The sequence below is a fragment of the Jaculus jaculus genome, chromosome 7, assembly GCF_020740685.1.
Source record: "Jaculus jaculus isolate mJacJac1 chromosome 7, mJacJac1.mat.Y.cur, whole genome shotgun sequence".
Lineage (NCBI taxonomy): Eukaryota > Metazoa > Chordata > Mammalia > Rodentia > Dipodidae > Jaculus > Jaculus jaculus.
In genome coordinates, this window is record NC_059108.1 from 91,194,647 (window position 1) to 91,250,928 (window position 56,282).

Here is a 56,282-nt window from a genome sequence, read left to right on the forward strand (position 1 = left end):
TTTCCAATTTCAGCTATTGCAAATAGAGCTTCAGTAAACATGATCTACAAGCATCTCTGTGTTAGAGTGGCGTCGTGAGTGCAAATGCCCAAGAGTGGTATGACTGGGTCATATGGGAGGTCTAGTTCTAACTTGAGATACCTCCATACTGATTTCCATAATGGCTATCTTAGTTTGCATTCCCACCAAAAGTGGGTGATAATTCTTCCCCCACCACCATTTGTTGTCTATTTTCTTGGTGATAGCCATTCTGACTGAGGTAAGATGCTATCTAAAAGTTGTTTTGAGGGGCCGGAGAGATGCCTCAGTAGTTAAGGCACTTGCCCATAAAGCCTAATGACCCAAGTTCAGTTCTCCAGTACCCACATAATGCCAGATGCACAAACTTGTACATGCATGTGGAGTTTGTTTGCAGGGGCTAGAGGCCCTGGTTGTGCATGCCTTTCAACCCCCCTGCCCCCACCCCAGATCTCAGCCTCCCTCTGTGTCTCTGTTCTTGACAGAAAACATGATGGTAGGGGCTAAAGAGATGGCTAAGTGGTTAAAGGCACTTCTTTGCAAACCCTGAAAGCCTGGGTTTGATTTCCCAGTAACCATGTACTGCCAGACCCACAAAGTGGCATATGAATTTTGAGTTTGTTTGCAGCAGCAAGAGACACTGGCATTCCCATATACACACTCTCCCTTCTTCCCTCCCTTCCTCTCCTCTCTTCTCTGTTGTAGGCATGATGGTGTACACCTTTAATCCCAGCAGAGGATTAAACTACATAGTGAATTCCAGGACAGCCAAAAATTGTTTTGATTTGCATTTTCCTAGTGGCTTAGTGAGGTTGAACATTTTCTTAAGTATTTGCTATTTGTTTCTTCTTTTTTTTTTTTCTTTCGGTTTTTTGAGGTAGGGAACCGCTTTAGTCCAGGCTGACCTGTAATTCACTATGTAGTCTCAGGGTGGTCTTGAACTCACGGTTATCCTTCTACCTCTGCCTCTCAAGTGCTGCGATTAAGGGCATGTGCCAGGGCTAGAGAGATGCTTTAGCGATTAAGCACTTGCCTTTGAAGCCTAATGACCCCAGTTCGAGGAGTCAATTCCCCAGGACCCACATTAGCCAGATGCCCAAGGGGGCACTCACATCTGGAGTTTGTTTGCAGTGGTTGGAAGCCCTGGCACACCCATTCTGTCTTTCTCTCTGTCGCTCTCAAATAAATAAAATTAAATTAAAAAAAAAAAGGCATGCACCACGATGCCCATCTTTTGTTAACATTTTTATTTATGAATAGAAGTTGTGTGTGCCGCAGGACCTCTTGTGGCAACAAATAAATTCCACATGCATGATCCACTTTGTGTGTTTGGTTCTGTGTAAGTACTGGGGAATTGAACCCTGGCCAGCAGGATTTACAAGCAAGTGCCTTTAACCATTGAGCAGTCTCAATCTCCCCAGTCCTAATCTGGCCCCATCTGAAGTAGGGTTGACAAAGATTTTCTCCCATTCTATATGCTGTTCACTTTCGTGATGGTTTCTTTTGCTATGCAGTAACTTTAATTTCATATAGTTTCATTAGTTGATTCTTGGGACTGTTTCCTGTGCTATTGGGAGTCCGAGGCAGGTGGTACACAACTTTAATCCTAGCACTCAGGAGATAGATAGAAGGATCAGTGAGTTCAAGGCCACCCTGAGACTACAGTGAGACCCTACCTCAAAAAAACAAACAACAAAACAATTAAGTTCTTGCCTATGACTATATCCTGGAACATACTCCCTTTTTTTAGGGGGGAACATGGTTTTCAAGGTAGGGTCTCACTCTAGCCCAGGCTGACCTGGAATTCACTATGTATTCTCAGGGTGGCTTCATAGTGATCCTCCTGCCTTTGTCTCCCAAGTGCTGAGATTAAAAGCATGTGCCACCACACCTAATTCATATTCCCTAATTTTTCCTCTAGTACTTTGTTTCTGATTTCAGATTGAGGTCCTAGATCCATTTTGACTTGATAATTGTATAGGGAGAGAGGTATGGATCTAATTCCATTCTATACATGAATATCCAGTTTTTGGTTTTTGTTGTGTTTTGGTTTTTTGAGATAGGGTCTTGCTCTAGCCCCGACTGACCTGGAATTCACTCAGTAGTCTCAGAGTGGCCTTGAACTCACAGCAAACCTACCTCTGCCTCCCAAGTGCTGGGATCAAAGGCATGTGCCACCACACCCAGCTTAAGCTGTCTGTAAAAAAACAAATTTGTGGACTAGAGAGATGGCTTAGCAGTTAAGGCGTTTGCCTGCAAAGCGAAAGGACCCAGGTTTGATTCCCCAGGACCCACTTTAGCCAGATGCACAAGGGGACACATGCATCTGGAGTTTGTTTGCAGTGGCTGGAAGCCCTGGCATGCCCATTCTCTCACTCCCTCTTTCTCTGTCAAATAAACAAACAAACATATTTGTGAGGGAGAGACAGAGAATAAGTATGGACCAGGGCCTCCAGCCACTACAAATGAACTCGATGCATGTGCCACTTTGTGGACCTGGCTTTATATGGGTGCTGGGGAACTGAACCCAGGCAGTCAGGCCTTGCAAGCAAGCCCCTTTAGCTGCTGAGCCATCTCTTCAGCCCAGCTTTTTTTTTTTTTTTATTATTCCCCTTGTGGCCTACTTATCAAAGATTTTATGGCCAAAGCATTCTGGCTTTATTTCTGGACCTTCTCTTCTGTTCCATTGGTCTATATGACTGTTTTGGTGCCAGTACCATGATGTCTTTATTGCTATTGCTCTATAGGGTAATTTGAGAGCTAGCATGGTAATATCTCCTGCTGTGGTGGTATTCTTTTTTTTTTTTTTTTTTTTTTGAGAGAAAGAGAATAGGGGGAGGAAGAAAATGGGTGTGCCAGGGGCTCCAGCCACTGCAAATGAACTCCAGACACATGCATCACCTTGTGCATCTATCTGGCTTATGTGGGTCCTGGGGAATCAAACTGAGGTTCTTCCGCTTTGTAGGCAAATGCCTTAACCCCCCATGCTGTGTTATTTTCCTTAGGATTGTTTTGTTAGTCGTGGTCATTTATGGTTACATAAAAATTCATGGGGTGTTGGAGAGATGGCTTAGTGGTTAAGGTGTTTGCCTGCAGAGCCAAAAGACCTTGGTTTCTTTTTTGTTTGTTTTGTTTTGTTTTTTGAGGTAGGGTCTTGCTCTGACCCAGGCTGACCTGGAATTTAAATTCACTATGTAGTCTTGGGCTGGCCTCAACTCACAGCAATCCTCCTACCTCTGCCTCCAGAGTGCTGGGATTAAAGGCATGTGCCAACACGCCCTGCTTATTATTATTTGAGAGAGAGGGAGGCAGATAGAAAGAATGGGTGTGCCAGGGCCTCTAGCCACTGCAAACAAACTCCAGACAAAGGTTCCACCTTATATGCATCTGGCTTACTTGGGTACTGGGGAGTCAAACTTGGGTCCTTAGGCTTTGGAGGCAAGAGCCTTAACTACTAAGCCATCTCTCCAGCCTTGTTTTTATTTTTATTCCACTATGAATTAGTAAAGATACAAAAGATTACCTCAGTTATTTATATTTGTTAAAGTTTGTTTTGTGGCCCATTATGTGATCTTTTTTAGAGAAGATGCTGGGTCTGGAGGGATGATGACATTCTATTTGTTACCTTGACACTGCCATTCTAAGAGCAGTGAAGTAATATCTTATTGTGGGTTTTATCTGCATTTTCTTATCTAGTGCTGAGAATATTTTTATATTGATACTCCTGTGGTTATTTGTATGCATATCAGGCTTTCTGCAATGAAGTCAGAGGAGCTCCTTATGTTTTTTGAATATTACCCTTCTTTTATTTTTATTACTTTTTTGGTTTGTTTTTGTGAGGTAGGGTCTCTAAGCCAGGCTGAACTGGAATTTACTATGTAGTCTCAGGGTGGCCTCGAACTCATGGTAATCCCCCTACCTCTGCCTCCAGAGGCGTGTGCCACCGCACCCAGCTGATTACCCTCTTGTAGATACATAGTTTGCATTTTTTTTCTTGCACTCTGTAAGTTGTATGAATATGTCCCCTTTGCTGTGTAGCATTTTTAGTTTGGTGTAATCCCATTTATCTTCCTGCTTTGTCTATCTGCCTTAGGGTGTGATATTCAAAAAATTATTGTAATGGCCAATATTATGCTTTTTTCATTTTCTTCTAGAAATTTTCAGTTATATATTCAGCCTACTTTGATTTGTACGTTAGTGAATCAGTTTCACTCTTTAGCATATGGATACTCAATTTCCCTTGCATTTTAAAAATATTTTGTTTAATTGACGAGCCAGGTGTGGTGGTGTACACCTTTAATCCCAGCACTTGGGAGGCAGTGGTAGGTGGATCGCCGTGAGTTTGAAGCCACCTGAGATTACATAGTGAATTCCAGGTCAGCCTGGGCTAGAGTGAGACCCTACCTTGAAAAATAAAAAAATTAAAAAAATTGTGTTTATTTGCAGTAAAGGCAGATAGAAAGAATGGGCATGCCACAGTTTCTAGCCAGTGCAAATGAACTCTAGACGAATGCGCCACCTTGTGCATCTTGTTTTATATGGGTACTAAAGAATCAAACCTGGGTCCTTTGGCTTTGCATGCAAGCACCTTAACCACTATGCAATCTCTCCAGCCCTCTGTACATTTTTTGAAGATATGTTTAACTTTTTGTTATTTTCCTTCATTGCATTGTGTTGTAGAAAGGCCTTACCACACAATCATAAAGCTAATCTCATATTTTCCTTGGTATTTCATGTTTTATTATTTTAAATTGGCAAGCAGAGAGAGAAGACAGAGAGAATGGGTGCACCAGGACCTCCAGCTGCTGCAGATTCCAGATACATGTACCATTTTGTGCATCTGGCTTTACATGGATACTGGTGAATTAAACCCTGGTTGTCACTAAGCTTTGCAGGCAAGTGCCTTAACTGCTGAGCCATCTCTCCAGCCGTAGTACTTCATGTTTGTTTGTTTTTATTAACAACTTCCATGATTATAAAAAATATCCCATGGTTTTGTCTCTTTTTTTTTTCAAGGTAGGGTCTTGCTCTAGCCCAGACTGGCCTGGAATTCATTGTATAGCCTCAGGGTGGCCTTGAACTCATGGCAATCCTCCTACCTCTGCCTCCCAAATGCTGGGATTAAAGGCATGTATCACACCCAGCTCTTTAGGATTTTGACACAGGAACTAGCTGGCCCATGAACTCTGGGGTTCTCCCAATTCTGCCCCTTTCCATTGCTGTGGGTGAATTGGGATTATAGATGTTGCATTATGTGTGCCACCACCCCCGGCTTAGTAAGTGATTTTCATCACCAAGTGCTCTCCACAGCTCATGAGAAGTTACCTTAACAAAATATACATGGGCTAATAAAATGAGGGTAGTTTTTTTTTTTTTTTTTTTTTTTAAGGTGTGCACCATCACGCCTGGCCTAATTCTATTTATTTGCAATCAGAGAGAGAGAGAAAGAATGGCACACCAGGGCCTCTAGCCACTGCAAACTAACTCCAGATGCATGTGCCCTTGTGCATCTGGCTTACGTGGGGGTCCTGGGGAATCCAATCTGGGTCCTTTGGCTTCGCAGGAAACGCCTTAACCCCTAAGCCATTTCTCTAGCCCGAAGATAGTTCTTAAAAGATTTTTTTTTTTACAGCTGAGTGTAGTGGCACACATCTTTACTTAGCACTCCCAGAGGTAGAAGGATCTTTGTTGAGTTGGAGGCCAGAGTGAGACTACATAGTTAATTTCAGGTCAGCCTGGGCTAGAGAGATCCTACATAAAAAATAAAAAAACAGCTGGGTATGGTGGTGCACACCTTTAATCCCAGCACTCAGGAGGCAGAGGTAGGAGGATTGCCATGAGTTCAAGGCCACCCTGAGATGACAGAGTTAATTCCAGGTCAGCCTGGACCAGAGTGAGACCCTACCTCAAAAAAACAAAAAATAAACTAACAGCCTGGTGTGGTGGTGCATGCCCCTTTAATCCCAGTACTCAGGCAGCAGAGGTAGGAGGATCTCTGTGAATTCAAAGTCAGCCTGGAACTAGAGTGAGTTCCAACTCAGCCATAAGTAGAGGCTCTACCTCAAAGAAAAAAAAAGAATTTTTTTTAATGGCCAGTGCCATGAGGGAAAACACATTCAGCCTCAGTAGCCATCAGAGAAACACACATTAAAACTACATTAGATTGGGCATGTTGGCACATGCTTTTAATCCCAACACTCGGGAGGCAGAGGTAGAAGGATGGCTATCAGTTTGATGCCACCCTGAGAACACAGAGTGAACTCCAGGTCAGCCTGGGCTACAATGAGATCTTACCTTGAAAAAAACTACATTGAGCCAGGTGTGGTGGCGCACGCCTTTAATCCCAGCACTCAGGAGGCAGAGGTAGGAGGATCACTGTGAGTTTGAGGCCACCCTGAGAATCCATAGTGAATTCCAGGTCAGCCTGGGCCAGAGTGAGAACCTACCTCGAAAAAACAACAACAGTAAAAAAACTACATTGAAAGGCTGAAGAGATGGCTTAGCAGTTAAGGCACTTGCTTGAGAAGCCTAAGAGCTTGGGTTCAATTTCCCAGTACCCACATAAGCCAGGTGCACAAGGCTGCACATGTATCTGGAATTGGTTTGCAGTGGCTAAAGGCCCTGGCGAACCCATTCTCTATCTCTCAAATAAATAAAATGTTTAGAAAACAAGGGCTAGGTCAGGTATGGTGACACACACCTTTAATCCTATCACGCAGGAGGCAGAGGTAGGAAGATCACTGTGAATTCAAAGCCATCCTGAGACTACACAGTGAATTCCATGTCAGCCTAGGCTAGAACATCTCCAGACCCTACGTCTAAAAACAAAAACCAAGGGTTTAGAGAGAGATGACTTAGCAATTGAGGCACTTGCCTGCAAAGCTCAAGGACCCAGGTTGGATTCCTGAGGACCCACATAAGCCAGATACACAGGGTAGCACATGCATCTGGAGTTTGCTTACAGCAGCTGGAGACCAGGTGCGCCCATATTCTGTCTCTCTATCTCTGCCTCTGCTTGCAAATAAAATTTTAAGAAATTTTTTTTTCAGATGAGGAATTTTTATTAACATTTTCCATGATTATAAAATATATCCCATGGTAATTCCCTCCCTCCCCACCCCCACACTTTCCCATTTGAAATTCCATTCTCCATCATATTACCTCCCCATTACAATCATTGTAATTACATATATACAATATCAACCTATTAAGTATCCTCCTCCCTTCCTTTCTCTACCCTTTATGTCTCCTTTTTAACTTACTGGCCTCTGCTACTAAGTATTTTCATTCTCATGCAGAAGCCCAGTTTAACAAATTTTTAAATGAGTGGTGAGGCTGGATAGATGGCTTAGTGGTTAAGACGCTTGCCTACAAAGGCTAAGGACCCAGGCTCAACTCCCCAATAGCCACATAAGCCAGATGAACAAGGTGGCGCATAAGTCTGGAGTTCTATTACAGTGCCCAGAGGCTCTGGTGTGCTAATTTTCTCTCACATAAAATTTTTTTAAAAATTAAAAAATGAGGGGTAAGTTATATTATTTGCAGGAAAATGGACGCAGTTGGAGATAATATTAAGTGAATAAAATGTCTCAGAAAGACAAGTATCACATTTTCTCTCATTTGTGGGTCCTAGATCTTATATACATACAAAAATCATATATACAAGAGCCAGGCATGGTGGCACACACCTTTAATTCCAGCACTCAGGAGGTGCAGAGGTAGGAAGACCACCGTGAGTTCAAGACCACCCTGAGACTATATAGTGAATTCCACCAGATCAGTCTGGGCCAGAGTGAGACCCTACCTCGAAAAACCAAAAAAAATCATATACGTAGCTGATATGAAAGCAGAAGCAAAACACAGAGAACAAAGGGGAGTTATAGGAGGGGATGAGAGAGAGAAGGCAGCAAGAAATGGGGGAATATACTCAACATGGAATATATCCTTGATGGAAATGGACTTAACTCAGTTAAACAAAATTTTAAGCTGGGAGCTGGGCGTGGTGGCGCACATCTTTAATCCCAGCACTCGGTAGGCAGAGGTAGGAGGATCACCTTGAGTTTGAGGCCACCCTGAGACTCCATAGTGAATTCCTGGTCAGCCTGAGCTAGAGTGAAACCCTACCTCGAAAAACCAAAAATTTAAGCTGGGTATGATGACACATGCCTTTAATTCCAGCACTTAGGGGACAGAGGTAGGAGGATCACTGTAAATTCGAGGCCACTCTGAGACTACATAATGAATTCCAGGTCAGCCTGGACTAGAGTGAAACCCTACCTTGAGATACCAAAAAAATTAAAACTGAAAGATAAATAACCCAAAGTAGACTGAACAAATAAGGAATTTAATATCTTACATAATAAAAAGTAAAGCAGGGCTGGAAAAATGGCTCAGCAGTTAAGGCGCTTGCTTGTAGAGCCTAGACCTGGGTTTAATTCTCAGTTCCCACATAAAGCCAGATGCACAAAGTGGCGCATGCATCCAGAGGTCATTTGCAGTGTCAGAAAGCTCTGACGCACATATTCTCTTATTGCTCTGCTTACAAATAAATACAATATTAGAAAAATAAGTCAGCTGGGTGTGGTGACGCACACCTTTAATTCCAGCATTTGGGAGGCAGAGGTAGGAAGATTGCCATGAGCTCAAGGCCACACTGAGACTATATAGTGAATTCCAGGTCAGCCTGAGCTAGATTGAGACCCTGCCTCAAAAAAAGGAAAAATAATAAATAAATACATCACTTCCCAGACTGGTTATTCAGGAGTAGCTCTCAAGTGCTTTCTAGGTGCAGCTACCCTGGGTATGATGGCTTTTGTCTTCATACTTGTCCTTTCGTGTCATCAGAAGGCTGTGACAGATTGCTTTCAAACACCCATCATCACAAACCTTCAACTGACAAGCAGAAAGAGGGAGGAACAAATCCCTATCTTGTCTTTTTTATTCCTCACTTCTATGGCCTCATGCACGGTAGGCCACAGCTTTACTACCAGTGAGCTATACACATCCCCAGCTCTTCTATCATTTCTCATTTTTGTGTGCCTATGTTATCTGAGACAGGATCTAGCTTTCCTCCTGTGTTTGCATCTCAAATCCTGGGGATACAGGGATGCTGAGATCCTTTATTTTCTTTCTTTCTTTTTTGTTTGTTTTTCAAAGCAGTCTCACCCTGGCCCAGGCTGACCTGGAATTAACTATGTAGTCTCAGGGTGGCCTTGAATTCATGTCAGTCTTCCTACCTCTGCCTCCCGAGTGTTGGGATGAAAGGTGTTTGCCACCATGCCAGTTTCTCTTCTTTTCTTTTTTTTGTTTTGTTTTGGTTTTCAAGGTAGGGTCTCACTCTAGCTCAGGCCGACTTGGATTTCACTATGTAGTCTCAGGGTGGCCTTGAACTCATGGCGATCCTCCTACCTCTGCCTCCCAAGTGCTGGGATTAAAGGCGTGAGCCACCAACCCAACTCTAATATGTAGCCCAGGCTGGCCTCAAACTCCTGATCCTCCTGTCTCCACCTCTTCAGCAGTACCCTACCGGTGTGTGCCACCACAATTGCTTCTTTTCTTTTTTAAAATAACATTTTATTTATTTGAGAGAAAGAGACAGATAATGGGCTCACCAGAGCCTCCAGCCATTGCAAACAAACTCCAGACTCATGGGCCACCTCGTGCATCTGGCTTACATGGGTCCTGGGGAACTGAACCTGGGCTTTGCAGGCAAGTGCCTTAAATGCTAAGCATTCTCTCCAGCCCCCTTTATGTCTATTTTTAAAAGCCTCAAAAATAAAAAAATTCCTAAAACTGTCAGACTTCTCCCTTTGTCTCTTTAGCTAAAACTACATGAAACAAAGCTGACCTAATTACTATGTAACTTAGAATCCAATCAACACATATGCTCTGCAGCTAGGAAAGCAGCACCCTTTTCTTAGCACAAGGCAGCTAGCTATACAGTTACAAGAGCCAGGGATGTGGTTCAGTGGGAGACTGGCTAACTAGAATACCTACAGGCCTTAGGTTAGAATCTGAGCACCCTGGGGGAAATGGAGCTTGTCATCAAAGGAAGGAACAACTGATGGGTGAGCAAATAAGCATCTACCAACTTCACTCGTCTGTAATATCTTTTGCATACACATACTACCACCTGTTCTTCTTTGAAGTGATCTACTTTGTTTCATCTGATGGAACTCTGTCTTGGCTCATAATACCTTTTTTTGTTTGCCTAGGGCTGACCTGGAACTCACTGGCAGCCCTAGGCCAGCCTCCAGCTCATGTCAATCACTCCTCTTACCTCAACTTCCCTAGTGCTAGGACTAATGGTGTATGTCACTATGCCCAGCTATAATGACCACTGTTGACTGCCAAGTTTGAATTTTTATTTGGTAGGGTGTTTCCCAAATTTGTGTATTTTTAACAGACCTGAAAAAATTGTTCTTTCAAAATGATTTGAGAATTAGGAGTGCTTTTCTTTCCCCCAAGGTAGGGTCTCACTATAGTCCAGGCTGACCTAGAATTCACTATGTAGTCTCAGGATGACCTTGAACTCACAGCGATCCTTCTACCTCTGCCGCTTGAGTGCTGGGTTTAAAGATGTGTGCCACCACACCTATGATACTATACCTTTCTACAGATGGAGAATGGTATAGCTTTAACTTAACTGAGTTTTATTTCCCCTTAGTCCTAAAGAAAATTCTTTTATTTACTTTTGTGATGCAGGGATCAAACCCAAGGCCTTGTGCATATTATAAGTACTGTATCTTTAAGCTATATCCCCAGACCTTAAATTCTTACAGTTTTGTGTTTTGACACAGCATTGTATACTCTCTCTCTCTCATAAATAAATAAATACAATTTTAATCTGACAATTTAATTCACTGATGCATTTTTGGAGTATCAGTCACCTTTTTATAGAATTCTCTGTCAAATCTATACACAGGGTAATAATTAAATGAGAAACAAATGTTGGGCTTGTTGTTTGTTTATTTGTTTATTTGTTTATTTGTTTGTTTTGAGACAGGCCCAGGTGTGCCTCAAACTCAAGAGCTTCCTACCTAGTTAGGATTACAAGCATACGTCTCCATGCCCAGGCCGGGCGTGGTGGCGCACGCCGCTAATCCCAACACTCAGGAGGCAGAGGTAGGAGGATCGCCATGAGTTCAAGGCCACCCTGAGAGTACAGAGTGAATTCCAGGTCAGCCTGGGCTAGCGTGAGATCCTACCTTGAGAGAAAGAAAATACATAAATAAAAGTACAGGTAGCACAACATGCAGTGTTTTAATAAAAGCTTAAGAGATACCTGCTTAAGCAAATAATTTAAGATAAAGAAGCTGAAAAAAGTTGCTAAGAGAAACTACAGGAGGAAGATATGACCCAATGAATATTGCTAAAACTAACCTCCGCCCTGTGGAACATGATAAAGACATTAAAACCTTCCCTAGGTCTTCCATACATAGGGAGAAAAGCTCAAAATCAAGACTGAAGGAGGAAAAAGTATAAAAATTCCTTCCTTCCATACTTAACACTTAAAATAATCTATATTTCACCTTGATCATAGCAGCAGAACTCTTAAAGATTGAACTCTATTAAAGTAAAATTAAAATTTCACTTTAATAATAGGGCTGGAGGGATGGCTTAGCGGTTAAGGCATTTGCCTGCAAAGCTATAGGACCTTAGTTAGATTCCCCAGGACCTACGTTAGCCAGATGCACAAGGGGACGTGTGTGGCTGGAGTTCGTTTGCAGTGGCTGATGGCCCTGACACACTCGCATATACTCTCTCTCTGTGTGTCAAGTAAAAATCAAATATTTTTTTAAAAAGTCCTCTGACCTCCACACAAGTGTGGTGGCGCGCACACACACACACACACACACACACACACACACACAAAAATGAAAAAAATTTTCAAGCAATTTAGAATTTACATATGTATTTATATGTATGTACATGTATATACAATGTATAAATGAAATTCTTATATAAGCATAAACATTCTCTCAAAAGAAATAAATTATAGGGGCTGGAGAGATGGGTTAGCAGTTAAGCACTTGCCTGTGAAGCCTAATGACCCCGGTTCAAGGCTCAATTCACCAGTACCCACGTAAGCCAGATGCACAAGGTGGCACATACATCTAGATTTTGCAGTGGCTGGAGGCCCTGACGTGCCCATTCATATTCATCCCCCCCCCTCTCCATCTTCCTGTCTGTCACTCTCAAATAAATAAATTAAAAATAAGCAAAACAAAAAATTTTTTAAAAGAAAGAAATTATAAGCAACACAATGAAATTAAGCTTACTCAGGCTGGAGAAATGGCTTAGTGGTTGAGGTGCTTGCCTGCAAACCTAAGGACCCAGGTTCAATTTCCCAGGACCCATGTAAGCCAGATGGACAAGGTGGCACATGCTTCTGCAGTTTGTTTGTAGTGACTGGAGGCCCCCTGGCATGCCCACTCATTCATTTTCTCTCTCTCAAATAAAGTTAAAAAAAAAAATCTAACTTAAGCATATTGGATTTTTATCCCCAAGATAGGGTCTTGTTCTAGCCCAGGCTGACTTGGAATTCACTATGTAGTCTCTGGGTGGCCTCAAACTCATGGCAACCCTTGGCATCTTGAGTGCTGAGATTAAAAATGTGTACCACCATACCTAGCTTGGCTTGCTTTTTAAAAATCACTAAAACGGGGCTACAGAAATGGTTCAGTGTTCAAAGGTGCTTGCTTACAAAGCCTTATGGCTTAGGTTCCATTCCCCAGTACCCAGGTAAAATCAAATGCAAAAAGTTGTTCATACATTTGTAGTTCATTTGCAGTAGCAAGAAGCACTGGTGTGCCCCATTCTCTCTGACTTTCTTCCTCTCTATATGTCTCTCTGTTTGCAAATAAATAAAAAATATTTAAAAAAAAAGTCAAGCTAATGCATCTTGGTCATCCTTACACAAATGATTCTGATTGGTGTACATCTTTTTTTTTTTTTTTTGGCTTTTCGAGGTAGGATCTCACTCTAGCCCAGGCTGACCTGGAATTCACTATGTAGTCTCAGGGTGGCCTTGAACTCACGGTGATCCTCCTACCTCTGCCTCCCAAGTGCTGGGATTAAAGGCGTGCGCCACTACACCCAGCTTACCTCTTTCTTTTTGCTAATTCAACAAATCCTGAGTTGTACTTCTCAGTCCATGATTAAATAAATATCACTCTAAGGAAATAAAAATGTTTAAAACAGTCTTAGATCTTGGTGTCATTTTGAAGTTGCAGCAAAGTTTATGTCATGGTATAGTGGCCCTTTATCTGCTTTGACTTAGTCTGGGTTAAACAAATAAAAAGCACCCTTGCTTCTGAACAAATCAGCAACAATGTAATTAAATCATTACTTGAAACACTTTATATAGGAATAATTTATCTCTTTACACTGTGGAAGCCTTGCATTTCAGTATCTTCTATAGCTTCTGTATCATCACCTGAAATTTGCCTGGAAAAGAAAATATAAAAATCATTCTTTAGGGGCTGGAGAGATGGCTTAGCAGTTATGTGCTTGCCTGTGAAGCCTAAGGACCCCGGTTCAAGGCTCGGTTCCCCAGGACCCACGTTAGCCAGATGCACAAGGGGGTGCACGCATCTGGAATTCATCTGCAGTGGCTGGAAGCCCTGGCGCGCCCTTTCTCTCTCTCTCTCTCTCTCTCTCTCTCTCTCTCTGTCAAATAAATAAATAAATAAATAACTTTAAAAAAAATCATTCTTTAATTTTTTGGTACAGGAAAAAGAAGCATATTCATCCATTTTCTGTTCTACTCAGGAAGTAGTTTCAGCCAAGAAACTTGCTGTCTTTTCACAATAAATTCATAATATAAATAAATCCAATTCCTTTTTTTGCATGTATATGTGGTGTACATGCGTGTGTATGCATATGAGTACATATATAGTTGAATGTGTAAGAATTAAATTCCTCAATTGCTCTCCTCTTTTCTTTTACTGAGGCAGCTCCTCTAGCTAGTCAGCTAGCCCCAGGCATTCCCTGTCTCCACCTCCAGTGCGCTGGGATTACAGGTAGCTGCCAACTCATCTAGCAGTTAATTTAAGTAGGTGCTCAGGATCCAGACTCTGGTCTTCATGCTTCAACAGCAAGTGCTTCACTGTCTGAGCCCTGCCAATACCATTGTGTGTGTGTTTCTTATATTCTGGGTATATCATTACTGATTTGTCACTGTAAAAAGGACTGTACATGGGCTGGAGAGATGGTGTAGTGGTTAAGCGCTTGCCTGTGAAGCCTAAGGACCCCGGTTCAAGGCTCGATTCCCCAGGACCCATGTTAGCCAGATGCACAAGGGGGCGCACGCATCTGGAGTTCCTTTGCAGTGGCTGGTAGTCCTGGCGTGCCCATTCTCTCTCTCGCTCTCTATCTGCCTCTTTCTCTCTCTGTCACTCTCAAATCAATAAAAATCTTAAAAAAAAAAAAAAAAAGGACTGTACAGTGAAGCGCAAATCAGTGTTATTCTTGGTTAATAGCTCCAGTAAAAAGATCTTAAAGAAGTGTACTGACAAAAGACTTGTTGGTTTATTTATTTACTTGTTTATTTGACAGAAAGAGAAGGAGGGGGAGAGAATGAGTGCGCCAGGGCCCCCAGCCACTGCAAAAGAACTCCAGATGCATCCACCATCGTGCTTCTGGCTAACGTAGGTCCTGGGGAGTCCTGGGTCCTCCAGCTTTATATGCAAATGCATTAACTGCTAAGCCATCCCTCCAGCCCAGCTTGTTGCTGTTATTTAGCTTTATAACTCTTTAAAAATAAGAGTGCTTTCTTTCTTTCTTTTTTTTTTTTTTTTTTTTTGGTTTTTCGAAGTAGGGTCTCACTTTAACCCAGGCTGGCCTGGAATTCACTGTATGTTTCAGGGTGGCCTTGAACTCTCAGCAATCCTCCTACTTCTGCCTGCCAAGTGCTGGGATTAAAGGCAAGCCCCACCATACTTGGCAGAGAGAGAGAATGGGCACACCAGGGCCTCAGGCTACTACTGCAAATGAATTCCAGATGCATACACCATTTTGTGCATCTGGGTTTCTGTGGGTAATGGGAAATCAAACTTGGGTCATTAGGCTTTACAGGCAAGTGCCTTAATTTCTGAGCCATTTCTGCAGCTCAATCAGAACTATTTTTAACAAAACAGAGGAAACACTGTTCTTTAAAAAAAAAAAGGGGGGGGGACTGGAGAGATAGCATAGTGGTTAAGGTATTTGCCTGGGAAGCCTAAGGACCCAGGTTCTATTCCCAGTACCCACATGCACCTTGTGCCAGATGCACAAGGTGGCTCATGCATCCAAAGTGTATTTGCAGTGGCTGGAAGCTATGGCACGCCTATTCTCTCTTCCTCTCTTCCTCCCTCTCTCTCTCTCTCTCTCTCTCTCTCTCTCTCTCTCTCTCTCTCACACACACATTCAAATAAATAAAGAAAGGAGAAAGCTAGCTAATCACAAGCATTTGTTATTCTCTGTCTCCTGAGTGAAGATGCAATGTGACCAGTTCTGCTTCATGCTCCTACTATCATACCTTCCCACCATGATGGGGAGTAACCTCAAATTATAAGCTGAAATAAATCCTGTCCTTTAAAAAAAAAAAATTTTTTTTTTTTAAAAGGCTAAGGTAGAAGGAAAGCCTTGTGTTCAGGCTGGCCTGTCCTACAGAACGAATTCCAAGTAAACCAGGGCTAGAATAAGACCCTTCTGTTAGGTCAGGACAGGCTCCCAAAATGGAGTCACCAAGGACAGTAGAATGGCAACAGACACAAGGAATTGTGTCATCCACATTCCTCAAGAAACCACCCAGCCATTAACCCTCCCTTGCCTAACAATACCCCCAGGTCATGGTTCCCTGCCTCCTTATCTCATAAGTCACCTGGTCACTGTTCTGGTCTCACACCCTAGCTATTGGTTCTTTTCCCTTCCTCACCTTCCCCCAACTGTAAAGACCTACGAAGCCCATTATCTGAAAACTCAGGTTGGCTGTGCTCCTCTCTTCTGCGCCAACCCTGGCAGCTCGTGTTTTTCCTGAAAAAAAGCTTTCATCTTTGCCTCAGAGTGGTTTGGGTGGTCTTGGTCACTCCCAAACCTTATACCTTCTTAATAAAAAAGGGGGGAGGGCACTGGAGAGATGGCTCAGCCTGGGATCAATTCCCCAATACCCACATAAAACCATATACACAAAGTGGCCTATATGTCTGGGGTTGCATTTGCAGTGGTAAGGACTCTGGTGTGCCCATTCTCCCTCTCTCTTTCCTTGAAAAAGAATAATAAATAAAATATTTAAAAATAGTAATCTGAGGGTTGGAAATGGCTTAGTGGTTAAGGCACTTGCCTGCAAAAGTTCAATTCCTTAGTACCCACATAAAGCCAGATGCCCAAGGTGGCACATGTGTATGGAGTTCGTTTGCAGAGGCTAGAGGCCCTAGTGTACCCTTTCTACATCTCTACCTCTCTTTGCCTCTTTCTCTCTCTCTCTCAAAGAAAAACTTATTGGGCTGAAAAATAAACTTAAAAAAAATTTTTTTAATTTACTGGGCTGGAGAGACGGCTCAGTGGTTAAGGCACTTGCCTGTAATGCCCCAGTACCCATGTAAAGCCAAATGCAGTCCATTTGCAGTGGCTAGAAGCCCTGGCACACCCATTTATTCTCTCTTCCTCCCTCCTTGCAAGTAAATAGATAAAACTATATATATTTTTTAGTCTGAAAAAGCTGGGTGTAGTGGCGCATGCCTTTAATCCCAGCACTTGGGGTGACAGAAGTAGGAAGATCACTGTGAGTACAAGGACACCATGAGACTACATCAGAAATTCCAGGTCAGCCTGGGCCAGAGCAAGACCCTACCTCAAAAAACTAAAAAATAGAAATAAATAAGTAATAATAATAATCTTGGCATGGTGACACACACTTTTAATCCCAGCACTCGGGAGGCAGATGGAAGAAATCTCTGAGTTTAAGGCCAGCCTGGGACAACATACTGAGTTCCAGGTCAGCTAAGGCTAGAATGAGAATCTAACTCAAAAAGCCAATAATATTATATATAATAACATAATATTATAGTTGGGGATATAGCTCAGTTAAGAGTGCTCAGCTAACTTCCACAAAGCCCTGGGGCATGGTGGTAAACATCCGTAATCTCAGTACTTAGGAGGTAGGGATGAAAGAATCAGAAGTTCAAGACATTCTAGGCCAGCTTGAGCTACATGAGACCCTGCCTCAAAAAAAAAGGGGGGCTCAAAGAATTTTCAATTACAAAGTATTCACAACTTTTTGATATCACCCAGCACTAAAACCTCCTGCTGCCACCAACCAGATTTTCTCTTCTCACTAAACTAGCAACTTAACATGTCTTAGTTTTGAACCCATCAAGAAGACAGTAAAAGGTGATTGTTGGTCAATTTACAATAAAGCATGAAAAAACAGAGAGAAAAAACAGAGAAGGAAAGAAAAAAAGTGAGAGTGAAACAAAAAAAAAAAAAAGGAAGGGCATGAGGAAAGAGGAAAGAAGGAGAGGAATGGAGGGGAAAAGAGGAAGGAAAAAAGGGCAGGGGGAGGAAGAAAGAGGATATCAAGAACAAGGAAAGAAGAAAGAGAACCAAAGTCAAGAGCTATCCTTTAAATTTTCTTCTAAGGGCTAGAAAGATGGCTCAACTGTTTAGGTATTTGACTGAAAAGCCTAAAAGCCCAGGTTAAATTCCTCAATGCCCTATATATATAAAGCCAGAGCACAAAGTGTAAATGCATCTTGAGTTCATTTGCAGGGCTAGAGGCTCTGATGTACCCGTGTTCATTTGTTCTCTTTCCTTGCAAGTAAATAAATTTTCTTCTGTATTTGGACATCTTTGACATATTTTTTCTGAGGTCTTTTCCTATTATCAATTTAAAAGTAACTGAAGAGCCGGGCGTGGTGGCGCACGCCTTTAATCCCAGCACTCGGGAAGCAGAGGTAGGAGAATCGCCATGAGTTCAAGGCCACCCTGAGACTACAGAGTTAATTCCAGGTCAGCCTGGACCAGGGTGAGACCCTACCTCGAAAAACCAAAAAAAAAGTAACTGAAGCTGGGCATGAGGGTGCACACCTTTAATCCTGGCACATGGGAGGCAGAGGAAGGAGGATCACTGTAAGTTCAAGGGCACCCTGAGACTACATAGTGAATTCCACGTCAGCCTGGACTAAAGTGAGATCCGCCTCAAAAAACGCAAAACTAAATAAATAAATAAAAGTAACTGAATGTGCTGGTTTGAATGTAGGGTATCTCCCATAGCCTAGTGTGTATAACTGAATACCTGAATACTTGATCCGCAGCTGGTGGCAACTTAGGAAAGTTGTGGGGCCTTCAGGAGAAGTGGTGCCTTCTTAGAGGAAGCATGTTACTGTGGGCAGGCATTTGTGTGACACAGACCTGCATCAAGCCCAATACTAAGGCTACTTCCTCCCTGCTGCTGTGGAGATGTGGGTTAGCTTATTATTACTGTTTCCTCCCAGTTAATGTGATACCCTGGCTGTCTATTCTGCCATTTTTTTCTTGCCATAATTGAACTTCCCCTCAGAAATAATAAACTCTTTTCTTCTACAAGCTGCTTCTTAGGGTGTTTTGACCTAGCAATGGGAAGGTAACTGCTACACTGAATATGAATATAGTATGCTATATATAGCCGCAATAAATGTTAAGGGGATGATGGTAAACTAAGTTTTAGCATTTTTAATTTCCTCAATGTAAAAAAAAAAAAAAAAACCTGAAAAAAAAATCACTTCAAATGTGTGAGACATAAAGTTCAACTTACATGCTGGCATTGAAGACACTTCAGCTGTTACAATACTTTTTATCCCCAAATTTGATAAGCCACCTCTGATTAGGCCACATGTAAATGCTAGATACTGAAATAAAGAAAAGTTAAAAAATTAAGATTCACCAAAATAGCAAAACAAATGATACATGTGACATTTATTTAAGCTTTCCTTGCAAGTAAATAAATTTTCTTCTGTATTTGGACATCTTTGACATATTTTTTCTGAGGTCTTTTCCTATTATCAATTTAAAAGTAACTGAAGAGCCGGGCGTGGTGGCGCACGCCTTTAATCCCAGCACTCGGGAAGCAGAGGTAGGAGCTTATACTATTAAATCATTGCAGTACTGAAAAGTAGAAAATGGGGGCTGGAGAAGGAAGGAAAGAAAGAAGTAAAGAAAAGGGAGGGAAGCCAGGCATGGTGGCACATAACTTTGAGGCCAGCACTTGGGAAGCAGAGGTAGAGGATCACCATGAGTTCAAGGCTACACTGACACAATATAGTGAATTCCAAGTCAGCCTGGGCTAAAGTGAGGCAGGGGCAGAATATAAAAAAAGAGGAAGCTGAAGAGTCAGCTTGGTTGGTAAAGTGCTTGTTTGCCTTGGAAGTATGAGCATCTGAGTTCCAACCCCAATAAACACATAAAAATAAATTGGTGGCTGGAGATCACTTAGCAGTTAAAGTACCTGCCTGCAAACCCAAAGGACCCAGGTTTGACTTCCCAAGACCCATGCAAGATGCACAAGGTGGCACATGCAAGATGCACAAGGTGGCACATGCATCTGGAGTTTGTTTGCAGTGGCTGAATGCCCCAGAGCGCCCCTTCACACTCTCTTTCTGCCTCTTTCTTGCCGGGCACTGCCAAGCACAGGCTGGAGCCTTCAGGAGAGGGATCTGAGCTGCCAGGCATGGATAAGGACCTCTAGGCTATAGGAGGCCACTCTCTCTCCAAGCCCAGCACACCTGAACTTAGGCTTTGCCCATAGCCCTGTGACCTTTGTCCAGCTGCCTAGGAAACTCCTTATCAGGCAACAGCCTTCACAAAGTCCTAAGACCCCAGATCACCTGACCCCCCCCACCTTGCTGTCGACTACTTGCTAGAATGAATGTCCCCATATGCTAATTAGGCATCAGAAATGAACTTGGTACATCCAACCCCTTAGGGTCCCCCCCCCCAGATGCTTATAAATCCATTCCTGACAATAAACAGAGAGAGCTGTTCACATTGAAGCTCCTCCCAAAAGTCTTTTACTTTCACGCACCCACCCACCCCGGTTGCCTGGACACCTTGGGGTTTTGGGGGGGGGGGGAACCACAGCCGGCCCACATAGCAAGGACCCAGGAACCCAAAGCTGGCGCCTGAACAGGGTCCCTATGAGATGGACAGGGTAGGTGAGTGCTCTCCCAGAGGGACTGGGAGACATCAGCCCATGTGGCCTTGCCTCAACGTTTTTGAGAGCTGGCAAGGTTCTCTTTTTCCTCCTTTATTTTCGGTCCATGCCATTGCATGGGACCGGACATGACGAACTGGCAACTGATGTCTCTTGGCTGAGGCCACTCTTTGGTATTGACTGAAGGCCAGCTGTCCTCTGCCTGGACCCTGACAGCCCATTGGGTGTTGGCAAAAACCCTCTATCTGTTTCTCTTTCCTCCACTAGATGGAAGCTATTTTTCTCTTTTTCCTCCTTTACTTTAATACTGTCTCCTACCAAAAAGAATCACAGATTCAGATTACAGGCTCTCCTGAAAGTTAAGGGAATTAAGCATTCCCAGAGGGAGGCCAGCTCCTTTTGGAAAATCCTCCAGTTCGCCCTCCTGGATGATTTCTGGGCATCTATGTGGCCCAGACACATGGACCCACGTAACTTATCTGGCTAGGAAACAAGTTCAGGAAGGAAATTTCCCCTCACTCCCACTACAAGCAGGCTTTACAAGCGCTCCAAAGCCGTTCAAGTCAGAGTCAGGCAGTGGGCTCACACGTGCCAAGACAATGGCGCTTTGGCCCACGCAGGCGCCATGTCTCCACCTCCTTCTCCAGCAGCCCAGGCAGTCCTGGGAACCTCTCCCTCCCCAACCCCCGCCACTGCGCGGGTCCCCTCATTTCCCAGCGGCTCCCCAGTGGTTCCGGAGACAACCCTCCCTTTGGGTAGCTGGACTCCGACTCTGGCAGCACTCTTGTCATTACCTCCACATGTACTAACTAAAGCCTATGGTGAACTAGTCTTATGTAAACAATGCCATACTTTGTCACATGACATCATAATTACTGAGTTTATGTTCTAGGTCAACTTCAACTTACAGGATTATTGAAAACAACAAAATTCTCTCTGTAGTGGTGACTTATAATTTGTCAGGTATATTTAAAATAATAATAAAAAGGGCTGGAGGGATGCAAAGAGCTGCAAAGCCGAAGGACCCAGGTTCAAGTCTCCAAGACCCACATTAGCCAGATGCACGAGGGGATGCATGTGTCTGGAATTCGTTTGCAGTGGCTAGAGGCCCTGATGTGCCCATTCTCTCTCCCCCTCTTTCTCTGTCAAATAATAATAATTTTAAAAAAAGATTGTATTGTCCTGTTACTTAAAAGGAGGCAGCAACTGACCTGACTTCTAGGCCAGCCTGCCTCAAGACACCAACAAAATTTGCCTTAGTTCCTCCTAACAGAATCATTTCCAAGTGTGTTATTGGTATTAATAACATAAAATTGTCTTTACACTACTTGCTTGTCAGTAATAGGATTAATCAATTTGGTATAGTTTTTCTTAGTAGCCTTATAAGAAAGATGGTTAATAATGGAGTGAGATGAATTGATTGAAGGAACTGGGAAGGAATTTTTCAATGTTGGGACATAGAATGCTCATTAAAAATGCTTTTTGAGTGGTACTTCAGATCAAAATGTTAAAGTATGTGGATAAAGCTGGGTGTGGTGGTACACACCTTTAATCCCAACACTCAGGAGGTAGAGGGAGGAGGATCACCGTGAATTCAAGGCCATCCTGAGAATTCCAGGTCAGCCTAGGCTAGAGTGAGACCCTACCTCAAAAAAAAAAAAAAAAAAAAAAATGTGGATAAAGATGTCCATGTGTAGGAAAGAATTCTCAGGCTAAACATAAGCACCTTGCCTAAAGTTAGAGATTTTTAACTGTTTACAAACACTTAAGGAACAAAAATCTAAAATATGTTGGGATAGCTTGCTTAAGGGGTATCAAATTTAAGTCAAGGGTTATATCAAAATTTAGCTAGCTATTTTGACTCAAAAAAGACCAGATTCTGCTCTATTGTATATTAAATAACTGTCTCAGTTAAGTCCAGTGCTTATAACAAAATTAGCTCTTAAGACATATTCCCTGCTTTAGGGAACAGCCTCATGCTCAAACAATGGTCCTCATTTGAGAAAAATAATATTCAAGCTCCGTGGTTCTGTTTCCAATGTTCTCTAAGCAATTGGTACCCACACAGGTACCTGAACTAATCAAAAGTGTTTTGAAACACAGGTACTTCAACTTTATACTGCCTTATTTGTTCTTTTCTGACAATTTCTAGGTTAAATTAGTTTGTTTGTAAATTAACTAGTGTTGTTTTCAAGACTGGTAATAGGTTCTGCCTGTACTTATCACTGTTAGATATTTCAAGTATGAGATGTGCCTATTTTCTATACTTTAGATATACGGCTTGTGCTGCCACAGGTCAAGAAAAATTTAAAAGATTGGACAAAATGATTTTAGAAGCCATTGCGTCATTCTTTAACTAAATCTACTGTAGTAATCAAGTGCGCTCTATATGTACATACATCCAGGTTGGTGTAACTTCCTTTATAAGTGTGTTAATCACCTATGTAGAAGCCAAAGCCTATTGGAATCATGGGAACAAAAAGGGCCAATATTTGGCCTGTGCTCCCAGGTCATGAGGCCACTAGAAATGATGGGACACTTCACTGGCCCCCTAATAAGTCACCTGTCTTCCTAAGCAGGGAGGATACGGAGACCCAAACAAAATTGGTGTACAGTCTGAAACAGGAGAGTTACAATTGAGGAGTAATCAGTCCTCCTGACTTCCCAAAGGGAAAACTACTTGGCCAGCATGGCCCTGGCTCATCCTGACAGACAGAAAACACTAGTAAGCTATAGGGCTACTCCTGAGTCCCTAAAGTCTCTTTGGAGAGCCATTAGTGACCTCCTAAATTAATCCTTAATTAAATTTTGGCTATCTATATGGTCTGAAGCACTGAAGAGAGAAGTGTATAACCAAAGATTAAAAAAATACCTTAAGGGCTGGAGAGATGGCGTAGTGGTTAAGCACTTGCCTGTGAAGCCTAAGGACCCCGGTTCGAGGCTCGGTTCCCCAGGTCCCACATTAGCCAGATGCACAAGGGGGCGCACGTGTCTGGAGTTCGTTTGCAGAGGCTGGAAGCCCTGGCTCGCCCATTCTCTCTCTCTCCCTCTATCTGTCTTTCTCTCTGTGTCTGTCGCTCTCAAATAAATAAATAAAATTTAAAAAAAAAATACCTTAAATATATAAATGGCCTAGTAAGTAATACAACAACAGCTTTCCAAGAGGGGAAACAAACATTAAGACATCTTTCCCCATAGTTCTAATTCTATGACAAAAAAAAAAACACATTCAGTGTAAGAATTTTGGTCGCCATGTATTGTTAGCTGGAAGGGATGTGTGGTTGTAAATAGGTTATTTTGTGGCTGGCTCCCTAAGGAGAAATGGCTTTAGTGAAAAGAAGTCATCCGGGACTGTAAAGGACAAACGTAACAAGATATTGTGAGGTACTACCAGCAAAGACAAGAGTCAACCGTGCTTGTCGCCAGGATGTCTTCGTGCTTTTCCGCCGTCTCCTGGCTTGGGTGAACCTCTGCAGTACCCGTAGGCTGTGGATCAGAAAGTACGGGTCCAAAATGGAAGTGAACCCCCCCAAACAAGAGCACCTGCTGGTGCTGAAAGGTCCTATGCCCTGTGGTATGACAAGAGAGTCAGTGTTGTATTAATAGATTACATTCTAGGGCTGGGGAGATGGCTCAGCAGTTAAAGGCACTTGCTTGCAAGACTGCAGGCCCTGGTTCAAATCCCCAGCATCCATGTAAAGCCATATGCACAAACTGGTGCATACACCTGAAGTTAATTTGCAGTGGCAGGAAGCACTGAAATACCCATTCATTCTCCCTCTCAATAAATAATAAATATATTCTAAATATGTTTTAAAAAATATATTACATTCTAGCTCTGAAGAATTCAGCCAAGAACTAAGGGATTACTGCAGAATGACTACCGAAGTAATATTACATTATCGACCACATGACAGTGATCCCAAACAACTGTTAAAAATTGCAGAAAAGGCAATTCAAGACTTCCCTACTCATCCATTATCAAGATTCATTCCTTGGTTTCCACATGATGGATCCAAAATTCCACTCAAACCTAAAGAATTACCATTGGTCATTTGTGAAGAGGCAGCTGAGAATGTCAAACAGTGCTTAACTATTTCAGACCATAATATGAGTTATGATTGCACAGTAGATCTCTTGGAATTTCAACCCAATTTGAAAAAAACGGTCCTTAATCCAGTCACAGACACTGAAAGAACAGACTAATTCTGAAAATCTGGATAAAAATTCAGAAAAAGGAAAACAACACAAGAAGAGGTCTTGGAGTATTTCACTTGTGAAAAAAATTGTACAGAAAATATTACCCCTTTGTCTAAAAAGCGTAAGACACTAAATTTGCACTCACTTTATATAGCAAGATGGACAATAGAACACACTGTTTGCAACAATCAGACCCTGGAAGACATTTGGGCTAAACTCAATCACATTAGGCATGGTCAACTTCCTTCTTGTAATGCTACAATTCAGAGATCTTTAGGCCAATTATGGGTGTTCTGTGATATTATGCACTGTGAATATGTGGGAAATCTTAAAGGAAGATTAGCTCTGACTGGGAAAATCGATTTATTTGTGCATAAGTATGGTGTTATTTTTAGTATGTAATGAATTCTACTGGTTGTCAACATTATTCTATATGGACTGAGTTAGCACAATGAAGAAATTTTAATGGTCATTAAAACAAACACAACTATAGGTATCAAAAGGGTTATTTTCAAATCTAGAATATATAAATAAATTCTGAGACCAAAAAAATATATTTGTACAGCCTTTAATGACACCCAATGGCTCTCTATTATAAAGGTTAAATGTTGTGTATATGTTTTTGATAACCCTGCTAATATCTCATCTGTTTTACAAGCCATGTCGAATACTACTGTGCCATTTAATGAACAGTTCTGGAAGAAAATCTCAGCCAGGTCATCCTCAGATGGTACTGAGACAAACCAAGTATGTCTACCTGGATTCCCTTGACCTCAAAAAAGACCAGTTTGCTGTGTGCTCACTTCTCTCTAACACCTTACTTTCTTTCTCCCCAGTGTTCTCTTCCAAGACTATCTTCCTACACTCCGGGGTCCATTAGAATAGTTCCCCCTCTGGGTGAAACTCTCTTAACTGCCACAACTTCGTGTCCCCTTCAGCAGTGATCTGATGTCTTTGTCCCTTGTCCTCTTAAAGCAGTTAGAATGTCTTCTAATGAGAGGGAGAAATAAAGGGGGATAGAATTAGGGTGACTGGACCCCTGAAGGTAAAAAGGACAAGAAAAATTTTCTTATCTCTTGCCAAGTTACAAAGAACTGTTTTTCCATGTGTGCTCTGAGTCCCTGGCTCTGCAAAGGACAGGCCTCGCCCTCTTTGATGCAGGTCAAGTTATGTCTCTCTGCCTGTCCAGCTCTAAGCTGACCAGAGCTAAATGCCTGCTCAATATTTCCATAATCAGGACCAGTTGTGTCAAGACACCTGCTCTCCTTTGGTACAAAAGGAGTAACCACCCCATACAAAAATATTTCCTCCCCACTTATTGTTCCCCAGTCTTGATTGCTTCACAGGTATATCTCTACAAAAAAAAAAAAAAAAAATCTACAAACTGCCTGCGCCAACCACCAGTGCCAACTGAAAGAGATCTTCATCCCTCTGCTGGTAGGTCTCTGCATGATGCTGTCTCTGGGTGCTTCCGGTGACCAACAGCCTCAAATCTGTCCAGAGACAATGAACTTTTTCATAAGTGTGGTACTTCAAAACTGTCTAGCCTTAGAATTCATTACTGCTGAACTTGGGGGGCATGTGTGGTCTTGGGACAAGAATATTGTGTCCTTTGTTAATGAATCAAATGTTGTTAAGCTGCTTGACTGCTACAAGCCTGAAGACCCTACCACGTGGTTCTCTAACCCTTTAGTTACTTGGCTGCTCCTTAGCCACCCCCTTACTATAGGAACCCTATTGCTTGTAGCCCTCTGTCTCATCAAATTTCTCAAATAACTAATAGCTAATATTGCTAAGGTTGCTATTAATCAGGTCCTTGTACACCACCTAACTCTATCTGGACCTCCAGTAAATTTTAAAGAACTCATTTGGGTTGACACTGCCCCATTATAAAAGCAAAAGGGAAGTTGTCAGGCACTGCCAAGCACAGGCTGGAGTCTTCAGGAGAGGGATCTGAGCTGCCAGGCATGGATAAGAACACCCAGGCTACAGAAGGCCACACCCTCTCCAAGCCCAGCACACCTGAACTTAAGGCTTTACCCATAGCCCTGTGACCTTTGGCCAGTTGCCTAAGAAACTCCTTATCAGCCAGCAGCCTTCACACAGTCCTGAGACCCAAGATCACCTGATTCCCTCCCCCTTGCCATTGCCTACTTACTAGAATGAATATCCCTATATGCTAATTAGGCATCAGAAATTAACTTGGAGCTACACTTGGTGATGCCTTTTATCCCAGCACTTGGGAGGCAGAAGTAGGAGGATGACTGTGAGTTCAAGGCCACCCTGAGAATACAGAGTGAATTCCAGATCAGCCTGAGCTAGAGTGAGACCCTACCTCAAAAAAAAAAAAGAAGAAGAAGAAATGAACTTGACACATCCAATCGCCTTAGGGTCCTCTCCCTCAACCTCAGATGCTTATAAACCCATTTCATTGACAATAAACTGAGAGAGTTGTTCACTGAAACTCCTCCTGAAAATCCTTTACTTTCGTATGCTCACCCACCCCAGTTGCCTGGACATCTTTGTGGGCCCACGGACGGCTCTAGAGCAAGAACCCAGGAACCCACACTTCTCTCTCAAATAAATAAATAAAACTAATAAATAAATAAACTGGGTTGGAGTGATGGCTCATCAGTTAAGGCACTTGTTTGTGAGGCCTAAGGACCCAGGTTTGATTCTCCAGTACCCATGTAAGGCCAGATGCACAAAGTGGCAAATGCATCTGGAGTTTGTCTGCAGTGGCTGGAGGCACTGGCATGTCCATTCTCCCTGTCTCTCTTCGCTCTCTGCATGCAAATAAATAAATAAAAATATCTTTTAAAGCCGGGCGTGGTGGCGCACGCCTTTAATCCCAGCGCTTGGGAGGCAGAGGTAGGAGGATCGCCGTGAGTTTGAGGCCACCCTGCGACTCCATAGTGAATTCCAGCTCAGCCTGAACTAAAAGTGAGACACTACCTCAAAACAAACAAACAAACAAAAAAATCTTTTAAAAAATAAAGAAACTGAGGCCTCCATGACCCCACAGTAAATCCCGTAACTCCACACAGGAAGGCACCAGGGAAATGGGAATAAAAGCATATAAACTGTTAAAAAAATAAAGAAATAAATTAGAGCTGCAGAGATTGCTCAGTGATTAAAGGTGCTTTCTTGCAAAACCTGCCAAGCCCAGCTTCAATTCCCCAGCCACCCACATAAAGCTGGATTGACATTCATTTATATTGGCAAGAGACCTTGGCACACATAGGTACAAATAAACAAAATGTAAAAATAATTTAAGCTGGGTATTGTAGTTCATACCTATAATCAGCACTCTAGCCTGGGCTAGAGCTAGACCCTACCTCAGAAATTCTCCCCCCCCCTTAAAAAAAGAGAGAAATGAAGAAAAAGATTGTTACTAGGGCATAACAGGAAAATCCCTGACAAAAATAGAAACTGAAAAATTTATAATCCAAGCTATTTTGTTTGTCTGTTTTAAGGTAGAGTCTCACTTTAGCCCAGGCTGACCTGAAACTCATGTAGTCCAGGGCTGGCCTCAAACTCATAGCAATCCTACCTCTGCTTCCCGAGTGCTAGTATTAAAAATGTGTGCCATGGGCTGGAGAGATGGCTTAGTGGTTAAGGTGCTTGCCTGCAAAGCTATAGGATCTCAATTCGATTCCCCAACACCCACGTAAGCCAGATGCACAAGGTGGCACATGTATCTGGAGTTCGTTTGAAGTACTGGAGCCCCTGGCACACCCACTGTTTCTCTCTCTTCTCTCTCACAAATAAATAAAAAATTAAATTAAATTAAAAAGGCATGTGCCACCACACCTGGCTCAAGCTCTTTTTATTATCTAGTTTTTATTTCATGACATTCAAATAGCAGTATATATGTACTAACATTATTGACGCATCAGGGCCTCTTGCCACTATGAATGAACTCCAGAAGTTTGCCCAACTCTGTGATTCTGGCTTTACATGGGTACTGGGGAATCAAATTAAGGCTGTCAGACTTTGCAAGCAAGTACCTTAAATGCTGATCCAACTCTCCAGCATGACAGATCATAAAATCTGAGGTGAATTAATTCTATACAATTAATGTCTATGTTGCAAGTTTGAGTATCTTTTTATGTTTGTTTGTTTTTTGTTTTGGGGGGTAGGGTCATGCTGTAGCCTGGGCCGACCTGCTCATACCAGTCCTCCTGCCTCAGTCTTTCTGGGTGCTGAGATTTTAAAGGAATGCACCACCATGCTGGGCAAGTATCTTTCTAAAAAATTTTATTTGTGGGCTGGAGAGATGGCTTAGCAGTTAAGGCACTTGCCTGCAAAGCCAAGGGGCCTAGGTTAGATTCCCCAGGACCCATGTAAGCCAGATGGACAAAGTGGTGCATGTGTTTGGAGTTTCTTTGCAGTGGCTGGAGGCCCTGAGATACCCATTCTCTCTCTCTCTCCCTCTCCAATAAATAAAATAAAAATTATTTAATAAAGGGAAGAGAAAGGAAGGGAGGAGGGTACTTAATAGGTTGATATTGTATATATGTAAGTACAATGATTGTAATAGGGAGGTAATATGATGGAGAATGGAATTTCAAAGGGGAAAGTGGGGGGGGGGTGGAGGGAGTGAATTACCATGGGATATTTTTTATAATCATGGAAAATGTTAATAAAAATTTAAAAACAAATTATTTGTGAGTATGTGTGTATGGGTGTGTGACTTTGTGCAGCTGGCTTTATGTAATACTGTGGTTTGATTCAGGTGTCCTCCATAAACTTAGGTGTTCTAAATGTTAAGAGTCCCAGCTGATGGAGATTTGGGAATTGGCAGCTCCAAAAGCAAGGTATTGTTGAGGACAAGCTTATGGGTGTCATAGCCAGCTCCCCCTTACTAGTGTTTGGCATGCACTCCTGTTGCTATTGTCCACCCAATATTGGTGAGAAGGTGATGTCCACCCTCTCTCTGCTCATGCCATCATTTTCCTCTGCCATCATCCTCTAGAGTGTGTAAGCCAAACCCTTTTTCCCCCAAGCTGCTCTTGGTCAGGTGATTTCTGCCAGCAATGCAAACCTGACTGCCACAGTAAAGTTGGTACAAGAGGAGTGGGGATTGCTGCTAGACATCTGACTATGTGACTTTTGGCCTTTTGGAGCTGATTTTCAAGAGGAAGTGGAATGATTTGAAACCTTGGCTTAAGAGATGCCTTGCAGTGCTGTGAGTACAGCTTGATGAACTATTCTGGTCAGAGTTGAAAGACCTTAATGCAGTAAGAACTATGGACTATGATGTTTGGCTTATAAGGGTGAGAAAGAGCTTTGCCTGGACTGAGCTAGAAGCAGTTTGTGTTATGCCTGTGTCCTGAGAACCTGTGCAAGACTGCATTGCATAGAAATGGACTGATGTGAGCAGAGGGATATGGCACAGAAAAAATGAAATCTTTAGGCCAAAACTGCTGCCTGTTCATCTGCAATTGTATGAGAGATTACAATCACTGAGATTGGGCCAGCTAAGTATCCTGTTCTTCAAAGTCTGCTTTATTCCCTCCAGCATTAACAAATTGGCACCCCACCTGGTATTATGGAGTATAAACACAGGATAGAAGCCGAGCATGGTGGCGCACACCTTTAATCCCAGCACTCAGGAGACAGAGGAAGGAGGATTGCTGTGAGTTTGAGGCCACCCTGAGATTACATAGTGAATCCCAAGTCAGCCTGGGCTAGAGTGAGACCCTACCTCAAAAAACCAAAAAAGAAAAAGAAAAAGAAAAGAAAGAAATGTAGGTAAGGGAGGGCCATTAAATTGAATTTGGAACACGGTCTTGTGTTTCAGAAATGGCCATGGGATAGTGTGAAGCAGGTTTGCTATAAGCCTACATGGAGACCCAACGGAGCTATAAGGATAGACTGTAGGTTACAGTAGAGACCCAGTGGAGATGGCAGGACCATGACATGCTGCTAAGGAAAGCTTCCAGCCCCAGATGAAGTTTTCTAGGACTGTGAGTAGCCTACCTGGAGTGGCAAAATTGGAACTCTAGACTTGTTGCTGGTTAGAATTATCAGACTTGAAGACTTGTTACTGGCTAGAGTTGTTGGACTGGGAGCTATAGAGTTTGATGTTTGCCCTGTTTAAATCTTGTATTGCTTGCAAATTTCTTTGCTATGCACAATGCCATCTTTTACAGTGTGAGTGTTTATTCTGTGTCATTATGGGTTTTTTTTGGGGGGGCGAGTTGGTATTATGGTTCAGTTAAAAGATCTTGGACTATGGGGATGTTTGAACATCACTGGGGTAGATTAACAATTATGGTTTTTTAAAAATATTTTATTTATTTATTTATTTGAGAGAGAGAGGGACAGAGGAAGAGGCGGGGGGGGGGGGGGTGAGAATGGGTGCACCAAGGCCTCCAGCCACTGCAAACGAACTCCAGACACATGCACTCCTTTGTGCATCTGGCTTACGTAGGTCCTAGGGAATCGAACCTGGGTCCTTAGGCTTCGCAGACACTTTAACCACTAAGCCATTTCCCCAGCCCCCAAACTATGGGGATTTTTAAAATTGGATGAGCCAGGCGTGGTGGTGCATGCCTTTAATCCTAGCACTCGGGAGTTCAAGGCCACCCTGAGACTACATAGTGAATTCCAGGTCAGCCTGGACTAGAATGAGATCCTACCTTGAAAAAAAAAAAAAAAAAGTTGGATGAATGAATTGCATTTTACATCACGTATGGGGATCAATTTAAAGAGGCCAGGGGTGGAATGTGGTGTCCCCCATAAACTAGGTGTTCTGAATGCTAGGTTCCCAGCTAATGGAGATTTGAAAATTAATGCCTCCTGGAGGCAGTGTATTACTGGGGGTGGGCTTATGGGTATTATAGCCAGCTCCCCCTTGCTAGTGTTTGACACACTCTCCTGTTGCTGTTGTCCACTTGATGTTGGCCGGGGGTTGATGTCCACCCTCTGATCATGCCATTTTTTTCCCTTGCCATCGTGGAGCTTTTCATTGAGTCTATAAGCCAAAATAAACCCCTTTTTCCCCACAAGCTGCTCTTGGTCAGGTGACTTCTGCCAGCAATGAGAATCTGACTGCACCATGTGGGTACTGGGGAATCAGCCCCAGGCCAGCATGCTTTACGAATAAGGGCCTTTAAATGCTGAGCCATCTCTATAGCCCCAAGTTTGAGATTTTTACTGATACTGCTAAAATGAAGGATAGAATCTGCCATAAATTTACATTAATTGGCATTTTGGTAGTGGTAGTTTCCGTCTTCGTCCCAATAGACTTGTTTGGCTATAGTATAGTAAGATGATAATCAACATTAGCATCTTATTTTATAGAAAATAGCATAAACAGGGCTGGAGAGATGGCTTAGCAGTTAAGAAAATGGCATAAACAAAAGAGTACAACTCTGAAATGACTATTTTTGGTTTGACTCTGTTATGTCTGACACTGTACTTTTCACAATAATTCCATTCTTTCTTGGTAGAAATCCAAATCTATTAAATACCTTTGATGCATGTTCTAAATACTGTTTTCCTGAAGACATCTGAGTAAGTAGTCGAAATTTGTTGTCCTGAAGTACATAGATGCCCTGTTTCAAAAATACAATAATAATAATGATAATAATAAACACTTTTGTCACCAAAGTTATCATAGTCTGTAAAAACTATCTTATCCCAGGCAGATGCAGTGATGCATGCCTGCGATCCCAGCACTAGGAAGCCAAGACAGGAGGTATGCTATTAGTTCAAGGCTAGCCTGGCTACAGAGTGAGACCTTGTCTCAAAAATCCCAACCTAGGGGTTGAAGATGGTTCAGTGGTTATGGCACTTTCCTGCAAAGCCTAACAATCCAGGTTTGATTCCCCAGTACCCATGTAAAGCCAGATGCACAAAGTGGCACATGCCTCTGGAGTTTGTTTGCAGTGGTTGGAGACCCTGGCATGCCCATATTCTCTTTCGCTCCTTCCAAATAAATAATTAAAAAAAAAAATTTCGACCTAGGCTGGGGAGATATAGCTCAATCGGTTTAAAAAAAAAAAAAGCGCTTGTTGCACAAGCATGGGGCCCTGAGTTCAACCCGTAGTATCCACGTAAAGATGCAGGGTGTAGTGACATGGCCAGTAATTCAGTCTAGAGGAAGTGGAAACAGGAGGATCTTTAGGGCTCTTTGGCTAGCCAGCCTAACCTAACTGATGAGTGAGCTCCAAACCAATGAGAGACCCTGTCTCAAAAAAAAAAAAAAAAAAGTGGAAGTATTCACAGATGACACCAAAGGTTGTTCTGTGACCTCCACACTACACTCCTTATACAAACACACATAAGCATTAAAAACCCTCACTCCCAAAGCAAGTTAAGTATTCACTCTAAATTACTTTAAAAATTATTCTAAAGCTGTAAGTGAAATATATTTGTTTCCACATATAATCAATACTTAGTAATAAGAACTAAGAAATTTGCAGCCGGGCGTGGTAGTGCACGCCTTTAATCCCAGCACTCGGGAGGCCACAGTAGGAGGATCACCATAAGTTCGAGGCCACCCTGAGACTACACAGTGAATTCCAGGTCAGCCTGGGCTAGAGTGAAACCCTACCTTGAAAACCCAAAAACAAAAAAAAAAAGAACTAAGAAATTCTAAAACCAATTACCATGCAGGCACTTGTTACATTGTAAATTTCAAGATAACTTCTATAATTAGGGGAAATTCAATAATTATAGTTACTGATAATTTCACTATATTTAAAAAAATTGTTAAATTTTAAATGAGTAAAATTATAACAATTACATTCAGTTAAAGGACTTAAAAATAGACCTTAATTTATCTAAATACCTGATGATTTGTCCTTAAATTGTCAATTTGTTTCTTGAATACTGTAGTCCAAAAATCTTTGCATATGAACTTCATGATGTCTAACTCATCCTTGAACCTTGCCGTATCTTTTGTAAACCTAAAAAGATCAACTAGAAGTAATACAACATATTTCTTCCAGAGAAAGCAAAGGGGGAGGAGATTTTTTTCTTTCTCCCAAGCAAGGCAAATTACCTAACTTCCAAATGCCATACCAACACTAAATGTCCACTGACAGTCATAAGGTGATCAGCACTAAGCACAGTAGATTCACTTTCTGTTCTATAAGGGTTGTGCCTAAGAATGTATTAATTATTACTTAGGAATATAGTCAATGTTTCAGGCATGTTTCATGCTAATACATGGAAAAGAAAAAGAGGTAACAAGGTCTGGTGGCTTATGTCTATAATCCAAGCACTAGGGAGACTAAAGCAAGAAGACTGCCACAAGGTCAAGACCAGCCTGAGCAATGTAGTGAATACCAAGACAGGTAGGCTAGTGTGAAGTCTAGAGCTTTCCCTTTCCTACCCCACTCCCTAAATAAAAGAGCTGAGTACCACTGAAGCATTTTTATATAAAATATAATCCAGCTGGGTGTGGTGGTGCATGCCTTTAGTCCCAGCACATGGGAGGCAGAGGTAGGAGGTTCTAGGGCACCCTGAGCCTACATTGTGAATTCCAGGTCAGCCTGGGCTAGAGTGAGACCCTACTTCAAAAAACAAAGCAAACAAAAAATAATAAAATAAGTAAGTAAAGTAAAATATAATCCAAATTCAACTATAATAAGAAAGGAATACATTATATAAAGAGCTGATCTATTGCACTATTATTAAATGCACAAGTACAGATTTAACTAAAGATATTTCCACCCCCATGCTTTTCTTTCTTTCTTTCAATTTGAGAGAAAAAAAGGCAGAAAGAGAATGTATGGCGCTGTTTACACAATCTCAGGATGGCCTTGAACTCACAGTTTAATCCCAAATTCTGGGATTAAATACCTACACCACTATGCCTGGTTTCCATCCCTATGCTTCTAAGCCAAATTCCATTCAGGTTAAAGAACTATTAGAGGCTGGAGAGATGGCTTAGCGGTTAAGCACTTGCCTGTGAAGCCTAAGGACCCCGGTTCAAGGCTCGGTTCCCCAGGTCCCACGTTAGCAAGATGCACAAGGGGGCGCACGAGTCTGGAGTTCGTTTGCAGAGGCTGGAAGCCCTGGCGTGCCCATTCTCTCTCTCCCTCTATCTGTCTTTCTCTCTGTGTCTGTCACTCTCAAATAAATAAATAAAAAATATTAAAAAAAAGAACTATTAGACCATAATTAGAAAATATGATATTTTATCTTAACATACCAGAAAAAAAAAAAAAACATTAAAAGAATAACATAGCTGGGCATGGTGACGCACACCTTTAATCCCAGCACCTGGAAGGCAGAAGTAGGAGGATCGCCATGAGTTCAAGGCCACCCCGAGACTAGTGAATTCGAGGTCAGCCTTAGCTAGAGAGAGACCCGACCTCAAAAACAAAACGAAACAAAATAAAAATACTGTAAGATATAGATTCCTTACATATCAAAACATAACACTTGAAGCTAGGCATAGTGGAGAATGCAGGTAAACCCAGCATCCATGAGACAGGAAAAGTACAAGTTTGAGTCCAGCCTGGACTATACAATACAATGATGTCTATATATAAAAATAACATTTGCAGCTGGGAGTGGTGGTGCACACCTTTAATCTCAGCACTCAGGAGACAGAAGTAGGAGGATCGCTATGAGTTTGAGGCCAGCCTGAGACTATATAATGACACTATATATATACTATATATAAAGACACTACCTTGAAAAAAAAATTGCATTAATTGATAACTGAATTAAATCAGTATCAGACCTGAAGAGAAGTCCTGCCCTTTCCTTTTCTTTGCAGTGATTGAACCCAAGGCCTAGTGTGTGCTAAGCACATGCTCTCTACTGAGCTATACCACCAGCCCCTTGAAAATGTTCTCAATCTGTAAATTAGAGAACAGAAAGAACTAGAACATGGAAATTAAAAACATTGTTCAGCTGGGCGTGGTGGCTCATGCCTTTAATCCCAGCATTTGCAAAGCAAACGGGAAGCAAACGTAGGAGGAGTGCCATGAGTTCAAGGCCACCCTGAGACTACACAGTAAATTCCAGGTCAGCCTGAGCTAGAATGAGACCCTACCTTGGAGGAAAAAAAATGGTTCAAGTATTATGGAACTTTTTGAAATTAGTAATCTGTGTTCATAACCTACCTGGAAGAAAATTTTCAAATCCATACTGCTCACCTTTCTATCAATCCTTGTCCCACTCGAAATCCCATGTTTTCCAGCTTAGTAATGCATCGACCATTTTCCTATTTAAAAAAATAAGTTTTGAATATTATTAGAATACCAGGATATTAGTACTCAAAAATCCTAACATAATAAAGAAGAACCTATGGGCTAAGGAGATATCTCAGAAGTTAAAGGCGCTTGCATGCAAAGCCTGCTGATTACATAATGGTGTTCTATTCAGCGGTAAAGAAAAATGGAACTATGAAATTTGCAGAGAAATAGAAGGCTCTGGAAAAGATTATACTAAGTCAGGTAACCCAGGCCCAGAAAGCCAAATGTTGCATGTTCTCCCTCATGTAGATCAAAATGTTTAGAATTGTGTGTGAGCTGGAACCAAAAATTGGTAGCACAGGCCAGTAAGCTAGAAAAAGACTATAAGGGAAGAAGAGCAAAGGTTTTTAAGGGATGGTATTGTGTATATGTAAGTAGAAGAACAGACTATAGGGAGTGGAATGGCCTAAGTGGGGCCAGAGAAGGGTCAATCAAAATTCAAGATATTCTGAATAAGGTATGTGAAAGCCTACTTCTTTGGATAATGGCATATTCAGAAGCCATGGACTACTACCAGAAAATTCTCAGTGTCAGAGATGTTGGCCAGGGAGGCCAATGTTGCCTCCAAAACATCACAGGCGATTGCCAAGGCCCTTGGTTTCCCACAAGTAACAGATGGTAAGACACTATTGCTGAAGACTTCACATGTGTGAGCAGCAAGGTCACTGAAAAATCAAGCTGGTGCTGAGCTGAAAACCTTCTCCCTGTAGACCAGCCCACTAAGTTGGAAAAAGCTACATTGCATGCAGCCCTATGGGGGACAGAAGTCATCAGCAATGGAAACAGTGGATACTGGAAGACCAAGCAGGTACAATAGTGGCATGTCTGCTCTGGGGGAAACCCATTGCTCTCTAATTGGATTGGAGGCCTGCTTATGGGTGGGAATACATGTCTGGAACTGAAAACCTAATCAAAAGCCTATGGCAGGGGAGGTTATGAGACTTAGAGGTATAAAGCTCTTGTCTGTTACATGCATATATTATTCTCACCAAACTTCCCTGAAAGCACTACATTTAATGTTCATATATTAATGCTACTCTCACTTTTGGTTAGAGACGCTTCTATTTGCAGATGGTGACGACCACTGGGATGACCCAAAAGGCAACATCGTGCTGAGAAGTGATGGAGGAGTACCCAGCACTGAAACATCTCCATCACACCCTTCAAGGTTCAGGATCCATTGTGGAAGAGGTGACAGAATGAATGTAGGAGCTAATTGGGCATGGTGGCACACACTTTTAATCCCAGCACTCAGGAGGCAGAGGTAGGAGGATCACTGAGAGTTCAAGGCCAGCCTGAGACTACATAGTGAATTCCAGGTCAGCCTGAGCTAGAATGAAACTCTTCCTCAAAAAACAGGTAAAAACAGGCAGTTGGCTGGGGCCTGGGAGTCCCCATTGCCATGGCGAGTCAGTTGCAGGGCATCCAGCAGCTGCTGCAGGCCGAGAAGCAGGTGGCCAAGGTGTCTGAGGCTCGCAAGCAAAGAATCGAAGGCTGAAGCAGTCCAAAGCAGCAGCCCAGGCTGAGATTAAACAGTACCGACTACAGAGGGAAAAAGAGTTCAAGGCCAAGGAAGCTGCGGCACTGGGGTCCCATGGCAGCTGCAGCACTGAGGTGGAGAAGGAGACCCAGGAGAAGGTGACCATCCTCCAGACCTACTTCCAGCGGAACAGGAATGAAGTCCTGGATAACCTCTTGGCCTTTGTGTGCGACATCCGGCCAGAAATCCATGAAAATTACCGCATAAATGGATAAGAGAAGAGGAAAGCGCCTATTCCACGGGCTACCACTGAAGACGCCCTCATGGAGCCTTGCAAAGCTAGAGTCCTTATGAAAGGCATACATTATTGTTCTCCACTGTAGTACATCCCTCCACCCTTTGTACAGACTTAGTACTTATCCAAAGAATTCCTCTTGTGTGTCTTAGAAATTTAATGAGTATATGTTATCTGTTTCCCTGTGTGTTTTTGCTTAGGCAACATGTATCACTGTTGACTCTTTCTTTCTTAGTCTAGTAGGAAAAAAAAATCAATTCTTTGAAGAAAGAAAGGGATTAAATTTTCCCTCACACTTTCTTAAAGGTCAGGGGCTTTATCTATGAAAAAGTAGTAAATAGTCAATTGTAACTTGTATGAAGCAGCAGCCAGCCTTAAAGTAATCTATTCCAGCTAAAGGTTAATGCAGCAAATAGTAATATACTTGTTTGGGCTGCTACTAGTCTATCTTACTCAAACTGCTAGATAATAGGACTCAAGAACTTGTTACATGTTACTTGGTATACTGGTAATCATTTAAAAGTAAAAACTTTGTCATGCATTTTCAAAAAAAAAAAAAACAGGTTAAAAAAAAGCCAGGCATGGTAGTGCATGCCTTTAATCCCAGCACTAGCGGAGGCAGAGGTAGGAGGATTACCGTGAGTTTGAAGCCACCCTGAGACTAAAGAGTGATTCCAGGTCAGCCTGGACTAGAGTGAGACCCTACCTTGAAAAATATGAAAAAAAAAAAAAAAAAAAAGGAAGAAATTGGCCTTGATATCCATGACCTAACGATGCCTAGCAATACCTTCACAAGACCCTCACACTAGGAGAAAAAGATGATGACATCAAAATAAAAGACTAACGGAGAGAGGGAGGGGATATGATGGAGAGAGGAGTTATGAAGGGAAATATCATGGCTTATTGTATGTAAGTACAGAAGTTGTCAATAAAAAAAAAAAAAAAAAAAAAAAAAACTGCCAGGCATGGTGGTGCTCTCCTTTAATCCCAGCACTTGTGAGGCTGAGGTAGGAGGATCCAGTCAGTTTGAAGCCACTGAGACTACACAGTGAATTCCAGGTCAGCCTAAGCTAAAGCAAGACCCTACTTCAAAAAAATAAAAAAGTAGGACACATATTTCCAGCTCCGCATTTTTCTTAAAGGGTATTTCTGAACTATGGATTTCTACCTGTTTCTTTTGCTAAAAAATTAAGGTGAAATAATTTTGACTTTAATCCTAGTACTTGGGATTCAAGGCTGAGGTAGGAGAATCACTGCTAGTTTGAGTTGTTTCAGGCCACCTGAGACTATAGTGAATTATAGATCAGCTTGGGGAAAAAATGGACAGGCATTTGCAATGGCAAGAAATCCTGGCATGCCTACACACATACAAGTGCAAAATAAATAAATTGGAAAAAAAAACTTGTTTCATTCCAATACTCTTCCTGATATGTCTTCCCAATATCTTCAAATGCGTCATGTCCATCCTTCTTATAATTTACAAATTGGCAGCACCTCTTCTTAGATATGTCAAAATTAAACCTGCTCCTAAATAATTCATTACCTTTCCAGATTAACACCATCCAAACTAGATGCTTAAACTTGTAACCTGGAGATAATTTCAACTCTCACTCCCATACTTAACCAAGGCTTCAAGTTCCTACCTCTCCTCTATCCCTATCTTAGTTCAGATCTTTATCATCTACTGCCCTGACTACTACAATGACATCTTCCCACTGCGATGATGATGATGATGATCTTCCCTCTCTAGCCCAAACCCCAAGTATCTTCATAACATACAAATGCACACACAGCTCCCTTGAGTACTCACTGAGAAGATCAAAATTTGGGCTGGAGAGATGGCTTAGCAGTTAACTTGCTTGCCTGCAAAGCCAAAAGGACCTATGTTCAATTCCCCAAGACCCATATAAACCAGATGGACAGGGTGGTACATGCGTCTGGAGTTTGTTTGCAGTGGCTGGAGGCTGTGATATGCCCATTCTCTCTCTCTCCCCAATTAAAAAAAAAAAAAAAAAAAAAAAAACACTTTAAAAAGGAAGATCAAGGAGAGCCAGGCATGGTGGTGCATGCCTTTAATCCCAGCACTTGGGAAGCAGTGGTAGGAGGATCGCTGTGAGTTTGAAGCCACTCTGAGACTAGTGAATTCCAGGTCAGCATGTGCTAGAGTGAGACCCTACCTCAAAAACCAAAAAAAGAGATCAAAATTCTTTAAACATACAAGGTTCTAACTTCAGCTCAGAATTCCTTTCACCTATTCAATTGCCATGTTTAAATTCATCACTTTCATACATCTATGCTTTTAATGTTAGGGCACTTTCCTACCCCACCCTTCACCTCTCATCAACAGCCTTAAAGAATGAGCTTCTGGGCTGGAGATAGGGCTTAATGGTAAAGGCACTTGCCTGTGAAGCCTAAGATCCCAAGTTTAATTCCCCAGTACCAACGTGAGCCAGGTGCACAAGGTGGCCCATGAGTCTGGAGTTCGTTTGCAGTGGCCCTGGTGAGCCTATTCTTTGTCTCTTTCTCTCCCTCTCAAATAAATACTTATTTTTTTAAAAAAAGGAAAAGAGGGCTGGAGAGATGGCTTAACGGTTAAGCGCTTGCCTGTGAAGCCTAAGGACCCCCGTTCGAGGCTTGATTCCCCAGGACCCACGTTAGCCAGATGCACAAGGGGGCGCATGCATCTGGAGTTCGTTTGCAGTGGCTAGAAGCCCAGGCGTGCCCATTCTCTCTCCCTCTCTCTCTCTCTCTCTGTCACTCTCAATAAATAAAAATGAACAACAACAACAACAAAAAAAATTTTTTTTAAAAAGGAAAAGAAGCCAGGCGTGGTGGTGCACACTTTTAATCCCAGCACTCGGGAGGCAGAGGCAGGAGGATTGCCCAGAGTTCCAGGCCACCCTGAAACTAAATAGTGTATAGTAAATTCTAGGTCAGCCTGAACTAGAGGGAGGCCCTACCTTGAAAAACAAAAAACGATCCTCCAGACACAAAATGGCCTGGATATCCATGACCTCATAGTGCCTGACACTACTTACACAAGACCCTCATAATAGGAAGAAAAGACCATGACATCAAAATAAAAGACTAAGAGGGGGAGGGGACATGACAGAGAATGGAGTTTCAAAGGGGAAAGTGGGGGGAGGTAGGACATTACCATGGGATATTGTTTACAATCATGGAAGTTAATTTTAAAAATTTAATTAAATACCACGTTTTATTTTATTCTTAAGATATGTACAATCAGTCTCAGTCAAGGTTTCACTTAATTAATTGTCTCATTTCTGTTATCTTAAGCTCATTGCTTATAAAGATATACTTTTAAAAAATTAATTAAATAAATAAAAAGAAAAACAAGGGCTGGAGAGATGGCTTAGCAGTTAAGCGCCTGCCTGTGAAGCCTAAGGACCCCGGTTCGAGGCTCGATTCCCCAGGACCCAAGTTAGCATCAGGGAGCACGTGTCTGGAGTTCATTTGCAGTGGCTGGAAGCCCTGGCGCACCCATTCTCTCTTTTGCTCTCTACCTGCCTGCCTGCCCACCCCTCCCTCTCTCTCTCTCTGTCACTCTCAAATAAATAAATAAATGATAAACCAAAAAAAAAAAAAGAAAAAGAAAAACAAAAGAAAGAACTGACTTGAATAGGACTTTGGAATATTTAATTTCTAGAATCCGTTAAAACACTGAGTCTATACCCAATACTTATTCATTAAAATTCTATTCCTCAGCCGGGAATGGTGGCACACGCCTTTCATACCAGCACTCGGGAGACACAGGTAGGGGGATCAGCGTGAGTTCAAGGCCACTCTAAGAATACAGAGTGAATTTCACGTTAGCCTGAACTGGAGTGAGAACCAATCTCGACAAACAACAACAAAAAATCCTATTCCCCAGTCTGTGAGGTTAAGGCTTTAATTTTACTTATCGAGCATTAACAGATCTACAAAGCACACTTAATTCTTAAAGAATCAAGGAGTAAATGAGAACTCCCACATACTAGAAGTAACCTCCAGGAGGGGCGGGGAAAATAGAGATAGTTCAGTGGTTTAAAGGTGCTTGTTTGCAAAGCTTGCCAGCCGAGGTTCAATTCCGCAGCACCCATATAAAGCCGGATGGGCATTTGTTTGCCGCAGCAAGAGAGTTTGGCACATCCTCACATGTAAGTAAGTTGTACGAAGATGGGGCCACTGTGTCACTCACTGATAACATCCTCAGCTCCTAAAACCACCTTTGACATGGGCAATAAGTAAATGATTTCTAAATCAATTTAAAGTCTCCTAATTGTTAAAGCCTGTTAACTCCCTTTTGCTTTTTAATTTTTTTTTTTAAGCAGAGAGAGAGAGAGAAATGAGACAGTTAGATGACAGAGAATAGACCTGCCAGGGCCTCCAGCCACTGCAAACGAACTCCAGACACATGCGACACCTTGTGCAGCTGGCTTACATGGGTCCTGGGGAATCGAACTTGTGTCCTTTGGCTTTAGGCGAGCGTCTTAACCACGAAGCCATTTCTCCAACCCAACTCCCTTTTGCTTTGACTTCAGATCTCGTTAGGCTTCTGTCTCAGCTGGAGTGCTACTGAGTCAGAGATGGGAGAGGATTCTCCAGCGGGGATCAACCCTACAGTTTGCTTTGCTGCAAATCATAGCTGGGACAATATCGAAAGAAAATCTGACCTGCAGATAAAGGAGTAGGTGCAGACACAGCTACAACTCAAATACAAATGAAAGATAACAACCTAAGGAGACACTCCACATTCGGGCTGGAGGGTTTGGGTTGCCCGCAAGTAGCCGGGCTGGATCCACAGCGGAAGCCGCGGGTTGTGCTGGGAAGGGGGTTAAAAGAAGGCCCTGTGGGATGGAGGGATGATTTGCGGTTAAGGCGTTTGCCCGCAAAGCAAAGGAGCCAGGTTCGATTGCCCACGAGCCACGTTAGCCGGGCGCACACGTCTGGAGGCCCTGGCGCGCCCATTCCCTCTCTCCCTCTCCCACCCGCCTTTGGAGACAAGGCGTGTCCCCGCGCGGCGCTTACCACCTCGCCCTGCTCCGCGGACTTGTACACTCCTGACACCATCTCGTTGTGGAGAAGCAAAAACAACGCCTCGTCGGCCATTTCCGGCTTATTCCCGCACGCTCCGGGAGGGTGCGGAGCGCTGGGCCGCCGCCCTGCCCTAGGTCTGGGAGATGGGGACGGCGCCCGGCTCTCCAGGGCCCGCGCACCGCGGCACGGACGGAGCCCTTCCCCAGGGCCACCGAGCCCGAGGCCCGAGCGAGGGCGCTGACGGCCGCCGACACCGACGCGGCCCGGCGCAGGGCGGGGAGGCGACTTCCGGGCCCTCTTCCCGGCGCTCCGCCCGCTCTTGGGAGGCCGGGCTCCGCTGCCCGCCCCGCAGAGCCGCGCGCAGCCTCTGGGCGGTGGCGGAGGCCGGGGTCCAGGGGCTGGGTGACGCGCACGCGCACCTGTCAACACTGCCGCCTGCACTGCCAGCCTCTTCTCGGCATGCCGAGGTCAGAGAATCGCCGTGAGCGCGCAGCCAGCCTAGGTTAGAGTGAAGCAAAAGAAAAGAAGGGGGCTGGAGATGCATATCGGCCTAGGGGTTAAGGCGCTTTCCTGCAAAGCCTGAGGACCCAAGTTCTATTCCCCAGTACCCACGTAAGCCACATGCACAAGATGGAGCATGTGTCTGGAGTTTGCAGTGCCTGGAGGCCCTGGCATCCCCACTCTATATCTGCACACACACCCATAAAATAATCTTTAAAAAGGGATAAATTTGGAACCTGGGCGTGGTGGTGTATGCCTTTAATCCCAGCACTAGGGAGGCAGAGGTAGGAGGGTAGCTGTGAGTTTAAGGCCACCCTGCGACTACATGGTAAATTACAGATCAGCCTGAGCTAGGTTGAGACCCTACCTCTGAAAAAAAAAAATGGGGCGGGGGGGGGGAGTGCTGCTGCTTGAGAGATGGTTTAGCAGTTAAGATGCTTGGCTGCAAAGCTCAATGATGAGCTGGATTCCCCAGTACCCATGTGTTGCAGTCAGGTTTGCATTGCTGGTAGAAATCACCCAACCAAGAGCAGCTTCTGGGAAAAAGATATTTATCTTGGCTTACAGGCTCTAGAGGAAGCTCCACGATGGCAGGAGAAAAGATGGCATGTGCAGAGGGTGGACATCAGCCCCTGGACAACACAAGGTGGATAATAGCAACAGGAGAGTGTGCCAAACACTGGCATGGGGAAACTGGCTATAACACCCATAAACTAGCCCCCAACAATACACTCCCTCCAGGAGGCATTAATTCCCAAATCTCCATCAGCTGGGAACCTAGCTTTCAGAACACTTAATTTTATATATGGGACACCTGAATCAAACCACCACATTCCGCCCTCCCTCCATCTTTCCTTTACTCAGTCTCTTCCCCTGACCTCACTTAGGCCTTTTCACCCCCCATTAATCTGTTCTTCTACTTACATATATATAATACCATCCCCTTAAGTCCCTCCCTCCCTTTCGATTCCCTTTATATCTCCTTCCTAGCTTCAATGACGATTTTTTTAACATGTCCCTTCTAGTGTTTGGATTATTTTATGCCAGTCAGCATATAAATCAAATGTTCCACCTGAAAACATGGTGTTTAGTATGGGCATGTGCTCAGGACACTTTGGAAGCAGAAATGGAAGGACCATAGTTGTTGGACAGCTTGGGCTGTCCCTGTCTCAAAACAGAGACTCAATGGAACATGTTGCATTTTGGGGCTGAATAGAAGGCTCAGCAGTTATAGACACTTGCTTGCAAAGCCTGATAGCCCAGGTTGATTCCCCAGTACCCACAGAAATCCAGATGTGCAAGGAGGTACATGCATCTGGAGTTAATTTGCAGTAGCTAGAGGCCCTGGTCCACCCATTCTTTTTCTCCCTGCTGGTTTAAAAAAGTCAGGCCAGGGCTGGAGAGATGGCTTAGCGGTTAAGTGCTTGCCTGTGAAGCCTAAGGACCCTGGTTTGAGGCTCGGTTCCCCAGGTCCCACATTAGCCAGATGCACAAGGGGGCACACGCGTCTGGAGTTCGTTTGCAGAGGCTGGAAGCCCTGGCGCGCCCATTCTCTCTCTCTCCTTCTATCTGTCTTTCTTTCTGTGTCTGTCGCTCTCAAATAAATAAAATAAAATAAAAAGTAAGGCCAGAGCAGGGTGTGGTGCCCACGCCTTTAATACCAGCACTTGGGAGGCAGAAGTAGAAGGATTGCCATGAGTTCAAGGCCACACTGAGACTACATAGTGAATTTCAGGTCAGCATGAGCTAAAGTGAGACCCTAACTTGTAAAGCCAAATAATAATAATTTTCAAGAGGCTGAGTGTGGTGGTGCACATCTTTAATCCCAGTATGTGGGAGACAGAGGTAGCAGGATCTCCATGAGTTCAGGGTCACCCTGAGACTACATGTTGAGTTCCAAGTCAGCCTGGGCTAGAGTGAGACCCTACCTTGAAAAACCAAAATAATAAAATTTTTCAAATCTTGTACCTCTCACCCAATTCTTGTTTTACTACATCACTTCCTACTAACAAGCAAACTATGAGTTTATTGCTTAGCTCCACAGTCTTCCTCTCCACCCCAAGCTCCTTTACTAATCTATACTAGCTCCTAAAACGGGGCCTGGAACATAACTATGTGATCAACAAATATTTGTTGAATGATTTGTGTTCATACAGATGCAAAATCAACGTGTGTGTGTGTGTGTGTGTGTGTGTGTGTGTGTGTGTATGGTATTGAACCCAGAACTTCCTGTATGCTATATCCCTGGCCTTCAATTTTTGTTTCTTTTTTTGCTTTTTGGGTTTTTTTTTTGTTGTTGTTGTTGTTGTTGTTGTTTTGTTTTTCCAGGTAAGGTTTCACTCTAGGCCAGGCTGACCTGGAAATCACTCTGTAGTCTCAGGGTGGCCTCGAACTTATGGTGATTCCCTCTACTTTTGCCTCTCAAGCACTGGTATTAAAGGCCACCACCGCCCAGCTTAATATTTTTTTCTGTAATTTTTGTTTGAGACAGGTGTAGAGATTTTTTTAAAAAGCTGAAAATAACAGCAAAATATTCTCATACTTTAGCAATGATATTAAAAGAGAAACAGGCAGGTGTGGTGGTTCACGCCTTTAATCCCAGCACTCAGGAGGCAGAATAGGAGGATCGCCATGAGTTCAAGGCTACCCTGAGACTACAGAGTGGATTCTAGGTCAGCCTGGGACAAAGTGAGACTCTACCTTGAAATACCAAAAAAAAAAAAAAAAGAGAGAGAGAGAGAGAGAGAGAGAAAGAGACAGAGAGAGTAAGAGTATTTTATAGGCAGTTATTAGGAAGAGAGGGCCAGAGGGAGTACAAGGAGATGCCATCTTGCCTGCCCTTGCCCTGGCAAACACAGAATTTGGCATCTGATCCAGTCTCATCATGATGGTTACAAACAATTCCTCAGTAACAGAGCCCCGACCCCCGCTGCCTCCCTAATCTAGCACTCTTTGGTGGGCTAGCCTCTTCTGTCAGTGCCCTGAGTACAAGAAGCAAGCAAGTCTCTCTGTGTATGGTGACAAGGTCCATCCTAATAACAGGGGTCTACCATGTGTATGATCTCTACTGGATCGTCATGATTTGTGGTCTGTCACCTGAACAACAGTGCCTAAGTTTTCCTCCCTACTCCAACTTGGTGGTGGGAAAGGAGGGGCTATTATTATTTGCCTAGACATTTTCTTTGTTTTTAATTTATTAATTTTTTTAAATTTTTTGTTTATATTTATTTATTTATTTCAGAGCAAGAGAGAGAGAGAGAGCGGCACATAGATAGAGAGAGAATGGGTGCACCAGGGCCTCCAGCCACTGCAAAAGAACTCCAGATGTATGCACCCCTTTGTGCATCTGGCTTACGTGAGTCCTGGGGAATCAAGCCTTAAACCAAGGTCCTTAGGCTTCACAGGCAGGCGCTTAACCACTAAGCCATCTCCCCAGCCCTATTTATTATTTTTTATTAACAACTTCCATGATTGTAAACACTATCCCATGGTAATGCCCTCCTTTCCCCCACTTTCCCCTTTGAAATTCCATTCTCCGTCACATCCCCTCCCCCTCTCAATCAGTCTGTCTTTATTTTGATATCATGAATTTTTATGTGCTAATATGAAGGCCTTGTGTAGGTAGTGTCAGTGAGATCATAGATATCCAGCCATTTTGTGTCTGAAGGAGCACATGGTAAGGAGTCCTACTCTTCCATTGGCTCTTACATTCTTTCCGCCATTGCCTGGGTATTTTGTGTTTGTTTCTTCCATGTACTTCATCATTTTTTTTTTTTGCTTCTTTAATATATTTTATTTATTCATTTGAGATAGAGAGAAAGTGGTAGACAGAGAGAGAGAGAGAGAGAGAGAGAGAATGGGTGCGGCAGGGCCTCCAACCACTACAAATGAACTCCAGATACATGCTCCACCTTGTGCATCTGGCTTACATGGGTCCTGGGGAATCAAACCAGTGTCCTTTGGCTTTATAGGCAAGTGACTTAACAACTAAGCCATCTTCTCCAGCCCTGTTTTGCTGTTTTGTTTTTTGAGGTAGGGTCTTACTCTGGTTAGGCTGACCTGGAATTAACTATGTAGTCTCAGGGTGGCCTCTAACTCATGGCAATCCTCCTACCTCTGCCTTCCAAGTGCTGGGATTAAAGGCATGTGCCACCACGCCTGGTTCTGTTTTGCTTTTTGAAGTAGGGTATCAGTATAAGCCAGGCTGACCTAGGATTCACTATGTAGTCTCAGGTTGGCCTGGAAATCACAGTGATTCTTCTACCTCTGCCTCCTGAATGCTGGTATCAAAGGCAGGCGCCCCACAACCGGCCTCACATGTACTCTGTGTTTCCAGATGCTCCCCCATCCCACACCCCGCAGTAGGGTCTTGCTTTAGCCCAAGTTGACCTGGAATTCACTATGTACTATCAGAGTGGCCTTGATCTCCTCCTAGTGCTGGGATTAAAGGCATGTGCCAACATGCCAGGCTGAGATGCTTTGGTATATGAATGATTTTCCTCTAAACCCTGGGTCTGCCACCTGTGTAATAACTTTCTTAGCTCTCTTGACTACTCGTTTTCCTGGCATCTGAGTCTCCCAGTCTGTTTTGGTGTTTTCTTATTCTGCTATCTGTGTGATCTTTCCTTAAGACTTGAGCTCTTCATGACCCAATCTCTTAGCTTCCTTCTGTGTGAAAGGGCAAGACTAGCACTCTTATGTTTTGCTCCATACCTGCATGTGTGTGTTTCCTCTGAATCTTTTGGCCTGGGCTCTCACATTTTGCCTTCCATATGTGTATGGGTATTTTCTCCAAGATTTTTCTGTGATGGAGATATGCTCTGTATCCTTCCTCCCTTCTGGCCTGAGTTTTCTACCCTAACATTGAATTTCATAATTTTTGTTGTCATCCTTTTTCCTTTTTATTTATTTAAAACTTTAATTTTTTTTTTTTTTTTTTTTTTTGATGGTAGGCTCTCACTCTAGCAAAGGCTGACTTGGAATTCATGTAGTCTCAGGGTGGTCTTGAATTCACAGGCGAGCCTCCTACCTCTGCCTCCTGAGTACTGGGATTAAAGTCATGTGCCACCACATCCAGTTTAAAAAAATTATTGACAACTTCCATAACTGTAGAAAATAAACCATGGTAATTCTCTTCCTCCCCCCACTTCCCCCTTTTTTCTTTTTCTAAAATATTTTTATTGACAATTTCTATAATTATAAACAATGTCCCATGATAGTTCCCACCCTTCCCCCCACTTTCCCCTCTGAAACTCCACTCTCCATCATATCCCCTTCCCTTCTCAATCAGTCTCTCTTTAATTTTGATGTCATGATCTTTTCTTCCTATTATGATGGTCTTGTGTAGGTAGTGTCAGGCACTGTTAGGTCATGGATGTCCAGGCTATTTTATGTCTGGAGGAGTGCGTTGTAATGAATCCTATCATTCCTTTGGCTCTTATATTCTCTCCACCACTCTTCTGCAAAGGACCTTGAGCCTTGGAAGGTGTGATAGAGATGTTTCAGTGCTGAGCACTCCTCTGTCACTTCTTAACACTATGGTGCTTTCTGAGTCATCCCAGAGGTCACTGCCATCTGCAAAGAGAAGTTTCTCTGACGAAAAGTGAGAGTAGGAGCCAGGCATAGTAGCACATGCCTATAATCTCAGCACTCAGAGGCAGAGGTAGGAGGATCATCTTGAGTTCAAGGCCACTCCGAGACTACATAGTGAATTCCAGATCAGCCTGAGCTAGAGTGAGACCCTACCTCAAAAAACAAACAAACAAAAAGTGAGAGTAGCATTAATATATGGGTATGAACATTAAAAGAAGTGCTTGCCAGTCAGTTTGGTGAGCATAGTATATACTTTTAGCCAGAAACCAGCAGATGTTATACTCCTAGGACTCATGACTACCCCTGTTGTAGGTTCTAAGTATCAGGGATATATTCCCTCCTGTGAAGTCAGCCAATACCATTTTCTTAAGTACCCCCTCCCTCCCTTTCTAATCCCTTTATATCTCCTTTCTAGCTTACTGACCTCAGCTACTGGGTTTTCTTCCTACTCATACAGAAGTTAATAATTTGTAGCTAGGATCCACATATGAGAGAGAACATGGGACATTTAGCTTTCTGGGCCTAGGCTACCTCACTAAGTATAAGCCTTTCCAGATCCATCCATTTTCCTGCAACCAAAAAAAAAAAAAAAAAAAATTTTAAAAAATGGAGTATGGAACTAAATAGAGAGAAAACAGAGAAAAGAAACAGAGATGGTTGCCAGGCATGGTGGTGAACAGTTTAATCCCAGCACTCAGGAGGCAGAGGTAGGAGGATCGCTGTGAGATCAGTGCTACTCTCAGACTACATCATGAATTCCAGGTCATCCTGAGCTCGGGTGCAACCCTACTTCAGAAAAAAAGAAAAAAAGAATACAGATGGTATATAAACATCTAAAAAAAAAAGTTCTACATTCCCTAGTCATCAGGGAAATGCATATTAAAACTACATTGAGATTTCACTTCACCCCCGTCAAAATGGCTACCATCATGAAAACAAATGGCAGTAAATGCTGGCAAGGATGCAGCAAAAGAGGAACCTTTCTACACTGTTGTTGGGAATGTAATCTGATCCATCCATTCAGGAAATCTGTGTGGAGGTTCCTGAGACAGCTAAAAATAGACTTATGAAGATGATAGCATAGGAACCACGCCAAAGCAGCCTAGGGGAGAAAAGGCCAAAAAAAAAAAAAAAAAGTCAAAATACACTCTTCTATTAAAATATGAGGTGTATAAGAAATTATCAACTGCAGCAGAGAAATAGGAGAGATCCAGAGCGGCTAGAGCCCACAGAAGCAGGCAGAAGCGGCTCCAGCAGCAGCAGAACCAGGGCTGCATGGCCACAGCCATAATAAGGCTTGACCTGAGCTGCAGGAAAAGCCAGGTGAGGAGACGTTCCACTCACACCAGAGCTCCTAGCAAACTCAAGAAACATGAAGGGAGCCGGGCGTGGTGGCACAAGCCTTTAGTCCCAGCATTTGGGAGGCAGAGGTAGGAGGATTGCCATGAGTTTGAGGCCACCCTGAGACTACATAGTGAATTCCAGGTCAGCCTGGACCAGAGTGAGATCCTACCTTGAAAAAATGAAAAAACAAAAAGGAAAGAAAGAAATATGAAGGGAGGATGGCAGGGAAGAACAGAGGAGCAGCTCCTGAGGAAGACGATTGTGAGGACCAGCAGGAGAACATCAGCCACCATCCACAACCTCCCCTCCCCCACTGCCAGCATAAGTGCCAGCAAGCACCAGAGACCTGAAGAAGAGAGCTCACCTATGCAGCATCTGGCACAGGCAATCAGAGCAGTAACCCACAGACCCAGCCATCCTACCTGAGCCCACCCTGCAGCAAAGAGGGGATTAAGGGTGTGTGCCACCACGCCTGGCCTAGGAAACCAATTTAATGAAATGAGGAGGTCAATACAAGACATAAATAAGGAAATGGAAATAATAAAGAAAAACCAGTCAGAATTATTGGCAATGAAGAACATAGTCAATGAAATAAAAATCTTTGTAGAAAATCTAACCAATAGAATGGATGAAGGAGAGGGCAGAATATTTAAACTAGAAGACCAGGTGACAGATCTAATATAGTCCAACAAAGAGAAAGACAAGCTAATAGGAACAAATGAGACATGGAACATTCTCTAAAACAGTCCATACATTAGGACTCAAAACAAATCTTAACAAATGCAGAAAATTGAAATAATTTCTTGTACTCTATCTGATCACAGTGGGATCAAACTATAAATAGTAAGAAAAGCTATAGAGCATATATAAAATCATGGAAACTAAACAATACACTACTAAATGATGAATGAGTCAATGAAGAAATCAAGAAGGAAATCAAAAAATTCATAGGTTCAATTGATAAAAAGAACACAACATACCAAAACCATTGGGACACAATGAAGGCAGTCCTAAGAGGGAAATTTATAGCTTTAAGTGTTATATTAAGAAATTAGGAAGTGGGGGGGAGGGAGGGAGTTAACATGGGATTTTTTTTATAATCATGGAAAATGCTAATAAAAATTAAAAAGAAAAAAAAGAAATTAGAGGGCTGGAGAAATGGCTTAGTGATTAAGGTGCATGCCCATGAAGCCTACGGACCCCAGTACGTTTCTCCAAGACCCATGTAAGCCAGATGCACATGGTGGCAGAGGTGTCTGGAGATCATTTGCAGTGACTAGAGGCCCTACTGAACCTATTGTCACTCTTTCTCTCTCTCTCTCCCCCTCTCTATCTCTAATAAATAAATAAATAAAAATTGAAAAATCTTAAAAAAAAAAGAAATTATAAAGGTTGCAAGTAGACAACTTCATGCTTCACATTTAAAGCCTTGGAAAAAGAAGAACAAGACAAACTAAAAATCAGTAGACAGGGAGAAATAATAAAAATTAGGGCAGAGGGCTGGAGAGATGGCTTAGCAGTTAAGCACTACTTGCCTTTGAAGCCTAAGGACCCTGGTCAGAGGCTCGATTCCCCAGGACCCATATTAGCCAGCTCTTAATGGAAGAACTAAACCAATGCTTCTTAAACTTTTCCATAAAATAGAAAAAGAAGGAATCCTACCAAACTCCTTGGATCAGAAGAATCAATATTGTGAAAATGGCAATCTTACCAAAAGCAATCTACACATTTAATACAATACCTAATAAATTCCAATAGCATTCATTTTTCTGTCTTTATTTTTATTAATAACTCCCATGATTGTAAACAATATCCTATGGTAATGCCCTCCCTCACACACCTTACCCTTTGAAACTCCATTCTCAGTCATATCTCCTTCCCCTCTCAATCAGTCTCTCTTTTATTTTGATGTCATGATTTTTTCCTCCTATTATGATGGTCTTGTGTAGGTAGCATCAGGCACTGTGAGGTCATGGATATCCAGGCCATTTTGTGTCTGGGCGAAGCCAATAACATTCTTCATGGAATTAGAAAAAACAATCCAAAACTTCATTTAGAAGCACAAAAAGCCCCCAAAATCTAAAACAATTTTGAGTAACAAAAATAAGGCTGGTGGTATCATCATAACTGATTTCAGCCTAAACTACAGAGCATTAGTAACAAAAACAGCATGGCACTGGTACAAAAACAGATATGTAGGTCAATGAAATAGAATAGAGGACCCAGATGTAAGTCTGGGTAGCTATAGCCACCTGATATTCAATGAAAATGCCAAAAAAATACTCATTGGAGAAAAGATAGCCTCTTTAGCAAATGGTGCTGGGAAAACTGTATACATATCTGTAGAAGGATGAAAATAGATACTTATTTCTCTTCACGTACAAGAATTAAGTCCAAATGGGTCAAAGACCCTAATATCAGACCCGAAACTCTGAAACTGCTAGAGGAAAAAGTAGGGGAAACCCTTCAACATATTGGTCTTGGCAAAGACTTTCTGAATATAATCCCAAATGCTCAGGCAATAAAACCACACATTAACTGCTGGGACCTCATGAAATTACAAAGCTTTTGTACGACAAAAGACACTGTGAATAGAGCAAAGAGGCAACCTACAGAATGCTACAAAATCTTTGCAAGCTGTACATCTGGTAGAGGATTAATATCTAGGCGATATAAAGAACTCAAAAAAATTAAATCATAAGAAATCAAACAACACAATTAAAAAATGGGCTATGGAACTAAATAGAGAGTTCTCAAAAGAAGAAATACAGCTGGTATATAAACACCTAAAAAAGATTCTATATCCCTGATCATCAGGGAAATGCAGATTAAAACTACCTTGAGACATACTTCCATTTCACCCCTGTAAGATTGGCTACCATCCTGAAAACAAATGACCATAAAAACTGGTGAGGATGCAGAAAAGAGGAGCCCTTCTACTGTGTTGATGGGAATGCAATTTGGTCCAGCCATTATGGAAATCAGTGTGGAGGTTCCTGAGATAGCTAAAAATAGATTTACCATATGATCCAGCTATACCACTCCTGGGTAAACATCCTAAGGACTCATCTTACTACCTTAGAGATGCTTGCTCAACCATGTTTATTGCCACTCTAATCACAATAGCTAGAAGATGGAACCAGCCTAGATGTCCCTCAAATGATGAGTGGATAATGAAGATGTGGCACATTTACACAATGGAGTTCTACCCAGTGGTAAAGAAAAATGAAACTTGCACCTTTTCAGTATTTTTTGGTTTTTTCAAGGTAGAGTTTCACTGGAATTCAGTATGTAGTCTCAGGGTGGCCTCGAACTCACAGTAATCCTCCTACCTCTGCCGCCCAAGTGCAGGGATTAAAAGTGTGCACCACCATACCGGCCCTTAAAATTTTATTGTATAAATAAATACACAGATATCAGTAGCCTTCATATATGCTAACAACAAACACACAGAGGATGAAATCAGAGAATCACTCCCATTCACAATTGCATCAAAAAAAAAAAAAAAATAAAGTACCTTGGAATAAACCTAACCAAGGAAGTAAAGAATCTATACAATGAGAACTTTAAAACACTCAAGCGAGAAATTGCAGAAGACACTAGAAAGTGGAGAAACATCCCTTGTTCCTGGATCGGAAGAATCAATATTGTGAAAATGGCAATCTTACCTAAAGCAATCTACACATTTAATGCAATCCCTATCAAAATTCCAAAGGCATTCGTCATGGAAATAGAAAAAACAATCCAAAAATTCATTTGGAATCACAAAAAACCTCGAATATCTAAAATAATACTGAGCAACAAAAAAGAGGCTGGTGGTATCACCATACCTGATTTTAACCTATACTACAGAGCCATAGTAACAAAAACAGCCTGGTACTGGCACAAAAACAGACATGTAGATCAGTGGAACAGAATAGAGGACCCAGATGTAAGCCCAAGTAGCTATAGCCACCTGATATTCGATAAAAATGCCAAAAATACTCATTGGAGAAGAGACAGCCTCTTCAGCAAATGGTGTTTTGAAAACTGGATAAATATCTGCAGAAGGATGAAAATAGATTCTTCTCTCTCGCCATGCACAAGAATTAAGTCCAAATGGATTAAAGACCTTAACATCAGACTGGAAACTCTGAAACTGCTAGAGGAAAAAGTAGGGGAAACCCTTCAACATATTGGTCTTGGCAAAGACTTTCTGAATACAACCCCAATTGCTCAGGCAATAAAACCACAGATTAACCACTGGGACCTAATGAAATTACAAAGATTTTGCACCGCAAAGGACACAGTGAAAAAAGCAAAGAGGCAACCTACAGAATGGGAAAAAATCTTCGCCAGCTACATATCTGATAGAGGATTAATATCTAGGATATACAAAGAACTCAAAAAGTTAAATAATAAGGAATCAAACAAGCCAATCCAAAAATGGGCTATGGAGCTAAATAGAGAGTTCTCAAAGGAAGAAATACGAATGGCATATAAGCATCTAAAAAAATGTTCTACATCACTAGTCATCAGGGAAATGCAGATTAAAACTACATTGAGATTCCATCTCACTCCTGTCAGATTGGCCACCATCATGAAAACAAATGATCATAAATGTTGGTGGGGATGTGGAAAAAAAGGAATCCTTCTGCACTGCTGGTGGGAATGCAATCTGGTCCAGCCATTGTGGAAAACAGTGTGGAGGTTCCTAAAACAGCTAGATATTGATCTACCATATGACCCAGCTATAGCACTCCTAGGCATATATCCAAAGGACTCATCTCATTTCCTTAGAAGTACGTGCTCAACCATGTTTATTGCTGCTCAATTTACAATAGCTGGGAAATGGAACCAGCCTAGATGTCCCTCAACAGATGAGTGGATAATGAAGATGTGGCACATTTATACAATGGAGTTCTACTCAGCAGTAAAGAAAAATGAAGTTATGAAATTTGCAGAAAAATGGATGGACCTGGAAAGGATTATACTAAGTCAGGTAACCCAGGCCCAGAAAGCCAAGCACCACATGTTCTCTCTCATATGTGGATCCTAGCTATAGATGACTTGGGCTTCTGCGTGAGAATGAAAATACTTAGTAGCAGAGGCCAGTAAGTTAAAAAGGAGACATAAAGGGTAGAGAAAGGAAGGGAGGAGGATACTTAATAGGTTGATATTGTATATATGTAATTACAATGATTGTAATGGGGAGGTAATATGATGGAGAATGGAATTTCAAATGGGAAAGTGTGGGGCTGGGGAGGGAGGGAATTACCATGGGATATATTTTATAATCATGGAAAATGTTAATAAAAGTTAAAAAAAATTTTATTGTATTTATTCATTTATTTATCTGAGAGAAAGAGAGAAAGTGGCAGAGACAAAAAGAGAGAGAGAAAGAGAAAATGGCAGAGACACAGAGAGAAAGAGAATGGCATACCAGGGACTCCTGACACTGCAAATGAACTTCAGATGCATGTGCCCTTTTGTGCACCTGGCTTACATAGGTCCTGGAGAGTCTAACAGGGATCTTTTGGCTTTGCAGGCAAACACCTGAACTGCTAAGCCATCTCCAGCCCCATAGCCCATTTTTTAATTGGGGTGTTTGATTTCATATTATTTAGTTTTTTGATTTAGTATTTTGGATATTAATCATCTGTCAGATGTATAGCCTGCAAATATTTTCTCCCATTCTGTAGTTTGCCTCTTTGCTCTATTCACAGTGTCCTTTGCTGTACAAAAGGTTTGTAATTTCATGAGGTCCCAGCATTTGATCCATATCCATGTTTTTTTTTTTTTTTAATTTAAATTTTTTTGGTTTTTCAAGGTAGGGTCTCACTCTGGCCCAGACTGACCTGGAATTCACTATGGAGTCTCAGGGTGGCCTCTAACTCATGGTGATCCTCCTACCTCTGCCTCCCGAGTGCTGGAATTAAAGGCGTGCACCACCATGCCCGGCTTTGATTCATGTTTTTATTTCCTGAACAATTGGGGTTATATTCAGAAAGTTTTTGCGAAGACCAATATGTTGACGGATTTCCCCCACTTTTTCCTTTAGCAGTTTCAATGTTTCAGGTCTGATATTAAGATCTTTGATTCATTTGGACTTACTTCTTTTCTTTTCTTTTTTTAAAATTAATTTATTTTTTATTAACATCTTCCAACATTGTAAACAATATCCCATGGTAATGCCCTCCCTCCCCCCACTTTCCCCTTTGAAATTTCATTCTCCATCATATCCCCTTTCTTTCTCAATCAGGATCTCCTTTATTTTGATACCATCATCTTTTACCTCCTATGATGATGGTCTTATATAGGTAGTGTCAGGCACTGTGAGGTCCAGGTCATTTTGTGTCTGGAGGAGCACATTGTATGGATTCTTACCCTTACTTTGGCTTTTACATTCTTTCTGCTACCTCTTCTGCAATGGACCCTGAG

General features: G+C 42.4%; 1 protein-coding gene and 2 pseudogenes across 2 annotated transcripts; 2 read left to right on the plus strand and 1 right to left on the minus strand.

The window, feature by feature from the left end:
• Positions 1–13,357: 13,357 nt before the first annotated feature.
• Positions 13,358–42,628, minus strand: Trappc6b (trafficking protein particle complex subunit 6B). Of its 2 annotated transcripts, XM_045154454.1 has the most exons (6): positions 42,417–42,619; positions 35,515–35,582; positions 33,192–33,309; positions 31,870–31,953; positions 18,794–18,887; positions 13,358–13,467 (listed from the first exon to the last, which is right to left on the minus strand). In XM_045154454.1, exons 1-6 carry the CDS (start codon positions 42,495–42,497, stop codon positions 13,436–13,438), a joined length of 477 nt encoding a protein of 158 aa, XP_045010389.1. In that variant the 5' UTR covers positions 42,498–42,619; the 3' UTR covers positions 13,358–13,435. The 2 variants fall into 2 exon arrangements, with proteins under 2 accessions (XP_045010389.1, XP_045010390.1); XM_045154455.1 differs by lacking the exons at positions 13,358–13,467; positions 18,794–18,887 and adding an exon at positions 23,561–23,674 and having other exon boundaries at positions 42,417–42,628.
• Positions 24,065–24,794, plus strand: LOC123462143 (annotated as a pseudogene).
• LOC101601576 lies at positions 37,016–37,467 on the plus strand (annotated as a pseudogene).
• Positions 42,629–56,282: the final 13,654 nt, after the last annotated feature.

Excerpts from the sequence above, each read along its gene's own strand:
- Trappc6b (XM_045154454.1), bottom strand. The coding sequence starts at position 42,497 with ATGGCCGACGAGGCGTTGTTTTTGCTTCTCCACAACGAGATGGTGTCA. Across the intron at positions 31,954-33,191 it reads ATTTAAGGACAAATCATCAG|GGCATCTATGTACTTCAGGA; the intron begins GTATTTAGATAA and ends TTTTTGAAACAG. Across the intron at positions 13,468-18,793 it reads AGTGTCTTCAATGCCAGCAT|GCAAATTTCAGGTGATGATA; the intron begins GTAAGTTGAACT and ends TTTCTTTTCCAG.